Raw genomic sequence first — 72,089 nt, 5'->3', positions numbered from 1 at the left:
ATTAAAAGTTGACAATTAAATTGGTCAACCAAAGGTTGAATTAACCGACCGACTTCGATCGAAAAATTACGACCGTCGTCGGTCGCCACACCTTAGCGACCACTATTGTTACGACGAATTAAAATCGGTCGGAAATCGGTCGGTTTTCCTATATTTCCGATTGATTTCGGTCGATTTCCGTGGACGATTTTTGACAGTTTTCTAGTAGTGATAAGTTGAAGTTTAATGGAGAAACCAAAATTCATATAGCCGACCTCAATTTACTTGGGACTAACACATATTGTTGTTGTAATATTTAGACCAATATTCTTGAAACTAATACTACTAAATGTCTATCTAATCGAGTGTGCAAAGCCATTAGAACACAAATAATATGGACTAGGGTAGCGTTTTCTGGCTTAGCCTGATCAATAGGTTATGTCTAATCAATTGATAATTTTTACTTTCAAGAATTCGAGATTGATTCAGTTAACACATCTCGAATTTTACTATAAGAATTGCGACTAGAACTGAGTAGGTAGATAATTATCAACTACTAACTCACCAGACCGTCATACTTCATTTGAACAAATTGAATATTTAAAAGAGTTATATGAAATCGAATACACAGTGGCACTTATAGTATTTCAGAATTAAACACAAAAAGTTGTACTATTGAAAAAGTGAAACTGAATCCGGAATTTTGTAATATGTAATATATTATTCTAAGATATTCTTTTAGGCAAAATGGACATTTTGGATGAATTAATTTTGGGATTTTTGTGTTACTTAAACACAATATTAGTGGGTATCTATCTGGCCCAAAGTCGAAGGCAGATAATAGCCCAAGTCATATTCCACAACAGATTGTCTACACATAATGAATGGACCAATAAATACGTAGAAATAGTGATTACTGGACACTTTTAGGCTTATTTAAAAAAAATGGAATTTTTACCTAGCTATACTATATTATAAACTTATTTACCTATGTTCTCTATGTTTTGTAGTTTTTAATAAGTATTTAGGTTTTTCTTACAAGTTATGTAGAATATTGCTCTCACCCCATTATTAGTGTCTTCAATTAAGGGATTCAATTACATCCTTTCCTCTTTTTTTCCCCTTTCCTCTTCTCTCTCCTTTTTTATACATCAAAATCCCTTAATCTATTCCCGGAATCTCCATCTTCTCTCTTTCCACCATTGTCGACAACTTTATATTATTAAAAAATTATCAATTGCATCGTTCTTTTGCTGGAACACTGGACAACACTAAAAATGAAGAAATATTCAGGAATTGTATGATAAATGTATCATAATTGTATTTGAATTGTGTCAGATACATCAATGTCTAAAATATAATTGTATCATACTTCTATCACAATTGTATCTACCTTGTATATATATGATATATTAATACCTAAAATAATACTTGATACAATAAATATATAATTATCATATATTTGTGATACAAACTGTGAAATTGTTCACGAACTCACAACTGCTCGTAGAAATATACAATGAATATATAATTATCACACATTTGTAATACAATTCCTTCAACAATTATGACGCGTATACAATTATAATACAATCGCGATACATTTCTGAAAAAATGAGATACAATTATAATCTTCGTATTATACAAGTTTCAACCACAACTCTATACGAAAAATATAATATAATCTTATTATAATCAATAAAGAACTACTGGATCTCTAACTTACGTCGAAGAATTTACAACTTTGGGCACAATGGGATCATTAAGAATACTGTAGAGGTGCCGAAAATGGCAGTTTCTGCAGATGAAAATTGCCAATGTTCGAGAAAACGCGACCGAGTAAGCCAATCCAAGTCCAAAAAATACAAGAATATATAACACGACCACCTGCGAATCCACTAGTAAGCGAGGAAAGAATCTGTTTTCGGATATCAAAAGCTTCGGAAGAGGAAAGAATCTGTAATTTTGGGGGGATAATAGTGAGTAAACGAGATTTTGGGTAAGCAAGATTTTGGGTAACAGTGGGTAAGGGAGAATACTTACGGTGGGTAAAAACAATTTTGGGTAATTGTTAAAGAAAGAGAGAACATATGGGGATTACGTGTAACTGATACGCTATATTTAAGGTTTGTAGCATTTTTTTTTATGGTTTAGTATAAAACTAGTAAATATCGATATATAAAGTAATTAACAAAAAACCTAAATAAATGTGGTAAATAGGTTTCTATTATAATATTGTTATAGAGTTCCAATTTTTGCATGTGAAACTCCATAACAATATCTTGGAATTTTACATATGGACTCCATGACAACGGCAAAGGTAGGTCAAAATAGCACAGGCTAGCCATTTTAAGGACGGGTAAACGAAAAATAGCCAGCATTTGTGAAGTCATCACAAAATAGCTACTATTTTGCTGAAACACGGAAAGTTCCAACATAATATGCGGGAATATAGAGCTCTTGCGTATAAACTTCCAGCATATTATGTTGGAACTCCAACACACGGAAAGTTCCAGTATACTATATAGGATTATGGAGCTCATGCATATAAACTTCCAGATATTATAATGGAACTCCAGCACATTTATAAGCATAAGCTTATATGTAAAAAATTTGAACTCTAGCATATTACGCTGGAATATTTCCGGATTCTTAACTGTGTTTTTGTTCAGATTTTATATTTACATGAAAAGTGGATAAATTTCGATTACTTTTGAAATTGTGGTTATTTTTCAATTAACAGTTATAAATCTGGCTATTTTTAAATTTTATCCAAAGGTAGTTATTTATGGTTTTTACTCAATTATAGAGATTGTCTTGCGTGATATGTAAGGTGACTTGAATGAATATTAACTCAAAAAATGGAGTGACTCAAAATTAAAATTCTAACAAAATGACGTACTATATATGAAACATATACATCTTCATTCGACGATAATTTATCGTTACATACATTTAGAAATTTTAGATAAAATTGGATGTAAAAACTTCAAAATTTTGAATCTTGGGATTTCCTTTGGACCTGGGTATCTTTATGACTATTTGTAGAATGTATTGTCAAACAACACTTACTCCCTTTTATGTAGGGACAGGATGATAAAAAATACTAAGGGTAAAATATAAAATTGGTAACCTGGTAGACTGCAATTGAATGCAGCCGTTTCACCATTGGATCTCTTAGAAGACTTAATGGACAGTACAAAATTTATAAAAGCTTTGGACTTGCTATTGGGTTAGTTAATATTTGAAACAAATATATATTTTAGCGGCTCAAAAAATAATTGCAGATAATAATACAATTATTTTTTGAACCGCTAAAATATATATTTGTTTCAAATATTAACTAACCCAATAGCAAGTCCAAAGCTTTTATAAATTTTGTACTGTCCATTAAGTCTTCTAAGAGATCCAATGGTGAAACGGCTGCATTCAATTGCAGTCTACCAGGTTACAATCAGAACAGTTTAGCCATTATTTCTTTCTTCATTGCACACACAATTAAGGTATCATAATTTTTTTGGTTTTCCACCCGGGTACTCGTCACTCGGTATCTGTATTAGGGCTTGACTAAATCCGGATTCACACCGAAAATCTCATATTAAGGGATAAAACACTTTCTAACAAATGCGACTTTATATCCCGGGCTCAAACCCAAGATCTCTCGTTAAGGATGAAGGAATATTTTTCACTCCACTACAATTTTTATTGATAGATAAAGGCAATTGCATTAGTTAGCATTATTTCTCCGTTACATTTGCATGTTCGCGAAATACTAACATCCGTAGCTACAAGATATAGAGTATTTTAGTATAGGCTATATATGATACTGAATTTTGCAAGATAAATTGATACTTAATAACTTAGCTTTTAACATAAAAGGATTCTTGATAGGTATGGAGAATAAAATTACATGTGGATTTATAAAATTTACCCTATTTTTTATATCGCGTTATAAGTTATAACTAATCATAGAAATGTTGTATAACATTTTTGAATGAGCCGAGTAACACAAGTTGGGCTACCCATTAATGTTTCATGTGGATGTACACGGTATCTATTATTTCTTTCTTACACTCAGAAACAAAATCCATTACTTATATAGCCTATTTGGCAAAACTTTTTTTGAGGCAAAAACGCTTCTTCTTTTTTTGTGAAAAGTATATTTTTTCTAAAATTAAGGTGTTTGGCCAAGCTTTTAAAAGGATAAAAAAATATTTTTAAGGAAAAGCAGATGCAGTTTCACTACTAAAAATGGAGAAAACCGACCGCCAAAACCGCCCGATGTTGGTCGGTAATTGGCAAAAATCGACCGAAAGACGATCGATTTGTGGTGGTCGGTAATCGTAACGTCGGTAAAGCTAACCGACTGACTTTGATCGGTATTTTCTGACCTATTTCAGTAGCTCAATTAAATTCAAAAAACAAAAAATGCCGAAAAATAACCGAACATTTGTCGAACCGGGGTCTGTACTGTGGAAGGATACTATTCTACCACTAGACCATTGGTGCATTTTATTTTAAGACTGTCTTTTATTTTATTTATACTCTTTGTATTTTCGCATGAAAATAACCGACCAATGTCAGTCGGTTTTATTAAAAAATAAAATTACTGACTGAATTTGGTGGGTTTTGTGAAATGACCGGCCGAATTAACCGACTGATTTTGGTCGAGTTTTTTAATATTAATTTTAATTTATTTTAAATGAATAACCGATCAAAGTTGGTCGGTTTCATGAAAAATAAATTTCGCGGAACTCAAAAATAGTTTCTCGCATTTTTGCCCCAAAGAAAACCGACAAAAGTTGGTCGGTTTCGTAAAATAAATAATTAAAAAATCAAATATTTTTAAAAACCGATCGACTTCGGTCGATTTTTTGGCTGATTTTTTGACCGACCAAAATCGATCGGTCGACCGCGGTCGATTTTTGCCGAATTCTAGTAGTGTTTTGGAGAAGTTGAAAAAGATAACTTCTCTCTTAAAGTACTTTTTTAAAAAGCACTTTTGAGAAAAATAAATTTAGAAATCATTTGATGTTTGGCATATTTCGATATGTGTTGATGTTACTTTACCCATGTTTTAACCGCTTCTTGATGTTATTTGATCTTTTAAATGCCCAACATGGTTTAATTATTGGTTTTATGACTAATTGAGTTGTGTGTGGTGAATTAGGTTATTTGGAGTGCAAAAATATGAAGAAAAGGTGCTCTAGGTAGAGGAAGAGAGATTGGATGCGTCGCATCCAATCTAGAAAAATATCATATTTCGTGCACCCTTAGCAGTGAAGTCGGCCCATAGCATCCGCCTTAGCATCCGCACCTGGGCAAAGCTGAGATGGAGGAACAAGGGGTGGATGCGTCGCATCCACCCTCGCATGAAAAACTGAGATGGAGGAACAAGGGGTGGATGCGTCGCATCCACCCTCGCAGGCAAAACTGAAATGGAGGACGAGGTGGATGCGTCGCATCCACCTTAGCATCAATCCCTGAAGCCGATTTAGACTAGGAATAGGAGAGCTTTGGCCCACGACTTTTGTACGCAATATATAAGACAAAAACGCCTCCTTTAGGTTATCTAACATATTGGGAAGAGGAAAAAAAGCCACGAAAAAGCTGTGGAGGCCGGAATTCATCAAGTTTCATCTTTCTCCCACCAAACTTAGTAATTTTTATGTTTCTTTGTATGATTTGTTGTTTGGCTACCATGTCTATATGGAGCTAAACTTCACATTCTAGGGTTGTGGTTCTTTCATGACTATTGTTATTCGGATATTGATTTTGACTTCTTGATTTATCATATTAGTTTATTTATTCAATCTTGCACTTAATTATTTAATTGCTTGCTCATCAATTGAATATTATCTACGAATCTAGAATAGAACTCGAAAGTGGGAATTCTATATTGCATATAGGATTGAGTAGGGTAAGTTCTTGAACTCGGGCATCGGGGAACGGATTCGTGGTTAGGATAGACATATACCTAATTGTCTTGCTTGGTTAATTTACAGTAATTATAAATGCGTTCTTGTTGATTCTAACTCCATAGACATATAGGCGTTAGGTTAGCTTGAACAAGCGAGTAAGAACTCGACAGATTCTTATGAGCAATATTAACCCTGTCAACCAATAAGCTAGATAAATTAGTCGGTCAATTCAATTTAAGAATACAATATGATTGTTAGATAGCCCATAACCCTAGATCATTTTCATTACATTGATATCATAAAAATCTGCTCTTTCTCTATTCAAAGTTCATTATTTATATTTTTTTATTTAATTAGTTTAGAATAAAATATTTTTAGGTTTAATTCTTGTTTAGATAATTAGGATAGTCTAATTTAGTTAATAGTTAATCTTAAGTCCTCGTGGGTTCGACATCCGACTTTTAGTCACTTTATTACTTGACGACCGCGTATACTTGCGTGAGTGTGTTTGGTCGCAACAAGTTTTGGGCGCCGTTGCCGGGGACTTAGAAATTAGCTATTTTTCTAGATTAGACATTTTTTTTATCTATTTATTTTTTTTAGTTTAGTTAGTGTTTGTTATTTATTTTAACATGGCATCTTGGAATGAAAATTATTCGAATGATGGTTATTCTTATTTTGATGATCCTTGTCCATATTCTGGAGGACCCCACTGGTGGAAAAATTGTCAGAATATTTTCGGGACCGATTTGTGCGCACAATCTCAATCCTTTGAGTGGAATATTTGTAATATGTGTGGTGATCAAGATGGCCATTGGGATGGTTGTCCTAATCCTGTTCATCCTTCTCTGAGCCCTTATTACGATCTTTCTAATGATATTTTTGAGTTTGATAGGGGCAATGAAGTGCAGGATATGGAACCTGATGCATATATTAGGGATATTCTGAGGCAAGTAGCAGAGCAACAAGATGAACTCAAAAAAGATATGAAAAGAATGAGGGCAGCAATCACAAGAATGAAGGCCAATATGGAAGAATTAAATGAAGAGAGCGAGTATCAGCAAGAAGATAATTTTGAAAAAGTGGAGATTTTGAGCCATATATCGCTGGTGGAACAATCCGAAAGATTAGAAATATATGAGGCTCAACGTGAGAAAATTACAAATAAGATGAGATACTTTATAGAAGGAAGAGCCGAATTGGGACAAGAGATCGATAAATTTGGCACTACTATTTACGACTTGCAAGATAAATTAAATGCAAAGGTTGTTGCGTCTATCGCCCAACAAAATAGTAATGAGTTGTCAGAAGCTGAAAAGGAGCTTATACGCCAAATTGAGGAGCTAAAAGTGGAGAGCCAATCATTCGAGCATATTTCTGTTGATGATGCCCATGTTGAGAAAAGTACACTAGAGCCATGCGAGGTAGCAGATAATGTTATATTTGAAGACTCTAATATGTGCACATATGAGGATATAAATAGTAATACAATTCCAAAGTTGGGGCGTGTTGGTCCTCATTCTAAATATTTTTCGACATTGTATTTGGATGATGACATGGAAATCGAGTCATCTAAGCCTTTGGAGGAGTCAATGGAAGAGGAACAGGATGCTTACATTCTTGGATTTGTCGTGCCAGAGAGAAAAAATTACATTCCTCATATAAAGGCCGAGAAGTATAGAATGAAAAATTTGTTACTTGGCCTATTTATTTTTGTATCCCCACCAAAGGAGCATAGCCACAGACTGGATGCCATGTTAGGGGTATAATTCATAAGTTCGAGGTGGAGGCAGAAAGTGGTTCAAGTCGTGCCACTACGTTAAATCAAGCGCTTGTTGGGAGGCAACCCAGCTTTACTGCTTTCTTTTATTTTTGATTACTTTTTATTTTATTTTATTTTTGTTTTGTAGGATTATGAGCATAAGAAGCAAAGCCATTAGAAGAGTGCAAAAGCGAGCTAGAAGGTGAGGACTAAGTGTGGGGTGCCCACATAAAGGACGATGCGTGGGGTAAGTCTGAGTACCTCGTGAGCCGCTATTGCTTCGGCCTTTGGCCTACCAGGGAGTCTCGTTTACCCTCTTATTATTTATAGTGTGCATTGAGGACATTGCAAAATTTTAAGTGTGGGGTGAGGAGATCGTTTGGATGAGTTTCTGTGCTATTTTAGCTTAGTTGTAGTACTCATTCTTAAGTGTAGTAGCTTTTATGGGGAAAAAAAATGAAAAAAGGACTTTTCCCGACGATTGATCTCCTAGACAGTTTTTTTGAGGGATTAAAGTCTAAACAAAAATCCAAAATATATCTTTTAGGTTTCTTTAGGTAGTAATAATCCCATGTGGTTTTTCTTTGTGCCTCGGTTCTTTTCCATGGGATGTAGTTTGAACCGGGTAGCTTTTTTCTTTCCGAGTAGATTAGGAATTTAGGGAATAAAAGGAGAAAGAATGATGAACCTAGGCGCCCTTGACTTGTTTGATAGTAACATATTTATGCTTTGGCATGTGTAGTATCTTCTGTATGATTTGAATTTATTGATGATGCCTTGTTAAATTGGATAGCATGTTTTGTGGCGCCTATGTCTCGTTTACATGACTTATATTCACCTTGTGTTTAATACTTAATATCTCGTGGCTCCGTGAATACTTGCATTGCTTGAGAGTCGGAATGTGATCGTCCTTAGTGAGTCATGTGCCATGTGTGGTGAGGTTTTTGTGTTGTCCATGTATTGTACTTGTGTCTAGAACTTGCCCGGTATGTGAGTTGAAGCGAAATTTTAGGTGATGCTCGGTTTGAAAAATGATTTTAGGCTTTCTTTGATCTTTTTGAACTTATTGCTTATCACAAATAAAATATATCCCTAGTTAACCCTTTTGAGCCTGTAGACCTGTTATTTGGTACCCACATTACAAGCCTATACCCTTTTTATTCTTAATTGATATTGTTTTGATCCTTTTACCTCTTAAAGCACTTTAATTATTAGATGAGTGCTAAAAGAAGTAAGAAGGGACTAAGTGTGGGGTGACTTTTGAGTGGAACCAATGAAAGAAAGAAGGGTGCACTTATTTTGTAAAATAATACACCACTAGCGGAAATTGAAAGAAAAAAAGAAGAAGAGAAAAATCTAGAAAAAAAGAAAGAAAAATAGAGATGAATAAATTGTTGTCTTGTTCTTGCTAGTGGGTATGAATTAAAGTAGTGCTTAAAGAAAGAGGAAATATTGTTGGGGTGATATTATTTGTGAAATTGAAGTGGTGTTGAAGAATTTGCGCTTAAGTTATTTGATGATGTGTTAAAGTGCTTAGAAGGTTGAGTTACTATTTCTAAAATATATCCTACCTTTACCTTAGCCCACATTACAACCATGAAAAAGTCCTAATTGATTTTAGATCGAGCGAGCTTACATTAATAGAGATTTACATTAAGGGCAAGTCTATGGTACCAATTGCATGCATGTGACTTCTCTGTGAGAGTGGGCGATTTTCTTTGATATATGTGAGTCATTAAAATATTTGATCATGAGATTCGAATGTGTGGATTGAACTCGCTCTCTTGTTCTTGTTATGAGGGCACATGATTTCACGAGGGATAGGTAACGTTATTAGACTTCTCTATGATGCTGGGTGTTCAAGCCATGAGTGCATTGTGACATTGAGTCAGTTTTTGAGGTTAGGGTTGTTGTGAGCATGTTGTCTTTGTTCGAATATGTTTAAAGAAGGGCATAAGTAAAGGGAAGTGTATGTGATGCATAGTCTAGAGCCTAATTGTTGCAAATAACCATGGTCATAGGTGCAGTGTGCTTTGAATGATAAGAGCTTAATTTTGTTTCGTCTACTATATGATGGTTTGTTCGAGGACGAACAAAGGTTTAAGTGTGGGGTAGTGATGTTTGGCATATTTCGATATGTGTTGATGTTACTTTACCCATATTTTAACCGCTTCTTGATGTTATTTGATCTTTAAAATGCCCAACATGGTTTAATTATTGGTTTTATGACTAATTGAGTTGTGTGTGGTAAATTAGGGTGTTTGGAGTGCAAAAATATGAAGAAAAGGTGCTCTAGATAGAGGAAGAGAGATTGGATGCATCGCATCCAATCTAGAAAAATATCATATTTCGTGCACCCTTAGCAGTGAAGTCGGCCCATAGCATCCGTCTTATTATCCGCACCTGGGCAAAGCTGAGATGGAGGAACAAGGGGTGGATGCATCGCATCCACCCTCGCATGAAAAGCTGAGATGGAGGAACAAGGGGTGGATGCGTCGCATCCACCCTCGCAGGTAAAACTGAAATGGAGGACGAGGTGGATGCGACGCATCCACCCTAGCATCAATCCCTGAAGCTGATTTGGATTAGAAATAGGAGAACTTTGGCCCACGACTTTTGTACGCAATATATAAGCCAAAAACGCCTCTTTTAGGTCATCTAACATATTGGGAAGAGGGAAAAAAGCCACGAAAAAGCTGTGGAGGCCGGAATTCATCAAGTTTCATCTTTCTCCCACCAAACTTAGTAATTTTTATGTTTCTTTGTATGATTTGTTGTTTGGCTACCATGTCTATATGGAGCTAAACTTCACATTCTAGGGTTGTGGTTCTTTCATGACTATTGTTATTCGGATATTGATTTTGACTTCTTGATTTATCATATTAGTTTATTTATTCAATCTTGTACTTAATTATTTAATTGCTTGATCACCAATTGAATATTATCTACGAATCTAGAATAGAACTCGAAAGTGAAAATTCTATATTGCATATGGGATTGAGTAGGGTAAGTTCTTGAACTCGGGCATCGGGGAACAGATTCGTGGTTAGGATAGACATATACCTAATTGCTTTGCTTGGTTGATTTACAGCAATTATAAATACGTTCTTGTTGATTCTAACTCCATAGACATATAGGCGTTAGGTTAGCTGGAACAGGCGAGTAAGAACTCGACAGATTCTTATGAGCAATATTAACCCTGTCAACCAATAAGCTAGATAAATTAGTCGGTCAATTCAATTTAAGAATACAATATGATTGTTAGATAGCCCATAACCCTAGATCGTTTTCATTACATTGATATCATAAAAAATCTGCTCTTTCTCTGTTCAAAGTTCATTATTTATATTTTTTTATTTAATTAGTTTAGAATAAAATATTTTTAGGTTTAATTCTTGTTTAGATAATTAGGATAGTCTAATTTAGTTAATAGTTAATCATAAGTCCTCGTGGGTTCGACATCCGACTTTTAGTCACTTTATTACTTGACGACCGCGTATACTTGCGTGAGTGTGTTTGGTCGCAACAAGTTTTTGACCTAAAAATATTTTATTCTAAACTAATTAAATAAAAAAATATAAATAATGAACTTTGAACAGAGAAAGAGCAGATTTTTTATGATATCAATGTAATAAAAACGATCTAGAGTTATGGGCTATCTAACAATCATATTGTATTCTTAAATTGACTTGACCGACTAATTTATCTAGCTTATTGGTTGACAGGGTTAATATTGCTCATAAGAATCTGTCGAGTTCTTACTCGCCTGTTCAAGCTAACCTAACGCCTATATGTCTATGGAGTTAGAATCAACAAGAACGCATTTATAATTGCTGTAAATCAACCAAGCAAGACAATTAGGTATATGTCTATCCTAACCACGAATCCGTTCCCTGATGCCCGAGTTCAAGAACTTACCCTACTCAATCCTATATGCAATATAGAATTTCCAATTTCGAGTTCTACTCTAGATTCGTAGATAATATTCAATTGGTGATCAAGCAATTAAATAATTAAGTGCAAGATTGAATAAATAAACTAATATGATAAATCAAGAAGTCAAAATCAATATCCGAATAACAATAGTCATGAAAGAACCACAACCCTAGAATGTGAAGTTTAGCTCCATATAGACATGGTAGCCAAACAACAAATCATACAAAGAAACATAAAAATTACTACGTTTGGTGGGAGAAAGATGAAACTTGATAAATTCCGGCCTCCACAGCTTTTTCGTGGCTTTTTTCCCTCTTCCCAATATGTTAGATAACCTAAAGGAGGTGTTTTTGTCTTATATATTGCGTACAAAAGTCGTGGGCCAAAGTTCTCCTATTCCTAGTCCAAATCGGCTTCAGTGATTGATGCTAAGGTGGATGCGATGCATCCACCTCGTCCTCCATTTCAGTTTTACCTGCGAGGGTGGATGCGACGCATCCACCCCTTGTTCCTCCATCTCAGCTTTTCATGCGAGGGTGGATGCGACGCATCCACCCCTTGTTCCTCCATCTCAGCTTTGCCCAGGTGCGGATGCTAAGGCGGATGCTATGGGCCGACTTCACTGCTAAGGGTGCACGAAATATGATATTTTTCTAGATTAGATGCGACGCATCCAATCTCTCTTCCTCTACCTAGAGCCCATTTTATTCATATTTTTGTACTCCAAACACCCTAATTCACCACACACAACTCAATTAGTCATAAAACCAATAATTAAACCATGTTGGGCATTTTAAAGATCAAATAACATCAAGAAGCGATTAAAATATGGGTAAAGTAACATCAACACATATCGAAATATGCCAAACATCATCGTTTTTTAAAGATTGATCAAATACTAATTTCTGCTCAGAAGTGCTTTTCAAATTAATTAGCCAAACATAAACTGTTTCTCTCCGAAAATATTTACGAAAAAATCACTTTTAAAAAAAAAGTGCTTCTCAAATTCTCAAAATAAGCTGAGCTTGACAGAATGGGCTAATAATATGTTTCCCTTCTTCTTTTTTTAATCAAAAACTTCCCCTTAAATAGTCTTTCTTTGAAAGAGACTAAACTCTAAAACGGAAAAGATAGAAATGAATTCATTTATTAGGCTAAAGAAAGTATTTATATGCATTGCAACCAACACATTCATCCCACTTTACCTATATATTTTCATTGCATTTCCCTATACAAAGCAGGTCCTGTTCCACTGCTTTTTTATGGATCTCTCTGCCCTCACGGGCGCATCTACTCTTTACGGTACTACCGTAAATAGGATTGAACTCAATAATTTTTGTTTAATTTTATTTATTCATACAAAAGTAATTTTTAATATATATAAATTATAAATGTAAAAGGTAGTAACTCCTAATCGCTAAAATTCATAACTCATAAACTTCTAATCTTGAATTTGTCTTTGTCAGCCCTAAAAAACTTCCTTCTTCCAAATATGCACTTCGATATTTTGAAAATTAAAAACGATATCCAATTAAAATAACAAAAGGTTAAATAGTTTTAATTTGAATCTTGTCTTTAACACTTGTCTTTTTATTTAAAATACGATAGTTAAAAAAGAATCAGATAAGGCAAACATTGGAAAGAGGAGAGAAAGTTAGCAATTACCAGAATTCAACGTTACAACTTGCATAAGTAGTGGCAAGTTGATGATACAGCCGAAATCGGTGAATAATCAAATTTCAATTGAAATAAAATCTGTCTCAGTCGAAACACTTAGAGCATTTGTCACTACTATTGTCTGATGAATCACAAAATATCCCAAGATCAACTATACAATAAATAAATTTCACCGATAATTTAGTATTACAGTCAAACCTTTATATAACAATATCGTTTGTTTCGAATTTTTTTATTTTTACAGTAAAGTGTTATTACGAAAAACATATATTATTACATAACATGAAAAATTAGTTCCAAAGAAAACTTGACCGTTATACGAAGTACTATTATAGATATGACTGTTATAGAGAGATCTGACTATATCTGAATTAGTGGCGGAATTCAGTAATTTATATATACACAACAATAATAACAACAACAACAACAACAACAACAACAATTCAGTAAAATCCCACAAGTGGGTCTGGGAAGAGTAAAATGAACGCATACCTTACCAGTGGCGGAAGTAGTGTAGTGTCACCGGATTCAACTGAACCCATAACTTTTGATGCCGAATAAATATTTATATGTAAAAATTTATTAAAATTACAAAAAACAGTAGATATGAACCCATAACTTTAAAAATCTAATGAGTTCAATGCTAAAAATTTTAAAAGTTGAACTCATAAGATTTAAATCCTGAATCCGCCTCTGGTCACCTTACCCTACCCCGGATGTATAGAATTCTTTTTCACACCATTATCCTCAGCATATATATATATATATATATATATATATATATATATATATATATATATATATAATATTATTTGAATAAGTTTTTGTATATTTAATTATTTTTATAATTTATTAACTTAAAATTATTATAAAAACACGTCATTTTTAAATTCTGAATCTGGCTCTAATCTAAACTTGTGAGTCGCCATTAATTTGATATTATCGGAACCAAGAAGTTGACGGGTCGACATGCAGCCAGCTGTGTTGACACTATGTTTAAGCTGCCGACTGTTAAGACAATTTCACACCTTCACATTTTGTTCTTACAAAATACAAATTAAATGAATGAATGAATAATAAAGTTAAAATGTATCTAAACACTTGTTCCTGATGTTTTGTGTTGCCTTCGCTATATTGCTTTTTCTCTTTGTAAAAATATTAACGACTGAAAATCGTTTTAAGAAAAAAACAAATATTCAAATTATTCTCGTATTTCATTTATAATGATATAACTGATTAATAGTGGTGGGTCTTCACTAGCTTGGTTATTTTATTATTTTAATCTATATGAGTTAAACTGAATGAATAATAAGTAATGTTATACGTATAACGTTAATTGTTGTACAAAAACCTGGTGGGTTTAGTTCAACACAGAGTTAAAGGTAGGAATAATGTACATGGACCGAGTTGGTTCTATTTTTATCAAAATCAAACCAAATCAACTATATCAGGTTGGATTAGTTTGATTTTGTCGGGTTTTTCGGGTTGTTTGTGTTTTTGTTACATGAATATTATTTCAATCTTACTTTGTTAAAGTTATAGATAAAGTTTTGATAAGTGAATATATGCTTAGTAAAAATTAAAATAAAATGACAAACATATGATCTATTAAAATATTCTTATGGGAGAAATTTTTTAGTAACACATGATAGTTATTTTCTTAGTCGTCTAACAATAATATTTCGTTGATGTATGCTTTCTAGGTTAACCGAATTTAATAATTAAACATAAAAATCAACATAATGCCTAAATAATGATATGTTCTATTTAATTTTAAATTATTGAAATACCATTTCAAATTCGCAAAAGATATAAAAAAATCTCGACATATGAATATGGAAGAAAAAAGAGATTGACGCATTTCAATAAAATTTGATAACAAAGTGATGATATAACACATTATATAAAGTGAATAAAATTAGATTCACTTCATAGTTCTATTAAATATTACTTCCCACGAGAGGCAACAACAACAACAACGACCCAGTGAAATCCCACTAGTGGGGTCTAGGGAGGGTAGTATGTACGCAGACCTTACCCTTACCCCGAGAGAGTAGAGAGGTTGTTTCCGAAAGACCCTCGGCTCAAGAAGACGAAAGAGACAATATTAGTATCACCTATAGAAACCATAGGAAAAATAACATCATGGAAATGAGAAAGTAGATACAAAGCATACGCGATAGACAATACATAAACCCGATACTATGGAAAACAAAAGAGTAGTAAGACACAACCTTGCCACTAGTTGACATCGACAAAAACCCTACCAGACTAGCCTTACAAAAGTATGAAGTAATGGAGACTCAACTATGTACCTTCTAACCTACAACTCTAATACTCGACCTCCACAACTTCCTATCAAGAGCCATGTCCTCGAAAATCTGAAGCCTCGCCATGTCCTGCCTGATCACCTCTCCCCAATACTTCTTAGGTCGTCCTCTACTTCTTCTCGTGCCCTCCAAAGGCAACCGCTCACACCTCCTTACCAGGGTATCTAGGCTTCTCCTTTGTACGTATCCGAATCATTTGAGTCGCGCTTCCCGCATCTTGTCATCAATGGGAGCCACGCCCACCTTCTCCCGAATATCTTCATTCCTAATCTTATCCATCCAAGTGTGTCGCACATCCACCTCAACATCCTCATTTCTTCTACTTTCATCTTGTAGATATGTGAGTTCTTAACAAGCCAACACTCAACTCCATACATCATGGACGGTCTTCATTACTTTCCACAAGAGGATCCCAAAGATTTCTAAATATTTTTAATTATTTTTTATATAAAGTCTTAAAAGTATATAAAAATATATATTAATTTATATATCGGTTTGGTTCGAATTTTTTTACTTAATACGAAACCAAATCTGTCACGACCCAAACTAACCCCTATCGTGATGGCGCCTATCGTGGAACTAGTCAAGCTGACTCATTTCCAAAACAAACCGATATTTTCATTTCAAAGATAATTTTAATATTATTTATCATAAAAACCTTCGTAAAGGAGTTCAAATCAAAATAAAAGTACGGAAAAGAAAAGTCCGACATCGGGGTATCACTAGTCATGAGCATCTACTACAATCTGTCTAACAATATCAAGTCTAACTCAGCCTAGAAAGTAGTTAAATACAACTAAAGGAAGATAGGAGGGAGAAGAGCAGGGGCTGCGATCGCAAAGCAGCTACCTTGCTATCCCCGAGAAAATTTGCAACTAGAATAATCAACAACCGCTTCCATGCCCAGCTACACCTGAATCTGCACACAAGGTGCAGGGAGTAACGTGAGTACGCCAACTCAGTAAGTAACAACAATAAATAAAGACTGAGCAGTAGTGACGAGCAATAAAGCATATCAAGTTTATATCACAAAAATTCAGTAAAGTACAACATGCTTTAAAATCAGTGTTTGAATCAAATCATCTCGTTTAAACCCGGTTCCAGTAAAAAAATCATTTAAAGATATTTTTTAACAGTTTTTCAAACAAAGGCTCAATGCAAAGGTGAGAAAAAATGATAAAATCATAAACAACCCCTCGGGCAAAGCATCACTCATATATAACCCATCAAGCAAACCTCAAAGTCACCCGTGCCACTCGGGCATACCTCACAATCACTCTTGCCACTCGGGCATACCTCACCATCACTCTTGCCACTCGGGCATACCTCACAATCAGTCATGCCTCACAGTCACTCAGCATTCAGCACTCGGCACTTGCACTCAGTAGGTACCTGCGCTCACTGGGGGTGTGTACAGACTCCAGAGAGGCTCCTTCAGCCCAAGCGCTATATCAAGCCAAATCATGGCATAAATCACTTATGCCCTCGACCTATATCAAACATGATGCGGCGTGCAGCCCGATCCGATAAATATCCTCACAAATCAGGCCCTCGGCCTCACTCAATCATAAACCCCTCAAGCCACTCGGGCATTTCAGTAAAAACAGGGCATTCGACCCAAAACAATATTTATATGCACCAAAATAGAGTCATAAAATTGAGTTATGCAGTAACAAGTATAACCATGACTGAGTATAGATTTTCAATCGAAAACAGTGAGAGAATAGTAAGAAAAGGCCCCTAAGGGCCCAAACAGCACTAGCACAAGGCCCAAACATGGCATTTAACCCAATTTACAGAAACTCTTTCTAAAATATATAAGTATCGTATAATTTCCACAAAATATGCAACCTTACAGTTGCTACGAGATGGACCAAGTCACAATTCCCAACAGTGCACGCCCACACGCCTGTCACCTAGCATGTGTGTCACCTCAAAATAGTAGAATGATAAAAAAATTCGGGGTTTCATACCCTCAGGACTAGATTTACAATTGTTTATTTACCATCAAATACTCCGAATCTATTCACAATCAGTACAATACCATCAATACACGCTAATAGAATGAATTCCACATGAAAAGCTACAAAACTAGACCAAAATCCGAAATTGGCTTAAACCCGGCCCCCGAGCCCACGTCTCGAAATCCGACAAAATTTATAAAACTAGAAATCTCATTCACTCACGAATCTAACCATACCAAATTCATCAAAGGTCCTTCAAATCCTTAAATTACTTCTCCAAAAATCCCAAGCCCTAACCCCTCATTTTCACTAATTACATGATTAAATAACGAAAAATCACCATATATACGAGTATTAGGGGTCAAGCAACTTACCTCACTGATATCCGTTGAATCACCCTTCAAAAATCACTCCAAAAACTCCAAAAACCGATTTGAAAATGGTGGAAATGAACCAAATTCGCGAAGGGTTCTATTTAGGGTTTGTGCCAGGTTTTTCACACCTGCGGAAAATTTCACGCTTCTGCGCCACCGCACCTGCGGAAAAATCCATCGCGGGTGCGAAACTCACTTAGGAGCCCAGGTTCCGCATCTGTGGCCCAAAACCCCGCGCCTACGAAGGTGTACCAGCACGTTTCCTCTGCTTCTGCGAAGCCTGCCCAGCGTCCCCCTTTCCGCATCTGCACCCCAGGTTACGCACCTACGCGCTCGCAGATTCGACCTCCAACTCGCACATGCGCATCATGCCTAGACCAACATTGCCCGCTCCTACGGAGTTCCCATGCGCACCAGCGGCCTCGCACCTGCGACTCTTCCTTCCACAGGTGCGGAAATGGCAGAAGCAGTAGTTTCAACTGCATTTTCCAATTTCGACAAATCTGTTAACCACCCAGAATCACTTCGAGGCCCTCAGGACATCAACCAAAAATACCAACAAGTCATATATCAACATACAAACTTAGTCGAACTTTCGAATCACTCAAAACAACATCCAAATACCAAATTACCCTCGGATTCAAGCGTAAGAACTTCTAAATTTTCAAATTCGGCAACTGATGCCGAAACCAACCAAACCACGTCCGAATGACCTTAAAATTTGCACACAGGTCACAAATGACACTACGAACCTACTCCAACTTTCGAAATTCCATTACGACCCCGATATCAAATTTTTCACTGCCGACCAAAAATCGCCAAATTTCCAATTTCGCCAATTCAAGCCTTATTCTATCACGAACCTCCAAATTTCATTCCGGACGCGCTCCTAAGTCCAAAATCACCTTACGGAGCTAACGGAACCGTTAGAATTAAATTCCGAGATGGTTTATACATAAGTCAACATCCAGTTGACTTTTTTAACTTAAGGTTCTAAATAAGAGACTAACTGTCTTATTCCACTGCGAAACCACTCCGGACCCGAACCAACTAACTTGGTATATCATAATATAGTTTAAGAGCATAAAGGAAACAAAAATAAGGAAAACGGGGCTATACTCCCGAAACGACCGGCCGGGTCGTTACATCTTCCTCCTCTTAAACAACCGTTCGTGCTCGAACGAGTCTAGAAACATACCTGGAGTCTCGAATAGGCATGGATATCTGCTCCGCATCTCCTGCTCGGTATACCAGGTGGCCTTCTCCACAGGATGACCTCTCCACTGCACCTTCTCTAAAGCTATGTCTTTTGACCTCAACCTTCGAACCTGCTGATCCAAAATAACCACCGGCTCTACATCATAAGTCATATCACCCTCCAACTGAACCGTGCTGAAATCCAAAACATGGAACGGATCTCCAATATACTTTCGAAGCATGAAAACATGAAACACCGGGTGCACACTCGACAAGCTGGGGTGGCAAGGCAAGCTTATAAGCCACATCCCCAATCCTATGAAGCACCTCAAAAGGCCCAATGAACCGGGGGCTCAACTTGCCCCTCTTCCCAAACCTCATAACACCCTTTATGGGTGATACCTTCAGCAAAACCTTCTCCCCAACCATGAAAGATACATCACAGACCTTCCTATTCGCATAACTCTTCTGCCTAGACTGTGGCATGCGAAGCCGCTCCTGAATCAATTTCACCTTATCTAATGCATCCTGACCAAGTCTGTACCCAAGATCCTAGCCTCACCCGGCTCAAACCATCCAACCGGAGATCTACACCTCCTCCCATATAAATCCTCGTACGGAGCCATCTGAATACTCGACTGATAACTGTTGTTATATGCAAACTCTGCGAGTGGCAGAAACTGGTCCCATGAACCCCCAAAGTCAATGACACAAGCGCGCAACATGCCCTCCAATATCTAAATAGTGCACTCAGACTGTCCGTCCGTCTGTGGGTGAAAAGTTATGCTCAAATCAACCTGAGTACCCAACTCTAGCTGCACGGCCCTCCAAAATTGCGATGTGAACTGAGTACCCTTATCTGAAATGATGGAAACTGGGACACCATGTAGGCGAACAATCTCTCGGATGTAAATCTCAGCCAATCGCTCTGAAGTGTAAGTAGTACCAATTGGAATAAAGTGAGCGGACTTGGTCAGCCGATCCACAATCACCCAAATAGCATCAAACCTCCTCGAAGTTCGTGGGAGCCCAACTACGAAGTCCACGGTGATCCGCTCCCACTTCCACTTTGGGATTTCTAATCTCTGAAGCAAGTCACCCAGTCTCTGATGTTCATACTTAACTTACTGACAGTTGAGACACTGAGCTACAAACCCAACTATATCCTTCTTCATCTGCCTCCACCAATAGTGTCGCCTCAAATCCTGATACATCTTTGTGGCACCCGAATGGATGGAATACCGCGAGTTGTGGGCCTCCTCAAGGATCAACTCTCGAAGCCCATCTACATTAGGCACACATATCCGGCCCTACATCCTCAACACACCGTCATCACCAATAATCACATCCCTAGCATCGCCTTTCCGAACCCTGTCCTAAAGAACGATCAAGTGGGGGTCATCATACTGATGCTCCCTGATACGGTCATAAAGAGAAGACCTGGAGACCACACAAGCCAATACCTGACTAGGCTCCGAATATCCAATCTCACAAGCTGGCCTGCTAAGGCCTGAACATCCAATGCCAAAGGTCTCTCTACTGCTCGAAGGTATGCTAAGCTCCCCAAACTCTCTGCCCGGCGACTCAAAGCATCGGCCAACACATTGGCCTTCCCCGGGTGGTACAAAATAGTGATATCATAGTCCTTAAGAAGCTCCAACCATCTTCGCTGACGCAAATTAAGGTCCTTCTGCTTGAAAAGATGTTACAGACTCCGGTGATCAGTATAGATCTCACAATGAACCCCATATAAATAATGACACCAAATCTTCAAGGCGTGAATAATGGCTGCCAACTCAAGGTCATGGACATGATAGTTCTTCTCATGGGTCTTCAATTGGCGCGAGGCGTAGGCAATCACCCTACCCTCCTGCATCAAAACACAACCAATGCCTATCCTTGAGGCATCACAATACACGGTGTAGGAACCTGAAACTGATGGCAGAACTAACACTGGAGATGTGGTCAAAGCAGTCTTGAGTTTCTGAGAGCTCTCCTCATATTCATTCGACCACCTGAATGGGGCACCCTTTTGGGTCAATTTGGTCAAGGGCGATGCAATAGATGAAAATCCCTCCACAAAGCGACGGTAATAACCCACCAAACCAAGGAAGCTCCTAATATCCATAGCTGAGGACGGTCTAGGCCAACTTTGCACCGCCTCTATCTTCTTCGGATCCACCTGAATTCCCTCACTGGACACCACGTACCCCAAGAATGCTACTGAACCGATCCAAAACTCACATTTGGAGAACTTTGCATAAATCTTCTCCTCCCTCAATCTCTGTAATACAATCTTCAAATGCTGAGCATGCTCCTCCTGGCTACAAGAGTACACCAGGATGTCATCAATGAATACAACAACGAATGAGTCCAATAGGGCTGGAACACACTGTTCATCAAATGCATGAATGCTGCTGGGGCATTGGTCAGCCCAAAAAACATCACTAAGAACTCATAATGTCCATATCGGGTCCTGAAAGCTGTCTTAAGAATATCTGAATCCCGAATCTTCAGCTGGTGATAACCGGACCTCAAATCAATCTTGGAGAACACCCTCGCTCCCTGAAGCTGGTCGAATAAATCATCGATACGAGGCAAAGGATACTTGTTCTTGACTGTGACCTTGTTCAACTGCCTGTAATCAATACACATTCTCATGGAACCATCCTTCTTCTTTACAAATAGAACCGGTGCACCCCAAGGTGACACACTAGGCCGAATAAGCCCCTTATCAAGGAGTTCCTGAAGTTGTTCTTTCAATTCCTTCAACTATGTCGGTTACATACGATACGGTGGAATAGAAATGGGTTGAGTGCCCGGCACCAAATCAATACTGAAGTCAATATCCCTGTCAGGCGGCATGTCCGACAGGTCTGCGGGAAACACATCCAGAAAATCGCGTACCACCGGAACAAAATCAATGGTAGGAGTCTTTTTACTAACATCCCTCACAAAGGCAATATAGTATAGACAACTCTTCTCAACCATACGCTGAGCCTTCAGGTACGAAATTACCCTACTAGGTACATAGTCTATAGAACCGCTCCACTCAACTTTCGGAAATCCCGGCATAGCCAACGTCACCGTCTTAGAGTGACAATCTAGAACAACATAACATGGAGATAACCAATCCATACCCAATATCACATCAAAGTCAACCATACTGAGCAGCAAAAGGTCTACTTGGGTCTCCAGACCCCAATAGTCACCACACATGACTGATATACGCAGTCCACAACAAAAGTATCGCCCACAGGAGTAGATACATGAATAGAAGAAACTAGAGACTCACGGGGCATATCCAGAAAATGGGCAAAATACGAGGAAACATATGAATACGTGGAACCAGGGTCAAATAATACTGAGGCATCTCGGTGACAAATTGAGACAATACCTGTAATCACAGCATCTGAAACATTAACGTCTGGTCTGGCAGGGAGGTCATAGAAACGGGCATGGCCACCCCCTGATCTACCTCCCCCTCTAGGGCGACCCCTAGCTGAATGACCTCCACCCCGAACTGACTGGGAGGGTGGTGAGGTAACCGGTGCTGAAGTCGGAGGCTGACTCCTCTGCTGAGATAGACCTCCATGACGACGAGGATAATGCCTACACATATGCCCAAACTCCCCACACTCAAAACAACTCCCTGGTGTTGGTGGCAGGAACTGAAGGGAATCCCTTGCACCGGGATAGCTGGTAGAAGAACCTGGCATGGAAGAGCCCTGAACAGGTGGAGCATGGGATGAACTCTGAGCTGGAAGGGCACTAAGTGATGAGTATCCCTGATAAGAACTGTGAGAACCATGGCCAGATGATGCACCACGGTGAAATAGCCGAGCTGACTGAGCCTGTCTGAAATGACGACCTCTACCATGCTGGAACTGACCCCCAAAAGGAGCACCGCTGAATCCACCCTAACCACGAGGCCTCTTGGCCTCCCTCTCAACCTTATCCTGCCGCGAACCATCTTAATCTGCCGAGCAATGTCGACAACCTCATCAAAAGTAGCACCCAAAACCATCTCTCTGGTCATGAGCAACTGTAGCTGATAATTAAGACCATCAATAAACCTCATGATCCTCTCCATGTCCGTGGGAACCAACCAGATAGCATGACGGGCCAAATCAGAGAACCGCATCTCATACTGTGTCACAGACATATCACCCTAGCGAAGCCGCTCAAACTCTCTCCACAGCTCCTCTCTGCGGGATCGAGGCATGATCTTCTCCAAAAAGACCACGGAGAACTGCTGCCAAGTAAGGGGTGATGCGCCAACAGGCTTACGCCTCTCATAAGTCTCCCACCATCTGAGTGCAGCCCCAAAAAACTAAAAAGTAGTGAAGGAGACCCCACAAGTCTTCAGAATACCAGCAGTACTGAGTATCTTCTGACACCTGTCCAAAAAGTCCTGAGCATCCTCTCTTTCTGTGCCACTGAAAGGTGGTGGCTGGAGTCTCCCAAACCTCTCCAACCTACGCTGATCATCCTCAGGCATAACAGCAACCACATAATCCTGAGCAACTGCAACCGGTTGGGCTGGTGGTCCCCCCGGTGTCTGGAGTCCATGAACAACCTGCTCGGGTGTGTGAGCGATGGGAGTCTGAGTGCCTGTGCCTCCCCCGGCCTGAGAAGTGGTTACGGCCGTCGAGATAGAGACCGCCTGAGCAAGGCCAGTACACGCTGTCATAATCTGAGCTAGGGCCTCCTGAAGGCATGGAATCACAATAGGCACAGGTGGTGCCTGAGCTGGTGCATCAACAACTGGAATCTGGTCCTGATCTAGGACAATTGGTGGATCTGTAGGTACTGCCCTAGCTGCGGTACGGGATGCACCTCTGCCCCTACCACGGCCTCTACCGCGGCCTCGGCCTCTCGATGCCCTGGCTGGTGGTACTGGTGGCTGGCCTTCCTCACCGGTAGTACGAGTCCTCACCATCTGTGAGAGAATGAAACAACAGATGTTTAGTTACTAGAATCAACAGATTCGCATGACAAGAATTCAAGAATGTGGAATCTTCCTAAAGGTTCTGCAGCCTCTCGAAGATAAGTACAGACGTCTTCGTACCGATCTGCAAGACTCTTCTAAACCCGCTAATGACTCGTGATACCTATGCAACCTAGGCTCTGATACCAATCTGTCACGACCCAAACTAACCCCTGTCGTGATGGCGCCTATCGTGGAACTAGGCAAGCCGACTCATTTCCAAAACAAACTGATATTTTCATCTCAAAGATAATTTCAATGCTATTTATCATAAAAACCTTCGTAAAGGAGTTCAAATCAAAATAAAAGTGCGGAAAGGAAAAGCCCGACATCGGGGTGTCACTAGTCATGAGCATTTACTATAATCTGTCTAACAATATCAAGGCTAACTCAGCCTGAAAAGTAGCTAAATACAACTAAAGGAAGATAAGAGGGAGAATAGCAGGGGCTGGGATCGCCAAGCAGCTACCTTGCTCTCCTCGAGAAAATCTGCAACCAGAATAATCAACAACTGCTACCGTGCCCAGCTACATCTAGATCTGCACACAAGGTGCAGGGAGTAATGTGAGTACGTTAAATCAGTAAGTAATAATAATAATAAATAAAGACTGAGCAGTAGTGACGAGCAATAAAGCATATCAAGTTCATATCACAAAAATTCAGTAAAGTACAGCATGCTTTAAAAATCAGTGTTTGAATCAAATCATCTCGTTTAGACCCGGTTCTAGTAAAAAAAAATTATTTAAAGATATTTTTCAACAGTTTTTCAAACAACGGCTCAATGCAAAGGTGAGCAAAAATGATACAATCATAAACAGCCCATCGGGCAAAGCATCACTCATATACAGCCCCTCGGACAAACATCACAGTCACTCGTGCCACTCGAGCATACCTCATAATCACTCTTGCCACTCGGGCATACCTCACCATCACTCTTGCCACTCAGGCATACCTCACAATCACTCATGCCTCACAGTCACTCAGCACTCGACACTCGCACTCAGTAGATACCTGCGCTCACTAGAGGTGTGTACAGACTCCGGGGGGCTCTTTCAGCCCAAGTGTTATATCAAGCCAAATCATGGCATAAATCACTCAGGCCCTCGGGCTATATCAAACATGTTACGGCGTGTAGCCCGATCTCATAAATATCCTCACAAATCAGGCCCTCGGCCTCACTCAGTCATAAACCCCTCAAGCCACTTGGGAATTTCAGTAAAGACAGGGCATTCGACCCAAAATAATATTTATATGTATCAAAATAGAGTCATAAAACTGAGTTATGCAGTAACAAGTATAACCATGACTGAGTATAGATTTTCAATCAAAAACATTGAGAGGATAGTAAAAAAAGGCCCCTAAGGGTCCAAACAGCACTGGCACAAGGCCCAAACATGGCATTCAGCCCAATTTACAGAAACTCTTTCTAAAACATATAAGTATCATATAATTTCCACAAAATATGCAACTTTACACTTGCTACGGGACGGACCAAGTCATAATCTCCAATAGTGCACGCCCACACGCCCGTCATCTAGCATGTGCGTCACCTGAAAATAGTAGAATGATACATAAATTTGGGGGTTTCATACCCTCAGGACTAGATTTACAATCGTTACTTACCTCAAACCGATCAAATACCTACTATGCGATGCTCTTGCCTCTCGACTCGGCCTCCAAATGCTCCGAATATATTCACAGTAAGTACAATACCATCAATATACACTAATAGAATGAATTCCACAAGAAAAGCTACAAAATTAGACCAAAACCCGAAATTGACTCAAACCCGGCCCCCGGGCCCACATCTCGAAATCTGACAAAATTTACAAAACTAGAAATCCCATTCACTCACGAGTCTAACCATACCAAATTCATCAAAATCCGACATCGTTTGGTCCTTCAAATCCTTAAATTACTTCTCCAAAAATCTCAAGCCCTAACCCCTCATTTTCACTAATTACATGATTAAACAACAGAAAATCACCATATATACAAGTATTAGGGCTCAAACAACTTACCTCACTGATAGCCCTTGAATCACCCTTCAAATATCACTCAAAAAGCTCTAAAAAAGACTTGAAAATGGTAGAAATGAACCAAATTCGCGAAGGGTTCTATTTATGGTTTCTGCCCAAGTTTTTCGCACCTGCAGAAAATTTTATGCTATTGAGCCACCGCACCTGCGAAAAAATCCATCGCGGATGCGGAACTCACTTAGGAGCCCAGGTTCCACATCTGCGGCCCAAAACCTCGCGCCTACGAAGGCGCACCTGCGCGTTTCCTCTGCTTCTTCGAAGCCTGCCCAATGTCCCCCTTTCCGCATCTGCGCCCCAGGTTTCGCACCTGCGGGCTCGCAGATGCGACCTCCAACTCGCACCTCTGCATCCTGCCTAGCCCAGCATTGCCCGCTCATGCGGACTTCCCATGCGCACCAGCGGCCTCACACCTGGAATCCGTTCCAACTTCGAAAAATTCGTTAACCACCCGGAATCACCCCGAGGCCCTCGGGACCTCAACCAAAAATACCAACAAGTCATATATCAACATACAAACTTAGTCGAACCTTCGAATCACTCAAAACAACATCCAAACACCAATATACCCTCGGATTCAAGCCTAAGAACTTCTAAATTTCCAAATTGGGCAACCGATGCCGAAACCAACCAAACCACGTCCGAATGACCTCAAATTTTGCACACATGTCACAAATGACACTACGAACCTACTTCAACTTTCGGAATTCTATTCCGACCCCGATATTAAATTTTTCACTGCCGACCGAAAATCGCCAAATTTCTAATTTTGTCAATTCAAGCCTAATTCTACCATGAACCTCCAAATTTCATTCCGGACGCGCTTCTAAGACCAAAATTACCTTACGGAGCTAACGAAACCGTCAGAATTAAATTCCGAGATTGTTTACACATAAGTCAGCATCCAGTTGACTTTTTCAACTTAAGGATCTAAATAAGAGACTAAGTATCTCATTCCATTCTGAAACCATTCCGGACCCGAACCAACTAACCTGGTATATCATAATATAGTTTAAGAGCATAAAGAAAATAGAAATGGGTGAAACGGGGCTATAACTCCCGAAACGATCGGCCAGGTCGTTACAAAATCAAACCAAACCTAATCGAATTTTTCAATCGGTTTGGTTTGACTTTTTGATATGATGCGATTTTTCGGTTCGGTTTGAACACCCCTAGTTTGAGGATCAAGCATAAAAATATGTCCAAGAAGCAAAAAGGCCTAATTGGGTCGAATAAAAAACGATCAAAGGAACGACTGATCTAGGATAAATAATGTAAACGAGAGTAACCTGAAAAAATAGCTCGATGCACGAAATATTCATCATTCACTCAAAACTTGGGGAAAGGCCCTACTGAAATAAAAATTTGGACATACTATCGCAAAACGAGCCAACCTTAGGTCGTGAAGGAGCTAATAAGCGACACTGACCTTCACTCATTAGTGTGTTGAGTTCTCACTCATTAGTGTGTTGAGTTCAAAATAGTTAGCTTTTAGAAGTAAGTTAGGTCAATAGTTCATTTACTTATCATGATATTAGAATCATGTTCATCTCGATTCATGATTACCTTATATTAGGCTCTTATCTTATATTATCGAGGCTCAAAATATTTTGTCATAGACATGTGGAGGGAGGCGACTTGTTGAGTTCCCGCCCCGGTTCCTTAGGAATGTGATGGTCTTTTGATATGGTTTTGAATAATCTTCCCCTCTTAATACTTTTGGGATTAAGTTAAGTAAAAAATAAAATGGACAGTGCTAAGTTTTTGTTCCTTGGGTGCTATTATGTAGGTATTAGAATAGAAACATAGTTAGACCAAGAGAATAACTTAAATGGGTTGTTTGGTATATGGAATAAGAATAATAATTCAGGGATAAAGTTTGGGATGAACTTTATCCCATGTTTGATTAGGGTATTAACTAATCTCGGAATAACTTTTATACTAAAATAGTGGGATTAGCCATCACATATAAAAGATGGAATAACTAAATCAAAGGAATATCCCACCATTATACCAAACGGCTTAAAGAATTACCCTGTCAACCGGCGAGGCAGAAACAATATGTGTCCTAAGCAGACACAAGGTAAGTGTTAAGCTTGAAGAGTGGGTTGTGTACGTACTAGCGACTGCGCAATATATTTAACAAAGTTGTATTCAAAGAAAAAATTATTTGATTCCCTAAATAATAATAGCTATCATAAAAGTGGTAACAAAGTAACAAATTACTTTTAGATATTTAAAAATTTATAAAACTGTTAGCGAGATGGGGTATATTTAAACTTTATGATAATTACTAAAAATATTGAGAAATGGATTGAAACGTCCAGATGGTGTGTAAAATCAGATAAATTAAAGGAAAACCTGAATAATAATAAATACAAGAAAAAGGGAAAATATACTAAAGAAGATACAAAGATATACGTAATTCGTTAATTATTAAACCTATGTATCGTGTGAGATAAGCATTATACTACTTAAAGATAATATGAGAGAGAGTACATCATTAGAATTGATGCTCTAAATATTTTCTGTAAACTAACACAGTAACACTTGTCTCTTTAATATTATTTCTCTAGACTAAATTCTCTACGTCTCTAACTCTAAAACACAAAATTTTAGGTGATACCAAAATACCAAATCAAAAGATAAAACCCTTAATTTAAAAACCTGTAACTTTTTTCACTAGGAAAAGCAAACGTCAAACACTACTGTAGACTTGCATTCTGAAAACCAAAGTTAATAACCTTGATAATGCAATATGAAATAGGGAAAAATAAGCTGATATTTTCTGATAGAAGTGGGGCCCGCATAAACTTTTCTCATTTCACTCTTCATTTACATTTGCAAATTGTTATCCGAATTAGAAAAAAGAGTACAAGCTTCCGGATTCTTAAAACGTCATATATTCTCACCAACTTCAACTTTTCAACCAATAATTACTCCGTCCATTTTTATTTATTGGTATTTGACTGGCATTTTTAGTTTAAAATGATAATTTAACAACACAAAATCAAACCGCTACCTATTATAAGTAATTATTTAGTAATCAAATCTACCACTCCTTGGGTTTAAAAAAGAATTACTTATTTTTTTTAGTCAGTTTTAAAAAAAATAATCTTTTTCTATATTTGAAAAATATAATTTTAAGCTCCCATTTTACTGTTAATGAGATAATTTATAGTTAGACAAGTATTTATAATTACTTTAGATCACAAATTTCAAAAAGATATTTTGTTTGATGTAGAGTAAACATACAAATCCAGCAATTTAAAGATACTAACACTGATAAAGTACAAATAACATATAATATAGTGATCATTTTAAGAAGAAAAAAAAAAGTAAATCAAGAACTCTTTAAGAACATGTTTTTTTCTCTAAATATCTTATTTCTTATTGTATCTATTTTGTTTGAAATTTAGAGGATGAAAAATTAATCATCATTTGGCGCTCTTTGTTAGTTGGTTTGCTATTTATTTATAAAAGATCAACAAATCTATTTAGTCTATATGTTGAAACCATCATATTTGTTGCAATCAATACTTATAATGCTTAAAACTGAAAACAACTTAGAAAGATCAAAGCTTAAACCAAAATGTTTCAAAATACGTATATCACTCTAAGTTAATAAGTTAATGATTTAAAAAACATCATAAACTATATATCACCTCTTTTGAATATCATATTAAACTATTCCTCTGACTCAATATTATATGTGCGTTAGGTGTACTCTCCAAAAATACTAAAACTTTACCAAGCGACACTACACATGTCAATACAAAAATTATATGTCATTAAATGTGAGTAAAAAAAAATTGAATTTTAATATTAATATCACTTTTATTTAAAAATCAAGGTAAAAAGAAGTAAATGGGTCAAAAGAGAGGGGACAATTATTTCTTCTCCAATTCGACGAGAGTCATTATTTCTAATCCTCAACAAACATTGTTGTTCATCCTCATGAAGATGTGAATTTTCAAATATCTTAAAGGAAATCAAGAAAAGTGTGTTCAAGAAGGTTTCTTGATAAAATTAGGGCTTTTTATGCGAGAAAAAATCGGATGAAATCCAAAACTACATCCAAGATTTGTTCTAGAAAGTTAGTAAAGAGAAATAAGTAGGATAAAAGAGAAGCCTAATTACAAAAAAATTGAAGAGAAGGAAAAAGAAATAATAAAATAAATTTATCATCTAGAAGGAAAAAAAGACTGAAAAGATATTGGGAAAAAGCTACACAATATAATCACTCAAAACAATAATAGCCGCCAGTATATATTCTGTATATTAAGGTATAATATACATATTTTATATATAATTAGTTATTTTTTGTGTATTTCATTAGCAAATATAATTATTTCTGGACGACCGCCAAATGTGTAACTTCCCTAAGATATTTTGACAATGATTAGAGTGTGAGGATAATTGTATTAAAAAAAACCTTTACATTCTTTATAATTCGCTTAACTTTTATATTTAAAATAATACTACTGTTTATATTATGTTGATTGATGGTTGTTTGTATATTGAGTTGCTACTACAAAATGTTTGTCTAATTCAAAGCATAACAAGAAGAAGGAGAGCGCATATGCAACAGAAAAGTTAAGACACTGGGTAACCTACATATATCACATTTACTCAAAATTGCGTAAAAGGGCACTCTAAAAAAAGATCATCTAATTACAAGGAATGATACAATTTTCATAGCTTGTAATAACAGAGAGAAATAAAGCCAAATACCCTAGAAATGAGAATGTATGAGAATGTGTCATTCATATTTTCAGGTCTTACAAAACGTTTAATAACAAATTAAAATCGCAAAATTTATTTATAATGTCTATATTAGACCAACAATTTAAAACAAATACAGATAGAAACAAATACAAACTCAAGGATTACGTAAGTACTGTTTAGAAAAGTACCTAGGACCACTCAATTTCTTCTTTTTCTTTAATTAGTGTGAGATCGAATCTAACTGTTCTATTTTACTAATTGAAATTTGAGTAAATACAACGTTTCGCAAATTTTAAAGGCAAAATACATAATTTACCCATCTATCTTGCAGTCAAATCTTTGTTACACACCTGCTGATCACGGATTTAACTTTATACACCAAACCTTTCAAATGTGTGTCAATTACACACTACTTTAGCTATGTGTTAACAACGTATTACACACATAAAACAAGCGCGTGAATGATAAAACTTTCATGTCACAAGTTTTATAAAGAATCCACGTGTCTAATTTTTAAGTTTTTCCTTTTACACCAATTAACAAATAAATAAAAAGGGAAAAATGACCCCTCCCTCTCTTGTCTTCTTCCCCGGCCCAACCCCCTTCCCCAATCTATGTCGTCCCCCTCTCCCCCCCCCCTCCCCAACTCCACACAAAAAACCCTTCCCCACTGCTTTATATTGCCCAAATGCCCCTTCCCCTCTCGTCTTCTTCCCCAACCCCCTTCCCCTACCCGGTTTCATCTCCCCTCCCCCTATTTCGTCTTCTTCCCTGACAACTTTCTCCCATTTTGCTTTTTCTTTTGGTTGCTCAAGATTTAAAATTTCTCCGAAACAATTCAATCCTTGTTTGAATTTAAGTTTTTAATTTCTTATTTTGGAATTTTGTTAACAAAGTAGCCTTTGTGGTTCTTTTAATTTTGCCAACAAAAGATCTAAAATTTCCCTATTTGTGTGCATCTATTTGGATGTTGCAGCTAGTAGTTTTGTTGTAACTGCGGTGGAGTTTTCTTTACAAAAAAAGAAGAGGTTGCAATGATAGAGAAGGCGGTGCAGTGGTGGGAAAGGTGGTGCACTGATTGTTGGGTGTTTATTATTTGAGCGGGTCGATTCTGTAAAGGTGTCAGTTGATTAAAATGGTGCTTTTTAATTAAGAGATGCGCGTGTATACACAATATTGAATATTAACTAGGCTGGTCAAAAGTAGCATATAATTGATACACATTTGAAAGGTTTGGTATGTAAAATTAAACTCGTGATCAATAGGTGTGTAATAGGGATTTGGGTACAAGGTGGATTGGTAAATTATGTATTTAGCCAATTTTAAATGTAATAAGTGTTACTCAATGTACAATATTTTTGATAAATCATACATATAAGGCTTGTCAACTTTATTCTTTATTGAACACGACAGTCAATTGACTGAAGTGAAATACATTAACTGCAACGTTAGATAATGGTTTGTTTTTTCCGGAACTTTGGCTAGAGAGACAACAAAAAATGCTAATGACAACTTAAGAAAAAAATTCGAGAATTCTTCAAGGTTTTTTATTATTTTTTGGAACATTAAATAATGGGAAGCTTGCAAATTTTTCGCTTTAAACTTTATGATGTAACATAAATTACTTCTGAAAACAAATACATCCCTTTGATTCACGTTTCCATACCCAAAAAAAATAATTATTGACAAAAATAATCTAAAATATTTATATAGAATGGATGTTAATTTGCCCATACATAAAAAGAAAATAATGAATACCAACAAGCGTAAAATATAAAGATTGAAACATAGATGAAAATGGAAGAAGAAATGGTTTTTTAACCTTAAGACTTTCTATATAAGATTAGTAAAGGCTAAGCAGAAAATATAAAAGTGAAGAAAAACCACCTTTTGACATATTTTCTTTTCAAATTCATTAAGTAGTGTATTAGCTACCAGAGATGATTAAGTCTTACACCTATTATTTTAGGTTTGATACTCTAAGAAAATATTAGAAATGCAAATAGCACAAAAAATTAATTAAAAGAGCATAAACAAAGCTACGATTCAAAATTGAAGATTTTGATCTATATATCAATATTAGTATTATTTGGATATTAGATTACACTTTGAATGCCAAAAGTTTGAATGCACGTATAAGTCCAAATTAGAGTGAGTGTTGCATTATTTTCTATTTAATAAAACTTGTAAATATACTACACTCTCGAAGAAAGAAAAAATCTAATTGGAGGCATGAATTATGGAAAAAATCCATTTTACTTCAATTTATTTCGTCTTATTAAAATTTGACGGAAAAGGAAACAGAATGTTGTTAGTGAAAGTACAGGGCGGGGTTATGGACTATTAATTTCTTAGTTGACTAAGTTTTCACTTAGTCGACTTACTTTCGTGCAGTACACGGATAAGATAGAGATGAATGTAATGAATTTGATGGCAACACAAGACACAACAGTTTTTATACTGGTTCAGTACCAGTGTGGTACTTACGTCCAGTTTTTCATGGGTCAGAAGGGTTCTTTTTAGATCTTTGACAAAGAATTACAACACTTATGGTTTTAGTTCGTTCACCACCAACGATGTTTAGCAATAATGATTTTTGAATGTTGACACAACTCTCTTTTGTATTCTAACTCCTTCTATCTTTTATGACACTTTTACACTCAAGAATACAATGTTTGTACTTAGACTTAGAGAAACTTAGAAGACAGTGTTTGTAGTTGCGCACTTTTCTCCCTTGAGTTCGCGAGTGACCTTATAGGAAAGTATTGTTGCGTGTTTGTGTCTGATTCCAGCAAGGTGTTTTGATTCTTTCAAGAGAGATGGGTGTTGGATTAGAGCATGGTGTCTCTAATTTCTTCAAGAGAGATGGGCTGAAATTTGTTAAATCATAGAGTGCTCTGTTCCATGTTGTTTCCATGCCAAGATGCTTCATACTTTTTTTGAAGAGATGAGTGCATGTCAAATGATTTTCAGTTGGTGGGGTGGATTAAATAATCAAGGAGTGCTTGAAGACAAGAAGCACCACTTCCAATTATTTCTCACTATGATGTGTTTCCCACCCAACTTGTCTCTTATTTCTTTTGTCCTTCCTTCTTGATCTTTGTTTAATTTGAGTTTCTGCCTTTTTGATAGCTTGCATTAGGCCCTTCGGTTGATGCCTTGTTCTCTACGGTCAAGAGAGTAAATAGGTATTAGTTTTGTACACTTGTAAGTAGATAGGTATTAGTTTTGTACGCTTGTCATCATTGAAACTTAGATATAACAATCTCCCCATTTTGATGATGACAACCAAGAGAGAGTAAATAAGGTATACTTCCCTTAGAGTTGTTGTACTCATTACTCCTCCCCTTGAGTTGTTGATTTACTTCTTCATACGACATCAATCAAAAAAACAAAGGTGCAAGCCCAGTATATAACAATATGCATTCAGATAATAGGCATGCTAGATAGGAAAATAATATACAGATAATATGCATACTAGTTGGAGCAACATAAGTAATGCCTTCAGCAGAGGCATAGACTGATGGTTCATACATACAGATGCAAAAATAAGTCTTTCAAACAAAAGCAAGCACAAGAGATTGTTTTTAGCACACACAATCACGCCTTAATTTCTCCTTAAGAAGTATTTGAGGGTATTGATCACTTTGGTGCAGAAGGATTCATAGGAGGTTTCAACATCTTTGACGAGCTTGTCTATTTTTTCTGACATGGAGTTGAATGCCCTGGTTCCTTGTCTCCGTGTGGCTCCCATATCCATCCTAAGCTTGGCCACATCTGTACCTGTTTCCTTGGTGACTTCTCTGATTTTGTTAACTTGTTCATTCATCTCAACAAGCATGAGTCTTACACCGTCTAGATATTGCTGAATATGCTGAAAGTTTTGAGAGGTAGTTGACTGAGACTCTAGTGGTTCAGTGGGAGCTTCAATCTGTACTGGGACACTTTTAACTTTGGCGCGTTTAACCCATCCATCATCACTTAAGGTGTAACCCATCATAGAGAAGGTTGTATTATCATAGGTACTAGTAATGTGCTTGGGTGTGAAAGGTGTCAAGTCAACCTTCATAACTCCAAGAATATGTAAAATAAGTAGGCCATAGGGTAGACAAGCAATGGAAGAGGATATATCCCTGATACTCTCAAGCATGTATTGACGAATCCATACAAACTAGTTGAGTCTTTTGTTGTTCACAAGACAGTAGAGAACAAAGATATCTCTGGTGGATAAGGTGCTAAAGGACCTAGTTCTAGGAAGTAGAGTGGTGGCTATCATGTGGGCCAAAACCCGGTGTTCAAACTTTAGATTTTTAGGACCAATGTCAGGAGGATTATCAGACAGAAAGGTTTTTGCTTCTTCTAAGAAAACTTCAAAGTCTTTTGGCCAAGAATTTTGCACAAAAAACTCATACCCATTAAACTTAGCAGAAAAAAAACTTCTCAAATTGATAAGAGTCGAGGACAATTCGAGTGCCTAAAATTATGGATTTCAAGTCATCTTTATCATTCACAAACAACTTTGCATAGAACATTCTCACAGACTCTTCATATACGGAACTCTCAATAGTATCGAATAGAGAGGAAAGACGTTGAAAATCGGAAACAACATTCACATCACAGTGCATATTTTTCATAAGAGAGAGACTTACAGTGCGTCCATAAGTCATAGATTTCGACTTATAGGACTCAAACCTTGATTTCTCATTTGGTCCATAGAATATTAATTTGTCCTCTCGGCCAAATTCAGTACTCTCCACTTTCCCTTTCTTGCATACAGACTTTTTGGGGGGTTTGCTCCATGGGCCTCTTTCCTGCCTTTTATGGCTAATGGGAAGATCCTTAGATGACTTACTGCTTCCATTGTCGGTTCTGAGAGGATCTGAGTCGATGGATGATTCCAAATCTACAGTTTCTTCAGGGTTGAGGGTTTTTCGAATCCTTCTACTTCGTCTGGTAGCGGTGGAAGATGAGAGGTTTCATTTCACTATGGTGAGGATTTCTTTGGAGAGGATGAAGAGTGAGAGAGAGAGTGAGAGGATTCTTATCTAGACTTTGGAGGGCTGGAAAGTTGCATTAGTTGAAGGATAGTACGGATTCAGAAAGGAGTGACTCTTCTGAGAAGTTGTTTCGGCGGTACTGATGAAGGTGTAATAATTACACTTTTATCAAAGTAAAATTAACACCTATAAGAGGAAAGTAAAGTGTTTTAATCGTATATAGAAGATTTGTTTTATAAAACACACATGATGCCAATCTTTTTCCGCAGTAGATAAAATCTTTCTTCTAAAATAGGATTTGTAAGAATATCAGCAAGTTGAGATTCAGTACTAATGAATTCTAATGCAATATCACCTTTAGCAGCATGATCACAAATAAAATGGTACTTGATTTCTATATGCTTTGCTCTGGAGTGATGCACAGAATGTTTTGCCAAACAGATAGCACTAGTATTATCACAGAATATGGAAGTTGTGGTAAGAGATAAATCATAGTCGAGAAGTTGATGCATGATCCAAAGAACTTGTGTACAGCAACTTCCAACAGCTAAATATTCTGCTTCAGTTGTTGATAAGGCAACACAATTTTATTTCTTGCTATGCCAGAAAACAAGTGCATTTCCCAATAGTTGGCATGTGTCACTGGTACTTTTCCTGTCGATCTTATCACATGCAAAATCTGCATCTGAAAAACCTTTCAAGATAAAAATTTTAGAGTGAGCATACCATAATACTAATTCAGAGGTCCCAATAAGATATCTTATAATGTGTTTAACAGCAGTAAGATGAGATTCCTTTAGAGCCGACTGAAACCTTGCACATTTACACATGCTAAACATTATATCTGGCCGACTAGCAGTGAGATATAATAAGGATCCAATCATTCCTATGTACACAGTTTCATCAACACTTTTTTCATGGTAATCTTCGTCAAGCATAGTTGTTGGACTCATTGGAGTCCCAATGAGCTTAGCATTTTCCATGCTAAACCTTTTTATAAGTTCTTTGATGTACTTGGTTTGACTGATAAAGAATCCTTTGAGAGATTGTTTGATTTGTAGTCCAAGAAAGTAAGTTAACTCTCCCATCATGCTCATTTCGAATTCTCCTTTCATAGAATGAGCAAATTCTTCGCATAAAACAGAGTTAGGACTTCTAAAAATAATATCGTCAACATAAATTTGAGTAATAAGATTACCTGAATTTGAGTGCTTAATAAATAAAGTTGTATCGATATTACCTCGTTTGAAGCCTTGATTAAGAAGGAATGAGCTTAATCTTTCGTACCAGGCTCGGGAGCTTGCTTGAGTCTGTATAGAGCTTTTATCAGCTTATATACATGATCTGGGAGAGTATCATTTACAAAACCAAGAGGTTGCTTTACATAGACTTCTTCATAGATGTATCCATTTAGAAAAGCACTTTTTACATCCATTTGAAATAGTTTGAATCCTTTATGAGCAGCAAAGGCAAGTAATATTTGAATAGATTCCAGTCTTGCTACTGGTGCGAATGTTTCATCATAGTCGATTCCCTCTTGCTGAAAATAACTTTGCGCAACAAGTCGTGCTTTATTCGCATCACTAGTCCGGGTTCGTTTAACTTATTTCTGTAAACCCATTTTGTTCCTACAATAGAAGCATTTGAAGGTTTTGGAACCAGTTTTCATACTTTATTTCTTTCAAATTGATCAAGTTCATCCTTCATTGCTTTGACCTAGTGAACGTCTTTTAGTGCTTCATCCACTTTCTTTGGCTCAAGTTGAGAAATTAGAGCCATATGGGAATTGAGCTTTTGAGATCTTCTCGTAGTGATTCCTTCGTGTGGATTTCCAATAATGAATTTGTGAGGATATCCATGTTCACTTTTCCATTCTGGAATGGTTGTGGTTATTTTCTTTTCCTCGGTAGTCGACTGTTCTGTTGAAGAAGATTCTTGGACTTCATTATGTTCCTCAGTTGACTGATCTTGCTGACCAGTCGACTCCTCTTGACAGTCCTTTCCTGTAAAAATAGATTTTGGAACAATAGAAATTTCCTCATCTTCAGGAAGTTTTTCATTCCTTGAGTGAGGGTTAGTATAAAAAAAATAACATGAATTGATTCTTCAATGCATAAGGTTCTTTTATTGTAGACTCTGTATGCTCTACTTGAGGGAGAGTATTCAAGGAATATACCTTCGTCGCTTTTTGGATCAAACTTACCCAGATTGTTCTTTCCATTATTGTGAATGAAGCATTTTCATCCAAAAGGATAAAAACAACTAATGTTGGGTTTCTTACTATTCCATAGCTCATATGAAGTCTTTTTAAGAATGGGCCGAATAAAAAATCTATTAATAATATGACATGCAGTGCTTACAACTTCTGCTCAGAAGTGGTGAGGTAGAGAGTTTTCCACAATCATGGTTCTAGCCATGTCCTGTAAGGTTCTATTTTTACGTTCTACCACTCCATTCTGTTGAGGCGATCTTGGTGAAGAGAAATTGTGAGAGATTCCTTGGTCATTGCAAAAGTTTTCAAAGTCTTTTCTTTCAAATTCTCCTCCGTGATCACCTTCTGATAGTGGAAATGTAGTATCCCTTTTCACGTTGGACCTTCTTACAGAAAACTTCAAAATTTCTTAGGGCTCTATCTTTATGACTTAGAAAAATAACCCATGTAAATCGAGAAAAATCATCCACAATAACAAAAGCGTATTTTCTACCACCTATACTAGCAGTTCTGGTTGGACCAAACAAATCCATATGCAATAGTTGAAGTGGTTTAGTAGTAGAAATAATGTTTTTGATTTTGAAAGATGAGCGAGTTTGTTTTCCTAGTTGACATGCATCACAAATATGATCTTTTGAAAAATCTAGCTTTGGAAGACCAATGACAAGATCATGTTTAGAAAGTTTTTGGATAGTATGCATGCTAGCATGTCCAAGCTTTCTATGCCAAACCCAAGGGTTATCGATCACAGAAGCAAGACAAATTTGATTTCCAAGACTATCTATATTACTGATGGTGTAGACATTTTTATTTCTGTTACCTGAAAGAATGACTTTACCTGATTTGTCTTCTATAAACCAGCCATGTTTCTTAAAATGAACCTCATAATCATGATCACATAGTTGACTGATACTAAGAAGATTGTAACCGAGTTCATCAACCAGGTATACTTCGTCCACATCGCATGTTGAGCTAAGGGAAACTTTTCCCACTCCAATAACATTTCTTTTTTATTTATCTCCGAAGGTAACTGTTCATCCATCTAGTTTGGTGACTGTTTTGAATAATTGTTTGTCATCAGTCATATGTCTGGAACACGCGCTGTCAAGATACCATTTTCCTTTTCGATTCTTCTTGCGGTATTCCTGCAAAATAAGATTACTTATTTTTAGGTACCCAAGCCTGCTTGGGTCTTGAATGGTTAGATTTCTGAGTGTTAGCTTGACTAGAGGATTTAAGTCGCTAGACCTATCTCCTGTTGTCCTTAAACCTGCAATGGTTAGAAGTGTGACCACATTTTCCACAATAAAACTACTACGGTTTATTGGGATTTTCAGAGCCTTTTTCTGCTCTGATTTTGTTCCTACATTGGTTAGTGTTGTGACCATTTTTACCACAATAAGAGCATGCCTAAAGGTTTATAGTTTTAATCAAATAGTTGAAAGGAGTGGTCGAATTTGACTTGACAGAACTGTACTAGTGGATTTTTGTAATCCATTCAATTGAAGTTAAAGTTCATTTATTGCCTCTTGAAGCATGTCATGTTCAATTTCACACACTTCCAGTTTCAAGGCCTAGTCTTTTTTTTCTCTTTGAATTTTTCTGAGTTCATTTAGAACTCTTTTAATATCTGCAAGAGCAATATTAATAAATTCTTAAAGTTCACAACAGTTAGGACAAGTAGGAAGACGTACCTCACTAGTTCCCTCATCTTCCATAAGACCGAGTTCACCAGAGTCCTCATTGCTATCTTCTTTTATGACCATGAAACACATCTTTGCAATTTCTTCAAGGTCAGATTCTTCTTCATCACTCGAGGCTCCAAAAGACTTCTTCTTTTAAAAGTTCCTGCTGAGTTTTATCTTCAGTATGGGACAATCAACTTGAATGTGCCCATATTTTTCACATTCATAGCATCTTCCATTATTTTTATCATTTTCATTGTTTGTCCTTCCTCTTCTGAAGTTTGATTTCCCTCTTTTGCTGAATCTATTCTTCCTCATCGTGCTAGCTACAACTTGAGAAAGCATGGCTATGTTTTCATCCTGTTCTCCTTCTTCCTCTTCTTCATCATTTTCTGGTTCAGCCACAATCGCTTTAAAAGCTATTGCTTTCTTCTTTTCTTGTTGAATTTGCATGTCCAAGTGAGTTTTTTCAAAGGCAATTAAATCATCTCTAAGTTCATCATAGGATATTTTGTCAAGGTCTTGACATTCCAGAGCAATAACTTTGGGCTGCCAGATTGTGGGTAGGCTTCTGAGGATCTTCCTGACTTGTTCTCTATTTTTTATTGGTCTACCAAAGGATTTTAGATCTCCAAGGATTTTGCTGAATCTCGAGAACATTTCCTCCACTGATTCTTTATCCTTCATTTGAAATAGATCATAGTCACGAACTAGAAGATTTCCCTTCGGTTGATGCCTTGTTCTCTACGGTCAAGAGAGTAAATAGGTATTAGTTTTGTACACTTGTAAGTAGATACGTATTAATTTTGTACACTTGTTATCATTGAAACTTAGATATAACAGTTAGATAGTTAAAGTAACTAAACTATTTGGAATTTAGATAGTGATACATGAAATCAAATGGTTAAAAGTATTTTTATAATTACATGGAGAACCCATAGCTAGGTATGGAGAACCCATAGCTAGGTTTTGATGATTAATCGAGCTCTCTAGTACTTTGCTCTTTGTTGGTTTGCCTTGGATAGATGCAGACGTAATTAGTGATTCCAATCTTAATTGTTCCAATTAATATTGTCACAATACCTTTATTTACAGCAGTATTATTTTTTATATCTCAATTTGATATTTGCAAAGAACAAATGAACAATAACAAAGAATTCGAAAAATTAGCAAACCATACTCATTTAGAAAATCATCTTAGGCATTTCTAAAACATTTGAAATCAGCTACGGTTATCGGGCCCGGACACGGCCCGGACTAACCCAACTAGTAAACATTAATGGGAACCAAAAAGAAAAACATTAAGAGAAGGTCATTTAAATTTAAATTTCAGATGTGTAGTACTTTCTCTTTTTCAACATACGTGACGTGTTTGATTCATTACTGAATTTAAGAAGAAAATGACTTTTTTCTGAAACTTCTGGATATAACACTTTTGAATATACGATTTTAAATACATCATCAAATTTATGTTATGCTAGTAATACTTTTCAATAAAAATAATATAAGAAGTTTTAATTTAAATTATTTTTAAATATAAATATATTAGTCTGTTATAATGAACAGTGTCACATAAGTTAAACCCAAAATCTTATTTTTTAATTATTTTATTTAATGTGACACTTTTTAATTTATATTCATGTATTTTAAATAATAAGGTCATACAAATTAAAATAGAAGAAATATAAGGTGGGTGAGTCATCGGCTTATTCTTCAACAAGTATTTGATCTGGTTTAAACGACTTCAAACAGATAAAACAGCTATAAAAGCTATGTCTCGCTTACCCGCTCGATAGATAGATTGGGTGAGTAAGAAATATACCCTCCACTAACCAGGATTATAATAAAATAGATGATATTTCTTTATTCTTAATTCCAACTTTGAGTATAAAAAATAAAATCGATGTTAGGTCCTCTTAAATAAGTCTTACGCGACAAAACATCGAACGAAAAATCAATAATTAAGATACATCCTCCCAATTCACTTTTTGCCATTTCCAAAATAGTGAGGGGTTGGCACAATTTAATAAGAAAGCTCCAAACGTGTCGAGTAGAGAGTAAAATAGCAAGATGAGAAAGTTTTTAGAGACACGTGTTGAGTTTTCTGGGATGATCAAACTTCAGATATTCTGTCCTAAGCGTCAATTTGATGTTTGACATATGTGGTCCCTACTTTCTTTTCTAATATCTCCGCTTGTTACGTAGACGCTTTTAGTGTTTCACAACTGGAGTGATATCCAAGAATTAATGCAACATTCAGCTTCTATTCCCACTAGCAATCTCATGGGCGTGTGTCTCACGCTCCCCTTAGTTGAGCATTGTTCTTAATTTATTTTGAATATAATGTGTACAATTTTTATTACTGCTAGTTCACAATGAAATTACTCTCCCAGCATAGTTTATGTGGCATCATTTGAGTAAACACAAAATAAATTTGCTATCCAAATATATATTTATGTGGTTAAAAATTATCTTATTAAGTATAAAGTAAGAAATTTAAAGTAAAATTGTTTATGAATATAGAAAGAAAATACTCTTTTGAAAAGACCAACGACAGTAACAATAAATTCAGTGTAATCTCACAAGTGGAGTATGATGAAGATAGTGTGTATGTGAATTTTACCCTTATACTTTTAAAAGTAGAGAGGTTATTTTTGATACACGCTTGACTAAAAAAAGTAAAATTACAATAATGTTAAAAAGATCACGACAGTATAAAAGTCATACAAAAATAAAAAATCATTATTCTAAAATTGAGAAAACATAAGATTAAAATTCTTAACAAAACTCTGAGTCTAGAAGCACGTAAAAAGGAACAGAGGAACTACTCACATAACATGGTGATATTAAACGTATTTAAGTTATAATTCCTTATTAAAAATGAGGAAAACCAAAAGAAATAAGAGACAAATTAAAGAACTAAGTTTACGCCCTTAGTTGACCTTTTACCTACAAAGGTGGTGTTTGTCAAACGCTAGAAAAGGCGTGTAGAGCAAATACAATCTCGTACTCTACGATCGTGCCACGTTTCATATTCCTAAAAGAGAAAGGTAAAATATATTTTTGATCGAAAGGCGAATAATCGGCGTGGTTGTCCTAAGTACCACATGCGTGTCAGAACAGCAAGCTAATCGTGTTGTCGCTCTCTCATTGGCCCACGTAAACTTTTTATTATAAAATCTGATCCACACGTGGTCTTAATCTGTCAACAAATGGACGGTCAAGATCTGTGTCTTCAATTGAGAATCCTACGTCATAACAACTATACGTGTCAAACTCTGCCCTGGACGGTGACGGGCAGCTGCCCGAAATTAGCCCCACTATAATTTGGTCTTTCCTCTGTACCTATAAGCTTCATTTTTATGGGTCCTCTCCTGTCTACTCCCCAAAGATTTCTCGTATCTCTTCTCATTGATTAATTGTCAGCTTTATTATTTATTCAAAAAATATTTTCTCGTGAAATTGTAATAAAAGAGTAAATTTGATATATAATGGCTGGGATGTGTTGTGGTGTTAATTTAGCTGAAACAGAAGCTACAACTCCAGTTGAGCCAAGTTCAGAAGCTGCAAGACGACGTCGTATGGAAATCCATCAGTTCCGTTTAGCTCCGCCGTTGGAAAACGGAACAAAACGCCACAAAGTGGAGAAAGTTGTAGATCAAAGCAAGAGACGGAAGTTGGAAACTAGTGTAACGATTTCATTGACGTCTCCGTTAAGTGTAACGGAGAAGGTAGCAGAGAAAGAATTTGACGCTAAACCTTTGGATCTGTCGGAATCTGATGTTTCGTCTGTTAAAGTTGATGGTGTTGAGGTTGTTGCTGGTGATAATAATCTGTCTAAGTTTGGTATAACTTCTGTATGTGGAAGACGACGCGACATGGAAGATGCAGTAGCAGTTCACCCTTCGTTTTGCAAGGGAGAAAATGAAAATTCAAACAGTTTACATTTCTATGGTGTATACGACGGGCACGGCTGTTCACATGTAAGAAATGTTTTGCAAATTGGAATCTGAACTATTCCCTCTTTCTCTTTTGTTTGTAGTTTTGCTGAACTTGTTTGATTTTTTTTTTATAGGTGGCTATGAAATGCAAAGATAGAATGCACGAGATAGTGAAAAACGAGGTGGAGAAAGGGGAAACCCAGTGGAAAGAAGTGATGACAAAAAGCTTCTCTCAAATGGATAATGAAGTTGTCCACTATTCGAGTGGAGCTTTAGGTGGATCGAGGTCAAATTGTAGGTGCGAACTTCAGACTCCACAGTGTGATGCCGTTGGGTCAACTGCTGTTGTTGCAGTGGTTACTCCTGAGAAGATCATCGTCTCCAATTGCGGTGATTCTCGTGCTGTCCTTTGCAGAAATGGCGTCGCGATTCCTCTTTCCATCGATCATAAGGTGAGACATAGATTCAATACCTCTCATAAGTTTATAAAATTTGATTTTACGCTACTAATTTTATTGGGCCGCCCTCTTATAACTATGCTGTGTTTCTATTGTAGCCGGATCGACCAGATGAATTGAATCGTATACAAGAAGCAGGTGGTCGTGTTATATATTGGGATGGACCAAGGGTTCTTGGAGTTTTAGCCATGTCACGAGCAATTGGTGACAATTACTTGAAACCATATGTTATATCGGAACCGGAGGTGACTATAACGGAAAGAACCGAAGAGGACGAGTGTTTGATATTAGCTAGCGATGGATTGTGGGATGTCGTCTCGAACGAGACCGCTTGTGGTGTGGCTCGTATGTGCTTGCAATCAAGGAAGCCACCATCCCCGCATGGTTCGCCGGAAAATGACGTCACTGTGACCGGAGCCGGAGAAAGCTCCGACCAGTTGTGTTCAGATGCGTCAATTCTTTTGACTAAATTGGCCTTGGCTAGGCACAGTACTGATAATGTTAGCGTTGTCGTGGTTGATTTAAGAAAAGATTTATAACATTATTATAAGGATTAAGTGTATATTTTTGTTATTGATTTTCAATTTTCTAAGGTTGTACGTATCTAGTAATTTACCTTGAGGGTTTTCTTAAAGAAGAAAACTTAAATTGTTAGGATTTAACATGGGTTGTTATGATTTACTATGATTTATGAGCAAAGCTGCTATTATGATCTAGTAATATTTTAGAAAAAATGGAGATAGAAATTGTATAAATCTGATTTCTCCAACTGTCTCAAAATTTATGTGAAATATAGAAAATACAAAATTCTATTCTAGTTTTCTTTCACCAAAGTGAATTATTGGGGAACAGCTGTGTCAAACTTGATGTGAAATGTGGAATGCACACTCAGATACTCTAAATTTATTTTTCGCCGGATTGAAATTCAATAACCGGATTCATATTTTCTGTAAGTTGTATTTTTCTTTATGTATATAATTTGGGTATATTTTAGTTACAAAATTTATGCAAAAAAAAAAAAAAAATCAATCATTCGTATACCACTGAAATTTACCTAAAATTTCTTCCAACTCCACTGTAAAGGTGAAAATATAATTTTCTTTTCGGTGAGAATAAAAAAAGAAAGGTCATAATGTAATACGTGAAAATGAATAAGGGGAACAATGGGTCTTTTTTATGTGGACCATAATATAATGTATAGATAGGATAGATAATTGTCAACTTGGCATGGATGAGGAAATTAGCTAGAGCTATGCTAATTATAAATAGGAAAAATTAACCTTAATAGTCGTTTATTTAATCTCTTTAAATTTAAAAGAAAAGTTGACAAATAATAGTTGATGAATATATAAAATTTATACATTATATATGTATAATCGTATAAACAATATATAATTTATTAATATCGGTTATTTGGTACATAAATTATTTCATATTCATGAAGAATTTGAAAAAGGGTCATACCTCATAATGTCACGTAGACAACCTATTATAATGTAAGCATCAATTAAGTGCTTAATTTGAACCTATGAGTCTGTGACCTGTTAGTCAAAAAAATAATTTTGTCGTCGCTTCAATACTTTCTTTTATGAACCTTCCGATCCATTTTAAGTTATTTTTTAGTTCTTTTAATATAAATTAAAAAATTTATCTATTAACATTAATTAGTAATAAAATTAATCATATTAATTTTAATTTGCTCATTAAAAATATAACAAACTACTCGTATACTCCTTACTCAAGACAAATTAGAAAAATTTAATTCCTTCATTATATCTGAAGTGAATCACAATAAAAAGTTAAAAAATTATTTAAAGTAGTTCGGAAGGAGTATAATTTATTTATATAGATTAGAAAAGTAAAATAATATATTTGATTGATTATTTGTGTAAAAATCTTTAATAGCTGGATGCCGCAAAGTCTATGATAGATAGGAATTAGGACACAGGGGCTCCACTTGCCGATTCGAATCTGCTTTTGTTGGACTGAAATATTGAAATGTACACTTCATCCCATTTGCCTTCCACGTAATGCTTCTGTCCGCTCATTATTACTTTTTCAATCAAGTCTTTATTTCTTCTTTTGTTTCCTGAAATATATGATTGTGGTCCTTTATTTAATTGGGGAAGAGTTTTACTCCCACCGTTTCAACATATTTAAGTGGACACGAAATTTTTTTAAAAAGAGAATTTTTTTGAATTTATGATATAAAATAAAGTACGTATATTTTGTATGACTATAAATTATTATATAAAAATAAATTATTTTCTTAAGTTATTCTTTTTTGTACGGATTAAAAAAGAAATATATTTACATAAATTTTAAAGAGAAGAAGTATTACTTTTTCATTTATTGAGATCTTTTCATGCCAAAGAAATTCATGTTTATTAATCGATATGGATTCGAATTAAAAAACTAATTATATATTTAGGCTCATGAGGTTATGGGTTAACAAAATCCAACTTTTGTTTCGATGTTCAGTATTTGCATTAGAATTTCGATAAATTGAAATTCACGTCACATACAATTCATTAAAAAGAAATGTATTCTCTAATAGTGTATATACGGGTAAAATCGGGGCTAGTAAGCACCCCGATTTTCCGGTGGGGCAAACGAAACAAGGACATAATTACACGGAATCGGGTCGAAGCCAAGAACCTCTCGTACTAAGGCCCGAACGAAGAGCTTACCACCAGGGCCATCGAGACAATGCTCCCCGAATCCGATTCGGGCGCCAAGACCTCGGAAGGCATAACCAAACGGTTGTACACGACTAACGAAGGGTCGTGATATTCGCGCCCAACCGGATATCACGACGTGAATCTCGACCTGTATCGACATCGGATCAGTGATCAACAAAAAAGAAGATTTTTAACATTCTTAGAATTGTACTTAGGGTAAAACTCCCCTACTATGAAAAAGAAAAGTTTATTGTTCAATAGACACTATAACACACATATCAAGGCAATATACACTTGTTTTCTCTGCTTCTAAAGTTATTCAAAGTTCTTATTTTTGCTCATAGTTTTTCACAAGTATTTGGCTTTGAATCAAGGGCAGAACAATACCTAAGCTCAGATCCGAGCTCGGACCTAATATCATAACTAATTTGATTATTTATTCTATCTTTAATTTATTCATTTAACGTTATTGGTCACTTGTATTGAATTAGTTTACATATCCTTAAAACCACGTATAAATTCAATTATTATCCATTTTTTTAGGAAAAACAGTTTGGCGCGCACCGTGAGCTAAGGATAATAGTGGTGGTTTGATACAAATCTCCATAACACACTCTATTTTACATCTGGTGAAAAGAAAATCGAAGCAAATGACAAGAAGGTAGAGACATACAATTCCTGAGTTGATCAAATTCCAAGAGCGCCTCCGATATTGAAAGGCCCGAACTCTAATAAATTTATTCAAAAGCCTTTCCCACCAAGCGCGGCACCAAAACCAATCCAGAAGATGTTTCGTATGCCCGATATTCCAAAATATGACAGAATCACGGATCCAAATGAGCATGTGATCTCTTACACATACGCTATCAAAGGTAACGACTTGGAAGACGACGAAATCGAGTCGGTGTTATTAAAGAAGTTTGGGGAAACTCTATCAAAATGAGCGATGATATGGTACCAAAACTTGCCCATAAACTCCATTAATTCGTTTGCTATGCTAGCAGATGCTTTTGTAAAAGTTCATGCCGGGGACATCAAGGTCGAGACCAGTAAATCAGACATTTTCAAGGTTAAGCAAAGGGACAACGAGATGCTAAGGGAGTTCGTGTCAAGGTGTAAAATGGAACGTTTGGACCTGCCTCCGGTTGCGGACGATTGGGCCGTTTAGGCATTCACTCAAGGACTAATCCCCGAAGCTCCTTGGCTTTGCAATAGTTAAAATAAAATTTGGTAGAGTACCCGACGGTAACTTGGGCTGATGTCCACAACAGGTACCAATCAAAAATCATAGTCGAGGACAATCAGCTCGGCGCCCTTTCGGATCCGTTTAACCCATCAGAATTGAAGACAGACCTAAGAGAGTCGTCGATAATGAATCAAGGCCGGTCCGAGATTTGTATCAACTATACAATGCAGATCAAAGGGGAAATGGGTCTGGCGCAACTCTACAAGGAACGAAAAGGAGAAGCAATTAAGGGACCAATAGCCGAGGCCTGATGAGCAAAAATAGGTTGGACAGACTGCTCGTGGGAAGGGAAGCTATGAGATTATCAGAATATAACTTCAACGTCGATGCAGCCATCATCGTATCTGCCATCTGGCGCATCAAAGAGACCAAGTAGCCTCGACCATTGCAGTCTGATCCTACCTAGAGAGATCCTAACCTGATGTGTAAGTATCATGGCACTCATGGCCACAGGACCGAGGACTGCCGACAATTGAGAGAAGAAGTTGCTCGGTTATTTGATAACGGACACCTACGAGAATTTCCGAGTGATCGAGCCAAAAATCACTTCAGAAAGAGGGACGCCAACAAACAGACTGAACAAGAGGAACCTCAACACGTCATTAACATGATCATTGGAGGGGTCGATGTCCCTCAAGGGCAGGTGATAAAAGGCACTAAAGTGTCGATCACAAGAGAGAAGCGCACCCGAGATTATATTCCGGAAGGAATCATTTCGTTCAGCGATGAAGATGTCGAAATCAACGTGCAACCTCTTAATGATGCACTAGTGATATCCGTACTTATAAACAAATTTCGAGTAAAGTGTGTGTTGATTGATTTGGGCAGCTCAACCAATATCATTAGATCGAGGGTCGTAGAACAGTTGGGCTATAAGATCAAATAGTGTCGGTGGTCCAGGTGCTGAACGGATTTAACATGGCATGTGAAACTATCAAAGGGGAAATAACTTTGCCCGTAAATACCATCGGGACAATTCAGGATACAAAATTCTACGTGATCAACGGGGACATGAGGTATAACACCTTATTTGGAAGGCTTTGGGTTCACAACAAGAGGGCAGTACCCTCGTCATTACACCAGGCACTGAAGTTCCCCACACTGGGAGGAATTAAGATGATTTGCGGAGAGCAGCGGACCACAAAATAAATGTTCGTAGTCGACGAGGTGATCCCAGTGCCTGTGCTCTTGACATCAAAAAATACGGAGCCGATTAGGAAGGAAGAAACTAAATAGCAATCACCAATACCGGCCCCAACCGAATCGAAGGAGCGGGGAGCAGGCGAGGATGATGATTACGGAGTCCCTAGGTTGGTCATCGCCCCTGATGATTTTGATGCCACCAAATCAACGGTTGAGGAGATGAAACAAGTCATATTGATCGAACACTTGCCCGATTGGAAGGTATACCTGGGCACGGGGTTAACTCCCGAGCTCAGGAAAAAACTCATTGAATTCCTTATAGCTAACATAGATTGTTTTGCTTGGTCCCATCTTGCTATGACAGGGATCCCGCCGGAGATAACCACTCATAAGTTGAGTTTGGATTTGAAGTTTTACTCGGTTAAACAAAAGAAGAGGCCTCAGTCCGAAGTCAAACATGAATTCATCAAAGATAAGGTATCTAAACTCCTTAAAATAGGTTCTATTGGGGAAGTTAAATACCCAGACTGGTTAGCTAACATAGTAGTAGTGCCTAAAAAAGGAATAAATTAAAAATGTGCGTAGATTACAAAGACTTAAACAAGGCATGCCCTAAGGACTGTTTTCCTTTGCCTAACATCCATTGCATGATCGATGCGACGATCGGGCACGAGATACTTAGCTTTTTCGATGCCTATTCCGGGTACAATCAAATCCGGATAGACCCGGGCGATCAAGAAAAGACTTATTTTATCACTAAATTTGGCACTTATTGTTATAACATAATGCCGTTCGGGTTAAAAAATACCTGAGCCACTTATCAACTACTACTAAAATGGATGTTCGAAGAACAAATAGGAAAATCAATGGAGGTTTATATTGACTACATGTTAGTCAAGTCCCTGCGAGCAGAGGACCATTTGAAATATTTGCAGGAAATCTTTGACATATTGAGGAGATACAATATGAAGCTGAACCCGAAAAAATACGCATTTGGGGTTCGATCCAGAAAATTCCTAGGGTTCATGGTGTCCAACTGGGGGATCGAGATCAATCCCGATAAAATCAAAGCTATACAAGACATCACCGTGGTGGACAGTGTCAAGGCCGTTCAGAGGCTAACCAGGCGTATAGCCGCCTTAGCAGGTTCATATTGAGGTCCTCAGAAAAAAGCCATCGGTTCTTCTCACTAAAAGAAGAAGAGTAACTTCTCTTGGACCCCGTAGTGTCAACGGGCTTTGGAAGAACTCAAATGGTATCTCTTGAGTCCACCCCTGCTCCATACTCCAAAGGAGCAACTGTACCTTTACTTGGCAAGATCCGAGGTGGCGATAAGTGGAGTCTTAGTCCGGAAGAGGAAGCTACCCAATTTCTTATTTACTATGTTAGTAGAACTCTAGGCGAGGCCGAAACAAGGTATCCTCAAGTGGAAAATTTGGCGCTCGCTTTGCTAAGCACCTCCAAAAAATGAAAACCATACTTTCAATGCCACCCCGTATGTGTCCTAACCTCTTACACACTGAGGAACATCATGCATAAACCCGAGCTCTCGGGCCGGATGGCCAAATGGGCCATCAAAATTAGCGGGTACGATATCGAGCAGCAGCCCCAAACCACCATCAAATTACAAATTTTGACAGACTTCGTAGTCGACTTTATGCCGATTCAGGATACCGGCCCGCTCGAACGCAAAGGGGTCCGGGCTCGGCATCGTGCTAAAATCACCTACGGGTAACATAGTTAGGCAATCTATTAGAACTGTGAAATTGACTAACAATGAGGCCGAGTATAAGGCAATGATTGCAGGTTTCGAATTGGCTAAAAGCCTTGGGGCCGAGGTGGTCGAAGCTAAGTGCAATTCCCTCCTTGTGGTAAATCAAGTCAATTGGACGTTCGAAGTAAAAGAGGAATGAATGCGAAGGTATTTAGACAAGTTGCAGGTAACGCTGCATCAATTCAAGGAATGGACCCGGCAACATGTGCCCCGAGATCAAAATAGCAAGGCCAATGCCCTAGCTAACGTGGGATCATCGGTTGATGACGATGAATTCAGTCCGGGAACAATCGTACAATTCATGAAGTTAGTGATGGAAGAAGGCCATGCCGAAGTAAACTCAACAAGTTTAACTTGGGATTGGAGGAACAAATACATAGATTATTTGAAGACTAGGAAGTTGCCCTCAGATCCTAAATAATCGAAAGCTTTACGCATGAAGGCGACCAAGTTTAGCTTGTCCGAAGGGACTCTATTCAGAAGAACATTCGACGGATCGCTCGCCATATGCTTGGGACCAGGAGATACCGAAATGTTTTGAGAGAAGTTCACGAAGGCACTTACGGGAACCATTCAGGGGCGGAATCTTTGGTTTGGAAAATAATTAGGGGCGGCTATTACTGGATCGACATGGAGAAAGATACAAAGGACTTTGTACAAAGATGCGACGGTTGTCAGTAACACTCTTCGATGATCCATCAATCCGGAGAGCTACTCCATTCAGCCTTGTCCCCATGACAGTTCATGAAATGGGGAATGGACATCGTCGGTCCCCTGCCGCGGGCACCTGGTACGACTCAATTCATATTGTTTGGGACCACATAATATGCCGGTTCGAGATACCGACCGAGATCGTGTGTGATAACGGGAAGCAATTTATCGACACTAAGGTAAATAAGTTTTTCGAAGACCACAAGATTAGAAAGATACTATCGACACCCTATCACCCTAGCGAGAATAAACAAGCAGAATCTACAAACAAGATCATACTTCAAAAGCTGAAAAAGAGGTTAACCGATGCCAAAGGGAAATAGAAGGAAATTCTACTCGAAGTCTTGTGAGCATACCATACAACATTGAAGTCTAGTACCGGGGCCACCCCGTTTTCATTGGTCTACGGTAACGAAGCATTAATACTAGTCGAAGTAGGAGAACCGAGCCTCAAGTTTCGATATGCGACCGAAGAATCGACCGATGAGGCCATTAGCATGAGCCTGGAACTATTGGATGAAAGGCATGAGACCACCCTAGTTTGGTTGGCCGCCCAAAAACAGCGGATAGAAAGATACTATAACCGAAGATCCAACCTCCGACATTTCAAAACCGGGGACTTGGTGATAAAAAAAGTAACATTGCATACCTGAAACCCGAACGAAGGAAGCCGGGACCGAATTGGGAAGGACTATATCGAGTCATCGGAATCTCTAACAAAGGCTCGTACAAACTCGAAGCAGGAAACGGTGCAGAACTACCAAAAAGGTGTAACGTGATGCATTTAAAGTGATACTACTGCAAAGGTACGATCTCATTTACTTTTTTATAATATTACGAATGGTACTAGCACTTGCAGGCAACGCCCAAGGGAGAATGTGACTATAATGTCTAAAAGCATGTGTTGCACTCTTTTTTCCTTGAACTGGTTTTGTCCCAAATGGATTTTTCGGTAAGAATTTTAATGAGGCAACAGTAAATCCTGCTAACTTAGATTCGAAGGTCGGTCATAAATCGGAGTCAATGGGCGCATTAACAGTATTCGAGCCCTCTCAAGATCGACGTCGAATACTAGGGGCCATCACCCTCGGGTTAAGGTTCTTAGCAAGGAAAGAAGGAAATTTTATACTTGAATAGCTTAGGCTCGGTGGTTAGGATTTATTGTAAGGGCCAAACGATCAAGTGAATCGTGTCCATATAGGCTACCTTAGCCATGATACATTCTTTTACACGGTTTCAATCATGTACTTTACCCACATAAATGAAAGAAAGTTCCCACCTTACTATTATGCATTTTTGGCTCTTATAACTACATTTGATTCTATGCTAAGGTATTAGAGATATTTGTAAGAATAGAAATTATGAAAAGATGCCAAAAAAGGAGAGACTCGATATTACCAGAAAGGGAAATTTTATATATTCCGGAATGTATTTACAAAGGCTCAACAAAAACGGTCTCAAAATAACCAAAAAACATACACAAGACAAAAACTAAAAACGTTCTAAGGCATTCATGCCTGATCTTCACTGGGGCCCAACTCGTCGCCAGAACCGCCGGAGCCTTCGGTTCCCACATAACCCTCAGAGCCTTTGGCACCTTCAGGCTCGGAAAATTTCTTTGCCTCGGCCTCAAGCTTTATTTCTGTATCAAACTCGACCGACAGGTCGAAGCCTCGGGCGTGAATCTCTTTGAGGGACTCCCTTCAAGACAACTGCCTCATATATTCAGCATCGGCCTTGTACTGGGGCACCATTTCTTCGGCATCGGTGGAGGTTGTGTCCTACTTGGACTTTATTGCTTCGTACTCTCTACCGAGGGTGTCCCGCTCTACGACAACTAAGCTCAGTTGTGCTTGTAGATCCTCATTCAGTTGCGACCGCTTGTCAGCTTTCTCCTTCAACATCCGAAGTTAAACCTCTACTGATGCCAGCTTTGCCTGGGCAGTTTCCTTCTCCGAAGCCAGCAGGTCTATTTTGCTCTTCCACCCATTGGCCATGGCTTTGATCTCATTCATCTCGATTCGGAGTTGGTCAATCTGGTCGATCTTTTGTTGAACTTGCGAGGTTTTGTCGTTAGCCACTACGACTAGTTCCTCGTTTCTAACTTCAAAGATCTTTACCTTTTCGATCAGGTCAGCATGTTACCGCCTCAGGGTCGAAGCTTACTTCTGAGCCCTATCCAGCTCAGCCTGAAGGTCCTTGATGGCCCCGTCTTGTTGCTCGCTGAGGAGTTGTACATATCCTTCTTTCGAGCCTGCTCCTTAAGATCAAACTCGAGCTCATTGACCTCAAAACGGTACTAGAGGAAGCTATCGTGGTGAAGTACCGCGGCCTGCAAAACAACGAAAGTCGTGAAAGATATTAAAACCTAAGTAAAATTCAAAAGGACGTAATGATGTCTTACCCAGTTCAATGTCTGTTGCGCCTCATTGAAAAGACATGGCACGCATACCTCATTCATTTTTGCCTGGTCCTTCTCGGTCACCAGCATCATAGGTAGCTGGCTACGCCCACGGGAGCGGATATAACCCGAGCGTCCTTCAGGACAGTAATAATAACCGATCTCCTGCGATCGGGGTGCACACTCGGAGCAGGAAACTGATTAACCAATTTTGGGTTCGAACTCGGCCTGCCGGCTTTCGAAGGTACGTCCTTTTTCGGGACCTCCAAGTCACCCAGCTCGGTAAAATCGTCAGAATTGGACATGTCCACGCCGTCTAAGAAGGAACGGAGGAGCTCATCTGTACCTTGTGCTATTTCACTTGATTTCTCTTTGCCCGCTTGGGCCTCGTCAAGCATAGAATCAGTGTATGAGGGTGTATCAACGATGTCAATCACATTGGTAGCCTCCTTCAAGGCAGGGACAGTTTCTTGAGAGGTTGCAGCCTTCATCTCGACTTTGGACCCTCGGACTGGGAGGGACCCGACCTCATGGATCTTTTCTCCTTGGTCGTTACATGCTCCCTGGGAGGGGTCGATCAGTGGGCAATAAAAATGTCGTCTTCTTCCGACTCGTCCCTGAGCCGGAGAAGGAAATAGGAATCCGGCACTTGGGAGTTGGTACTCTTCTTGGGCTTACAAGTCTCCATCTTCTTTGGCTTCACCTAGTGTCCCGGGGCGCCTGGGGGTTTTCTCTTCCTCTTCTTTTTTTACCCCGCGGCAGCTCCGGGCTATCTGGTAACGGAGGGATCAACGAAAAAGGACACTTCCACATCCCCTTCCATAGGCCTAAGTTCGGTTGTCTTAGGAAAACCTATAAAAGAAAGAAGAAAGGTCAGTATGATGTGAGTTAAGAGCACGGTAATAGCTATTCAGAGGAGAACCTTACCATGAGAACGGGCCTCCCATCGACCCTTCGAAAGCTTGCGTCATGAGCGCTCGAAGTATGGCATCTGTTTGCAGATGTCTTCGATCCACTCCTTGAGCCGGGGGACCGCATTTGGAACCCGGGCAACAGTTGCACAACCACAAATACGAATGATAAGAAAGGAGATGAAGAAAAATTAACACTTAAAAAAAGGTTGCACTTAGGAGACACGTTCCACTACTCGGTGAATGGCATGAATTCGGGATAGATCAAGTCTTCAGTCTTCACTCGAATAAAGCGCCTCTGCCAGCCTCGGATTTCGTCAATACTCGAAAAGGGGGCCTTGCTGGCCCGGCGAGTGAGCTTGATTAATCCCCCTCGAAAAATTCAGGGACTGTATAGATAGAGCAGGTGGTCGATGGTAAACCGACGAGACTCGGTGTTATTCACAAAATAACAGAGGAGGATCGCGATCCTCCGGAGAGACAGATGGATTTGCCCAATGCACATCTCGTATCTCTTTCCAAAATCCAAAACAACTAGGTCTATCAGCCCCAGTGTGAAGGGGTAAGTGTAAATATTTAAATATCCCTCCACGTGGGTAGTAATAGCGTCTTCGGGTCCGGGGACTACTACGTCCTTGCCTTCCCTTTTAGAGTCCTCTCGTACCACGGAAAGGACATGATCTTCGGTAACAGAGCATATATGCCTCGATTCTCCTTCACCCCAGTCCTGTTTAGATGAGGATTTCTCGACTTTGAAGTCGTCCACGATTGAGCAACCCCCGGGTATAAAGTTTTTCATGGGAAGCTCGGCGGCAGCCTCGGGGGTAAATGTCCTGGAGGCAGCCACCTCGGGAGCGGTCGGCATTTTCGAGAAAAGCCGCCTCGGTAGCAGCCACCTCAGCATTTATGGCCGGGTGGGAAGATGAAGAGGCGGCCTGTTGAGGAACTGATTTAGACATTTTAGCTATTGCTAACTGTAAAAGTTTGAAAATTTAAAGAAAAAATACGAAGGTTTGAAGGAACAAGTTTGAAGGCTAAATAGCAGAGTATGAAGATTTGAAGAAAATCTTTGTAAGAACCTAAGAATAAAAACGAGAATTTGACGATCAAGAATGAAGATATAAAGGTTTGAAATAAGTTGGTGATAGTTAAAAAATCCGAAAGTGGAAGCTCGATTGGAAAGTGGAAAAAGAGCAGAGGATAGAAGCTTTTATATGGGAAGTACGCGACACTTCGCATTCTAAGACAACCAACCGGTGGTTAACACGTGTCCGAAGTCAGAACGACAAGACTGATGGGACGTTCCGACTTCTTCGTCGTTTCGGTCGTGACGTATGAAGGAAGGAACCAGGGTTCATCTATCGTTTCTCATCGTTTCGGCAAACCTACTCTGTGAAAAATGAGGGGACTATTTATTTTATCTTTAATTCACTCATTTAACGTTATTGATCACTTGTATTTAATTAGACCACATATCCTTAAAATCACGTATAAATTCAATTGTTATTCATTTTCGAAAGTAAACAAATAGAATTTGAATTTGCTAGTCTAACTAATTTGAAATTTTTGTCGGATAAATTTACTAAATAGGGTAACACTTTCTTACGAAATATTGACCTTTAATTAAGGATTAATCAATCTCAACCATTCCACCATAATCCTAGTGGTCAAAATTAATTTTGTATATTTTGTCCAATACCTAGAATTTCTTATGTAGATATTTATCTTAGAAGTATTACTTAAAATAATTAGCGTGAAATATTCAAGCGTCGATACTAGCTGATACAACAACAACATACCCAGTATTATCCCACACAATGGGATAAACGTTATGTTAATTTCACAATTTTTATAATAAAAAATTCTATAACATGTCGTTTTACTTTAAAGATATTAAAAAAGTTAAGACCGAAAATTTTGACTTAAGAAAGATAAGCAGAGTATTTAATTTGGAGTAAAGCAATACAGTAAACTAATCACATACCAAATAATTTAGATATCATGTGAACTTCTAAATCTTTATTATCCAGACACTTGTCGAGTTAGGAGTTTAAGAACGTACAACAATTAACCGACAATTGCAAACAAAAAAATAGTTAATAAATATATATGACTTAATTAAATCCACGTTCATCCAAACTAGCTTGCTAACAACAGTTTTTTATTTTATTTTTAACAACAGATTAATAAATTAGGTCAAACCTAATATATTTAATTTGGAGTTTTCATAGTTTACGTTACCATAAAGCACTACAGATCTTTGTTGTTCAAATTTTTCATATTTTCTTTTTTTAAAATTAACGTAAATAGCAATATATCTGAATCGGTTAAATTAAAAATAACCGACAACTATATAGTATATGTATATTTCATATATAATATTTGTATAAATAATAACATATGTATATAGACTAGGAAAAAAGTAAACATCAATCCATTCTACTATTTGTGTAAAGATCTCTTTTCTTTTTGTGGTCCCAACTCACAAGATGTTTTTCATTTTATGCTTTTTTGAAAACTTAATTGGTGGATGTCTGTGTGGTGTCAATTAACCAACAAAAATAGTACAATCTACTCCCAGTTCAATTTATGTGAACTTGTTTGATTGAGCACGAAATTTAAAAAAAAAAAAAATTAAAGTTTGTGGTACTAAACAAGTCAGAAAGGATCTCAGTATATTTGTGTGGTTATAAAAGCTTCTTATTAATGATAGAATTGGAAGTTTAAGCTAAATTATTTTCAAATTTAGAAAATGGTCATTTTTTTTGGAAATGACCAAAAAGAAAATAAGTTCACATGAACTAAAACGGAGGGAGTAAATATTTTCATATAATATAATAAATTTTTAGCACCTGTATTAAAGGTAAACTTGACCAATACATAATTGGGGTCTCAATTGTGTCTAATCCGTTTTGAGGCCCCAATTAATACGAGGTGCATCGCGTAAGCTTTACTAAAAGGGAAAACACTCTTATCAAAAGTTTTTTATTCTAAGAATTTAAATTTAAGATCTCTAATTAATTGTTCGAGTAATCTTATTTATTCTACCATAAATCGTGAGTGGTTAGTTACCTATTGTTCACGTGAAAAAGCATCATACTTGTCACAAAAGATATACTATAATATAATGGCATGACATGTCATTATTATAACAAATCAAATCCGAACACTTCTGCTTTTGGTTAGGCAATAAATCATTAAGGTCAATGCCTACCATTATTTAGCATCGTTAATGTCAATTAGAAAATATTCCAAGTTTTGAATCCTACGCTATTATATTATTTAGGAAAAATAATATTGCATAGAAACTCTCAAAATAAGAAGTCAAATATATATATACTTATGTGGCTAGTGAATGTAAATAATTACGGTCACGTACTAAAATGACCCTATTATTTATATCCACTTATTTTTGTACGTGCATGATTGTATGACTTTTTCATCTTTTATTTATCTTTCAATAAAAGAAGATGTTACTCGTTGGATATTTTTATTTATTTTTTGAAAAAGTTCAATTTTTTGGTGAATTAGGTTATGATCTATAATTCAATATATTTGTACCTCAAACGAGATAGATCTAAAAACTTTAGACAATTTGGATCAAGACTTATTTTTATACTTTAATTTGTTGTAACTCAATTAATTCGTCCTTTTACCCGAGCTAGTCATTCAATTCAACAGTAGAATTTTTTTTATTCACATTCAATATTTATATCAATCTAATAAATACATGACATGTTCTTTAAACGTTAGGTTGCTATCTATTTTAGGATTTCTTATCACGCTAAACATGCAAGACTTTTCATCAGTAGATGAAAGGACTTCGTAAACAAATTCTTAAATGTTAGATTACTATGCAGGCTTTTGTTCTTCTCCCGAATTAAGGGTGGCATGTGGGCCGGTTAGGACCGGGTTCGGCCCAGGATCGCAAGCCTAAATGAGCGGTGGGCCTAAACGGTCCTAATCGGATAGGATCGGGACCGTGGGGAGGTAGGCTGGGTAGTGGGCCGGTCCCATAGGCGAGGCCCGCGAGACCGGGACTGGCTCGAAAGTGGGCCGGTTCAAGCGATCCTAAACGGGCCTATCCGGGCCCAACGGCTAATTTTTTTTTAAAAATAATTGCCACATTATAGCCGTTATGGCATTTAAAATATGGCCGTTTTACCTGCCAAAATAGCCATTAGCTATTTATAGTAAATCGAATATAGCTTATATATCTTAAGATGTATATATAGTATAGTATAGTATAGTATATATATTATAACGCATTGCTTTGAATATCTCTTTACAATATTTTTATCTTTAAATTTGAATTAAAAAATTTAGGTCACAATTCTATAATATAATTTACAAGAAATTGCCTTAGATATTTTTATTACCATTTTTTTTCTCTAACTTCTATGAAAAAATTTTAAAAAATAAAAAGTATCTGTTGGGCCCACTTAGGCCTACTTGGATCCACTTAGGCCCGGGACCGTTAGTTCGTGGTCCCGGACCCAGGCCGGTTCCAACAAGAAACCCGCGAAGTCCGGGACCACTTAGGACCGACCCACTTAGGACCGGGACCACGAAGCCCACTTAAGACCGGATCCGGCCCACATGCCACCCTTATCCCGAATTGAAGCTTCTATTTAACTTTTCGATCCAAAAAAAGAGAAAAAAAGTCAGATTTAGTTATGAGAGTCAAAAATGTCATTTATAGTCTAAAATTAGATATCGATTCCTCAACTTTAAAAAATAAAATCTCAAATTTATAAGCTGTAACAGTTTTAAGTCAAAATTTTATAATAAGAAAATAAAAAAAAATCAAGGTGATTATTATTTATTCCTTTGATATATTCCTATCTAATGATAGATTTGGATATTGGAGGTTTAAAGAACATGAATAGCATTGGATTCCTGAAAGCTGCCTTTATTTCTTGACTTTGACTAAATTTTTCACTTTTTACCTTATTCCTATTTATATATACTCAACCAATTTCCCATCACTCTTTATTGTGAAAGATTTTCCCACTATCTTTTTGAGATTTTTGACTGCTTTATTGTAAATGAATTAAATGCGAAAATGGACGGAAGTCACTTCTTTTGAATAATATTCTTGAGAAATATATATTAATAGTCGCTTCAAAAAATAATAGCCGATAAATTTGTATATAATATACATAATATATATATATATATATATATATATATATATATATATATATATATATATATATATATTGTATTTTTTTAACTAGTAAATGTAATTATTTTCTCCCGAACTGATCAATTTTATATTATGCCCATAATTCTTGGCTCTTTTGTAGTTGATACTTGATAGAGTCATCCAATCATCCCAAAAGGGGAGAAATTCAAAAATAGCCAGATTTACAAGTGGTAATTGAAAAATAGTCACAGTTTCAAAAGTAATCGAAATTTAGCCACTTTTTATTTAAAGATAAATTTGAACGAAAACACCGTTCAAAATACGAAAAATATTCCAGCATAATATACTGGGAATATACTGGAACTTCAGCATATTATACTGGAGTTCCAGTATAATATACCGGTCCAGCATAATATGCTGGAAGTTCATACACAGGTGCACCAATCTCCAGTATATTATGTTGGACCGATCCGTGTTGTAGCAAAATAGTGACTATTTTTTAATGACTTTGCAAATAATGGCTATTTTTGAATTACCAGTCCGAAAACTGACTAGCCCGTGCTATTTTTACTCCAAAAAGCCTAGAAACACTGATCCATTTCATTTCAACCCAATTTAAAGCCCAAACGAATTACAGCTAGTTAAGAGAAGTCCAGTGAGGTTCTGGAGCTAGTTTAGAGCCTAGTAACTATAATTTATCTATTTGCCATTTATAGCTACTGTTTAATTGTTATCAGCTTGTATTACTTGTATTCGTTCGCGCGACGAATACAACTTGTATCAACTGTATTCGTTCGCGTAATTGTATTCACTCGTGCAACAGATAAAAAATATCATTGTAATCAACTTTATATGAGGGTATATACAAAGGATACAACCTGTATCAATTGTATCCATTGTAGCGGGCGCTTGAAGTCAAGGCTTCTATGTTGCTCGATCTTTCTTGACGAAGAGAATGGCAGCTCTAACCAATTGAGCTACGAGAGCTTGTTGCTCTCTTGTTTCAGTTCAAAATAATTAATCTCTTGTTTCATGGATTTTCTATAAAATTCAAATATAACTATGAATGATAGATTTGCCGAAATTATAGCTACAAATAGTAAATGCATTATATATATTTGACGTGACGCGTAATTGTCCCATTACTTTATCGTTTAACCTATTTAGCAAGAAAATAAAAGGAACATGTTGGTCGCTGACGAAATTGGCGACTACTTTTAAATAGTGAAATTATGTACTATTTATGTATATCGTTGATTTTGGTGAAGTACACAAATAACCCACCAAATAGATAATTTTGAATTGTTGTGAATTGTTGTTACCTTTTTATTTTAACAAGTGTTGACTCTTGCGTGCTTTATGTGTAACACTTTTAACTATTGGTCTTGAAATTCAGTAAGGGTTATGGAGCTAATTACTTTATCATTTTATCTATTTAGCAAGAAAATAACAGAAATACTTTTAAAAAAAAAAACATGTAGGTCGCTAGAAAAATGCGACCTACAATGAAATAGTGCAAGGTATTTACTTGCAAGGAAATAAAAACATACTCAATTATTTTGGCAATTGTTGCAATTGATGGACCTGCTCTTGGGTTAAAGACGATTCTTAGCTTCAGAATTCCTGATCAAAGTTCTCCAAAGCTGGAAGTTCAATATTTACATGACTATGTTGGGATTAGTGGTTCATGATTGCTATTTTAGGTGAATGTGTATTTGATTAATAAATTTATTTTTCTGGTTTCGATGGTAAAAACGAGAAAGATGGTTATGATATTTCTAAAATTTGGCATATTGAATTGCCTATGTGTTATGTCGAGATCGCCAATATATATTTATAATCGCCTAAATTTATTTATTATAAAATAAATGATCTTAACATTGTGAAAGTTGAAATCAAAGCTCCTTCTTCAACGTATTAGGGATAGAATAATGTATGAAAAATAGGTGAATAAAATCGCGAATATTGTAATATAAACATATTTTAAGCTATGTTTATGTTGTTGATTTTAATTACTAACTTAGGCGATTCGCCCCTACTTAAGCGATTTTATTAGTGAATAGGCGATTCGCCCCTACTTAAGTTAAACGATTCAAATCGATTGACAACTAAGATATTTTTTAAACTACATGAAACAGTGGGTGAATATTTCATACTATAAAGTTAGAGACATTCTACATGAACAACCTTATCTTTTTTTACTTCACAACCTTCAAATGAAAATTATAATTTTTTCTACAAAAATATTGCTTAAACATGTTGATATCAGAATCTCCATAATATTTTTAAAAAAAAATTTAAAAAAAAAAAAAAAGATTACAAGACAATAGGGCATAATATATTCATCCTTAAAAGGCGATCTTATTACCTATCTAATTTTAAGTAGTTTAAAACACTTGCTTATTCTTCAATACGTAATTTAGTTTAAAAATAGATAACAACAATAACAAATTATCCATGATATTACGGGAAGAGATCATACTACATGAACCAAATAGACATTATATACTATACAATTAGAGACATTATGAATTACATGAACAACCTCATTTTTTCTATTTCACATCCTTAAAATTGTTTGACAAACTTAAGTTAAAAAAAAAAAAGTTATATTGACCAAAAATAAAGAAGATATTTAAGCATGTCGGAATCATAATCTTCAAAATATTTTCGAAAAAGTTCTCCTATGTTTAAGATTCCTTTCTAATAATATATTAGTACCTGAATAGGCAATTTCAGATATACATAAGTGATTTAAGAAATATATCATTTCAAACATGACATTGGCGATTTTATTCATTCTCAGAGGCGTTCTTATTATTTTACCTTATTTTAATTATTTTCTTATACATAATTTAGTTTTAAAATAGAATACAATAATTAAGAAAAAGTTGTTCCTGATTGGAAGAGATCATACTACATGAAGTGGATGGACATTATATACTATAGAGTTATAGATATTACGAACTACATGAACAAATTGGTGACTTAAAACACAGATTCTGCAGGAAATACTCAATTCAGGGATTACCTAACTACAGCTCAAGTAATAATCAGTACATATGCTGTAAATAAATTGATGACTTAAACACAGATTCTCCACTGGAATCACGTGAAAAGCAAAACTTATGACAAAAAGAACCTTCATAATCAGATAATAAATCAAAACAAATACAACAATGGAGCTATTTTACCCCTATCCTTGTACAGGCAAAGTAAATTTCTCCTGTTAGTAATGCAAAATATGTTTCCAGCGTGTGAATCTATACCATCTTATGCTGTACATGTTATTGCTACATGGTTCAAACAACAGCCATTGACAAAAGCCGGACCGTCACATTGGCAAGCATCTTTTGACTCAATTCGCCGCGGGAATATGAGTTTTGACATGCCCCTGCAGTTTCCTGATCTTCCAATAAAAGCACATGCGCAGACACAAACGTTGATTTCTCCTTTCTTATCATCCATTACTTCAGGCCCGTAAAAGGTGTTTGTCACATGTCAATATCTTGTAACTTGCATGAGGACCCTCAGATGTGTCTCTCAGAGTTACATGCCAACCCATGGCTTTCCCAATATCTTGAAGTTCATCCATGACAGCAACAGAATCACGGATGTACACTCGTCCACCCGGCCTTAATATCCGGTCCATTTCAAGCATGATCGTGGACATGTTGCATCTGATACATAAAAATCAAACACAATATCAGGCATCATTTTCTTTGGCAAACAGTCCTACTTCACAGAAATTGTTATTTTACGAGTCCTACTACGCACAAGCCATGAGATCCCATGAATGCAGAGTTGGACTAGAATATCATCTGTGAAGCAAATAATCGGTAAGAAAGCTGTACCTTTTCTGTTCAATGGAGAAGAGACTATTAGCGTGCAATAAGTCATACGTTCTTGGGTAAGTATCAAATGGTTCACACCTGAAAAACGGATCAAATGATAATCACATGTCGAGATAAGAGATAAGAATATCATGTATGTATTTCGTGCAACCCACTTTCTATAGAATCCATTGCATGTTCCCTAAGGATTTGTATTTCTTCATGTTGGCAAGGATAGCATGTAATAGATGTCAGACTAGTATATCTTCAAGGTTATGCATACAGACAAAAGAGTCACAAGCATTATTTCCTTTTCTTCTTCATTTCTTTTTTCCCCTTCTTTTTCCAATGTCATATTGGTATTTTACTAATATAAGATACAAGAATGATCATATGATGAATGCTAACCACTAACTAAATGCGGTGAAGGATCAGCACTCTTACCAGTCATGCATGACTCCAAGTAGTCCACGGTCAAAGATGACAGGTAAAGTATTTTGACCACTAACGGGGACAACATTTAGAACCCAGCAATCCAGTTGATTTTCAATTAATGCTGCTGCAAATCTGTTGAGAAAAAGCAATTGATAGGACATAATTCTTTCGACTAACTTTAGAAGCAAAATGCTGATCAGACAATTGAAGTCCATAATGACAAAGAGGAAACCAACAGAGATGGAATACAGTACCCTCCATAACCAGCTCTCATATCCATCACATTTCTAAGTTTGAACTTTTTCCAATGCCAAGCACGGACATAGCTTTCAATTATTTCTTTCCAGAACTTTGACTCTGCCTCGAAAAGCTCTTTCCTGGACACAAAAGAATCTACTTGTATGCTCTTGAGTCTATCTGGAGGATACTGCAGGCGTGAAGGCCATGTCGTAATATTCGCGCCATATCCTTCTTCAGGCAGCCGTGCAATACATGCTTTCAGATCAACATACCTAAATATGATAGTGAAAAAGAAATCATCCAGGGGCAGAACGAAAGGAATGTCTACATGGAATGAGAATCATTAACGCATGGCAAGCTATTGATTGAGTTTGAAATGCCTTAAGAGATGTTTACACTGTCAACATGCCCCACTGATTTTCTTTCAACAACCATCTCCTAGAGAACAAGTTGTCATTTTCACAAAGGCAAGTACTGTTTAGCGTTATCAGGCTACAAGCTATGTTGCGTGGACTCTCCAAAATGATGCCGCACCCGTGTCGGATCCTCCAAAAACAAACTACTTTTGGAGGATCCGACACACACCCGATGATATTTTCGGAGAGTCCGAGCAACATAGGCTACAAGTAGGGGAAGAAAGAATATTACCAAACATTGTCTGGGTCATCATGTCGGTCACAGAGAGGTGGTTGGGATCCTTCCTCGCGGCTTAAGTAGCAACTGTTATTTAAGGGCTTCTGCCATATAGCAATGTAGCCTTCCTTCTTCACAAGATTCCAGCAAAGACGAGTGGTAAGATTGACCATCTCTGGTTGAGAAAAGGACAGAAAAATATTATGATTTGTTGTAGCAATGGTTTACTAAACCTGCAGTAAAGAAAGTTTTCAAGAACTAGAAGAGCATGATATAGTTTATAGGAAAAAGTCGCCATGGTTTCAAAAGATTGCTAGTATTTTTAACTTTAACAATTGCAGGGTAGAGTGATAGTTCAGTTCTAAAGAGAACAAGGGTACAAAATGTAGTTTAAGCAACTAAATTTTCCCCTTTCATTTTATTCATTTGTCAAAATTTTGTTTTATTCTTCAATAAAGTAGGAGTTAGACTTAAAATGGAAAGAGAATTAGTTAGAAGAATTCAATTGGAGTCAGCTTTCTTTAGAAGCCGCTTCACTTCTGTCTGAAGAAAGGATGCGCTGAAAACTGATTTTGACACCTGACCATTAACTTTCTAGAACATTACAGTCAAATGTTTTTCTTGGGTAGGGTATGGCCTTTAATAGGAACTTCTGGAAAACCACTAATAAGTATGTCTGCCAAAAAGTGGAGAATTGCCTAGAGTCAGGTGATTCCTCCTCTCTCATTCATTTTTAAAATTGCTGACACAGACTAAATAACTTTGCAATTACCTTCCCATTGTCCTTCCAGGACTGCTTCATGCTTATAAACAGGTTGAGCAGCCCAAACAAAATATCCACCAGCACGGAGCAACCTGTTCACCTCCAGTAGTAAAATCCCATCTTTGCAAAAGTGCATCAGAGGATGAAGGCACGAGTTAGAGACTCTCTTATACATGAACAGCTAAATAAAAATCAGCAGACTTGGTTAAAATCGAAATATTGATCTCTTAGTAAGTTCACAATACACGTTCTAACAAAGAGAGGGAATCCAGAAAAAGAAAAATCGTATCTTGAGTTAAAAAACTAACATTTTGCTTTTCAATTCCGGACTATAAAGGGTATGGTGCTCCTAATCTAGAAAAGATAGCTGTCTATAGAACACTAGAATATACAGATTAAAACCATAAGCTGTCACCTTAATGAATGAAATGAGAAATGAAGGAGCTCCGACAATAATTACAAGTGCAGCACTTCGACTTAAAAACTATCAACAAGGTCCAAGGGGAATATGCATCCAAACAACTGTTTTGCGTACTCTGTTAGGTTTCATCAATACAAATAAGAGAAAGTGTTCCCTATGCATTTCATGATAACTCTCTCAGCAAACTATTTTCCGTTTAGCATGTTTCCTTCTTTCCTTTTCTTTTTTCAAATAAGAACCCATTCACTGAAGTCCAACACATTCTCACTTTCCCATATACATATGAGCCAGCATGTCCTCAAGAAGAACCCGCTTATCAGAAACCACTCAAAGTGTATCCATTAACAAAAATTATGAGTTATTTTATCGATCTACCAAAACTATAAACCGTAAAACTACAACTTGAAATTATCTGTAAAACTACAACTTGAAATTATCACAACTAGCAGATTCTTTATCAACATTCACGAGCTTATCCCAAGGGTACACGACCTCGGGTGACTAGTTGCTAAATGCAACCATCTTGATAAAAAATCATAATACCACATGGAAAATTTGCTGACAATGTATAAATGGATAATAGCATGATCTAGAAAAGCATACCATCACGAGTCCAATTGATCCTACACCTTGAACAATGGATTAGTTCAAATGCCTGACTTGGATATAGTAAACGATGTGTCGCAATTGCAGCTACCATTGCAGGGACGCCACGCTCAAGAGCAAACTGAATCTGATTTTCATGAACGTCTTTTGGAGCAATAGACAGGGTGAGCACATTCCTTGATAGTAAATAAGCACCAAAGCTTGCCACACCACAGCCGATATCTAAAGCAACTCGGACATGACGGCCAAATGCAATTTCAGGAAGCATCTAGCGAATAATACGCAAAAGAAAATTGAAATTTAGAAAACCACCAGTTTGTTCAATCTTTTTTTGGTTTAAATTGAGAAAATTAAACACCTTTTCAATCTGATCCAAGTACTGATTAGCTCCATGTATAAACTGGGTGCCACCTCCAGGAAACTTGAACTTGTCCTTGTCTATCGTTATCCAATTTTGACCCCCTTTATCCTCAGCTAGACGTGCATGAGGAACGTTGCTGAACCAAACCTGCAGTACAGTTACAAGTTGAATTTTTCCACATATAGAAGCTTTTGCAATTTCCTATTCCCTTTGTCTATCCTCCAATGAATAACTATGCAAAGTCACACAACTATATCTGGAAAGTTCTTCAAAAATTTAACTTTGAGTTACTCATACAAAAAAAAAACTCAAATATTTCAGGACAACATAACACAACTCATCACAATATCCGAATAAAATGCTTCAAAAATTAAACATTAATGTTGTATTTTACCATATCCCAACCCAACTAGAAAAAGTTAAAAATGATTTTCGAGATAACTATCAGTGCAATTTACTTATCATTTATTATTGGTTACCAATCAATGCTTATTAAATGGAGTTACCTAAAATTACCTTTTTAAGTGATCTGATGCTGTAGAAGTTCATAGAACTTATACTCAGATAATTTGCATAACTAAAGCAAATCCTCAAAATATGTAGTATTTCCAGCAGATTATAACACAGACCTCATCGCGGCTTCTTGGCCAAGGAATCGGAGCTCGATAACCTCTTGGTGGAGGAACCAAACAATTCAATCCTTTACCTTTTTCAGGACAATGCCGCTCAAACTTCTCCCCTCTTTCAGTTGATTTCAACTTACGAATCGCCTCCACATTATCCAAACACGGAATATACTCTCTCATACTTGCAGGACATAGCCCAAATTTCTTAACCCTAAATCTGTGGACCCCACTCCCCTCATCATCAACCGTCTCATTCCCAACACCCCAATTCTCCACAACTTCAGGATCAAAGTCCCCAATTTTAAATTCATTATTCATCACCCCATTCTCATTCACTATCCCCATATTCTCCACCACCGATGCCGGCGGAGGCCGTGGAGGTGGCGGCGGAGATAAAACAACCTCCACCGCAGGCGGTGGAATTGAGTTGGTGTCATTAATTATGGATGATAAATCGAAAATTTTGTTGAAATTAGGGGAAATTGAGACGAATTGAGAAGTTGTGGGGTTTTGGCGAGAATTGAAGAAAATGAGTTGTTGTTGTTGAGATCCATCGGACCAATGTTTGCCAAAGTAGAAGAAAGCTATAGAAAGTAATGTGAAGGCTAAGATTTTGATTAGAGTGGTGGATTTGAATACATCTCCACCTCCACCGCTCAATCCCTTCATTTTCTTTTCTTCTTCTTCTTCAGATTCAGGTAAAGTTAACAGAGCCAAATCTAAAGTAGTTTGGAAAATAAGAAGTTGCAGTGTCCTACACAACTAGTGAGACAGCAAGAGAATAACTGTTTTTTTTCTGTTGGTGTAGATCTGAAAATTTTACATTTATTTACTTTAGGATTTAACTTATATACTTACTATGAAGTATGAACTCCTACAATTTAACCACCGCCAATGTTTTATAGAATTTCCTCTAAGGTGAAACTTTCGACGGGGGCATTTGCATATATTCTTCTATCATTCAATTGCAATTTCTCAATTTTTGATTGCAACTTTACAGCTTCATATTCAAAATCTAAAATCTTAAATAGTTCACTTTTTCAATACAACTTCATATTCAAAATCTAAAGTTCTTAAATATAAACTTATTTTATGTAGTGTTTTAAAAAGGCATGGGCGTAATGCGAGGCGTTTTACATATGCCTCAGCGGGGATTAGGTGTGGGGCATAAGCCCCATAGGTATTTAGTTTTAAATATTTTATAAAATAATATAATGACAGTAAATATTTATAAACAGGTAAAATTACATAAATATTGAAGAAAACTATATATATGTGTGCTCCATCCCCACAAAAGACTAATCAAAACAATCTATTATACGTTACTTACAATCACAAGTAATTTGAGTCAAAGAATAAAGTTTTCTATATGGAGGAACAAAAAGATTGATTAACCTGCAATTTGAACTTTGAATTTGCTGCTATGAAAAAGAATGTAGTTCTCTTTGTATTTGTAAAAAAAATTAAATATTCGTTGCTTTTGGGAGATATTAGCAGACTAGCGGAAGATAAAAAATTAGAAAAACCATGAATTAGGGCTTAAATCAATAAATAAGGCCTTTACTTTTACATTTAATACTTTTGAGTTCCTTTTTAAACCTTTTGAATAATTACCAAACTGGCTTTTGAGAATTTGGGTATTATATGAAAGACTAATTCAACAAGTTTTGTTTTAATTTGAAAAAGTCTCTGGGGCTTACTCGCCCCGAACGCCCGGGCATACGCCCCAAATTGCGGGGCGTACGCCTCTTGAGACTTTCGCACCACACCATCGCTCTGTGCCGTTTTTGGTACGCCTCGCCCCGGGGCTCGCCCCAGAAACGCCTTTTAATACACGATTCAACATCCAAATTTATTCCAAATGAGCTTAAATTTGAAACATAACTTTCAAATATCATAAAGAATAAATCTCAATCATCAAATTATTAAAACAACAATAAATTTAACAAACCCATTGGCAACTAAGAATAAGAAGAAGAAACCTTAAACACAAAGAAGAGACAATCTAAATGTGCTAAATGTGCCGGGTCGGGCCAGCGGTCCTGACGAGCTAAATGTGCCCAACAGCTGAGCAGTAATTGTTTTAAAAAATTAAATAGAAATTAGAGACAAAAAAATATTAAAAAATATACAAGGCAATGCCTTGTAAATTTATTTATAGAATTGTGACCTGATTTTTTAATTCAAATTTAAAGATAAAAATATTGTAAAAAGATATTCAAAGCAATGCCTTATAATTTTATTATAGCAATACAAAATATGGCAATATTTTGCTTAATCCTCTTCCCTCTATGGAATGAGCACAACAAGGTGTTAATACCACAATTGAGAAGAAAAACAAATAAATAAACAAAACTATAATATTAAGACTTAAGAGTTGGAACGATTTTACCGAATTGACGAACAACTTGTTGAAAATTGATTATCGTTGAAGACTTGAAGACTTTAATTCACTAACTTCACAATATTTTCACAAATTGTAACAATCTCAATATTTTTTGATTATTTTTTGGAATAAAGTAAGTAATAGTAGTAACCTCATAATTTTTGCATTTTTCTTTTATAAAGTAAACATTTGTAGCAAGTATAGAAGAAAACTAGAGAGAAATTTTGATAGATTGATATTGATTTTGTAAGAAAATGAAAAAATGAGGGGTATTTATAGTAGAAAATAGGAAAAAAGTGTAATAATGAAAAGTTTGGGGTTAAAACTAAGTTTGAAGGATGGGAGTTAAATGGCTATTTTTTAAATAGCCAACGGCTATTTTTTAAACCCCCAACAACTCTTTTTTTTTAAATAAAAATATCTGTTGGGCCCGGTCTTAACAGTTCCTAACTAAGAACCGGCCCACCAGACCGGCACGAGCCCACCTCTAACGGGCATAACGGTCCCAGCCCATTTAGCCCGTTTAATCCACTTAGCGCGCGGGCCCGACCCACTTGTCACCCTTAGTGCCACATGAAAAAATTTTACACTTTCGAGAGTGAATTAAGATTAGTTGGGCCAAGCAAGTACTGAACATTGGATGTAAAACCAACCAATAAGTATATTACAGCTTGTTTGGACGGTTGTTATTAATTGTATCATATCGTATTGTTATTTCAAATACAATATTTATTTTGATGGTTACTTAAATTTTATTGTGTCATATTGTTAAATCCGTCGTTATGTACCGACGAAAAGTGTCATTGTATGTAACGACCGATTTGGTGTGGCCATGTCATTATCTTATATATTTTTTTCCTCTCATTTTGTACTTCCTTATTATTAAATAATCATATTTTATTCTTTACTCTACATTTTTATATAATAATTATACCACGTACCCTACTTGTTCTTTGTAATATTGCAAGTTTATTTTTCATATTGTCGGTGTATGATATTATACGGTAAATGATACAATCTATCTAAATGTTATATTCATCAAAGCAATACAATACAATACAATACAATACAATACGATACGATACATTATAAAATATGTAACAGCCATCCAAACAAGCTATTAGTTATAGTAAGATATAGGACACCAACATAGGTTTAAACATAAACTTGTATCACTTAATTATGCGAGGTACTATAATTCGTAAAGAGGTAATTTTTTACTAAGCTACTTATCTCTAATTATGTAACTTGAACCTTCAATATTCGGGGAATCTTAGTAATATAGTTGGTTGGCTATCTAAATTTTCACCTTGTAAGTAAAGGTTTGATTTTCACCTTGTAAATCCCATGAAAATGCGTTATGGTTTTGAAGAAAACATTGAGCGTGCAAGTAAATTTACCACATTGCTATTTTCCTCTCTACGTACCTGACTCGAACCTTTAATTTATCAATTGATATTGAAATTTTACTCTTGTTAATGCAAACCTTACTGGTCATAGCAATTTCCTTTTATTTTCTAAATTATCAAATTATGTTTAGTGTAAACAATTATTTGCTACTCTATTAGATTATCCAATTTGA

The 72,089-nt window shown here is 36.8% G+C and overlaps 2 protein-coding genes across 2 annotated transcripts; one reads left to right on the top strand and one right to left on the bottom strand.

The window, feature by feature from the left end:
- The first annotated feature begins 43,278 nt into the window (after nt 1–43,278).
- LOC107803211 (protein phosphatase 2C 37-like) lies at nt 43,279–44,811 on the top strand. The gene is given in 3 exon segments (NM_001325735.1): nt 43,279–43,771; nt 43,864–44,181; nt 44,286–44,811. Coding segments are annotated over 3 exon segments (1,251 nt in total). The 5' UTR covers nt 43,279; the 3' UTR covers nt 44,727–44,811.
- Nucleotides 44,812–63,329: 18,518 nt separating this feature from the next.
- LOC107803220 (putative methyltransferase PMT11) lies at nt 63,330–69,088 on the bottom strand. The gene is made up of 9 exons (XM_016626860.2): nt 68,125–69,088; nt 67,493–67,642; nt 67,132–67,402; nt 66,117–66,227; nt 65,360–65,519; nt 64,726–64,983; nt 64,481–64,603; nt 64,058–64,135; nt 63,330–63,883 (listed from the first exon to the last, which is right to left on the bottom strand). The coding sequence occupies exons 1-9, from the start codon at nt 68,788–68,790 to the stop codon at nt 63,676–63,678; spliced, it is 2,025 nt and encodes a 674-aa protein (XP_016482346.1). The 5' UTR covers nt 68,791–69,088; the 3' UTR covers nt 63,330–63,675.
- Nucleotides 69,089–72,089: the final 3,001 nt, after the last annotated feature.

Source organism: Nicotiana tabacum, chromosome 13 (genome assembly GCF_000715075.1).
Source record: "Nicotiana tabacum cultivar K326 chromosome 13, ASM71507v2, whole genome shotgun sequence".
Taxonomy (NCBI): Eukaryota; Viridiplantae; Streptophyta; class Magnoliopsida; order Solanales; family Solanaceae; genus Nicotiana; species Nicotiana tabacum.
Note: the sequence above shows the minus strand (reverse complement) of the source record. Positions and strands in the feature narration are given on the sequence as shown.

What these genes read in the sequence shown, in the direction of transcription:
- LOC107803220 (XM_016626860.2), bottom strand. Translation starts at nt 68,790, where the DNA reads ATGAAGGGATTGAGCGGTGGAGGTGGAGATGTATTCAAATCCACCACT. An exon ending in ACTTGGATCAGATTGAAAAG is followed by an intron (nt 67,403 to 67,492) that starts GTGTTTAATTTT and finishes ATTATTCGCTAG; the next exon opens with ATGCTTCCTGAAATTGCATT. An exon ending in TTCTCCATTGAACAGAAAAG is followed by an intron (nt 63,884 to 64,057) that starts GTACAGCTTTCT and finishes TTTATGTATCAG; the next exon opens with ATGCAACATGTCCACGATCA.